The sequence below is a fragment of the Salvia splendens genome, chromosome 3 (assembly GCF_004379255.2).
Source record: "Salvia splendens isolate huo1 chromosome 3, SspV2, whole genome shotgun sequence".
Taxonomy (NCBI): domain Eukaryota; kingdom Viridiplantae; phylum Streptophyta; class Magnoliopsida; order Lamiales; family Lamiaceae; genus Salvia; species Salvia splendens.
In genome coordinates this window covers 20,671,805-20,743,893 of record NC_056034.1, presented here as the reverse complement: position 1 = coordinate 20,743,893, position 72,089 = coordinate 20,671,805, and the positions used below count along the sequence as shown (strand labels likewise).

The window sequence follows — 72,089 nt, the reverse complement described above, 5'->3', positions numbered from 1 at the left end:
TTGCTTGTATACAATAAACTCTACAATTCACTTTTATCCCAAGGCGAGAAGAAATAATTTTGTAGCATTGATGTTTGTTTGTGCATTTATAAGATGTATCTCAAACATTTAAATGTATAAGAAGCAAATAAGTCTAATTCTTCTACATATTAGACTGGTCGTGAACGACGTTCACAGAAGGTGACGCAGTCGGTTCTTTGTAGAAGAGAAATAGAATTTCACAACCTAGATAGGCTTTGGCTACCTATCGTGAAAGGTTGCAGTGTCAGTCCGCATGTTTCCTTACCTTAGGAAATGAACGACACTGGTGTGGTATAGCACTGAAGGATCTAACAGTTGAGATAAGTCTTTCTTGCTATTTACTGAAAGACGAGGTCTCGGTGATTGTTATTTCTTAATCATTGTTGATATAACATTGAGCATACGATATTGATTATGCACTACTTTGATTTATCAAATGGTGCGATTTTTCGCAATCCAAGAATCCTGATAGCTTGGGTAGTGGTGATCAATGTCTAGAGGTGCTAGTATTGTTATTGCAATGAATCGTGTGCTGGGTGAGTCCAGTTTGATAATATCCTCAAGAGGTGTTCGAAAAAGGTTTTATTATTCAGAAACCCGGCCGGTTGGAATTTGTTCCAGAATAATAAATAAAGATTTTGAACTAGACAACTCTTGGAAAAAAATATTAATTAATTAAGTCAAATAGCAGACTTAAATTAATTAATGGATATTTATATCTTAAACACGGGAAATAATAAATTAAAGAGGTAAAGCCCGGATTACTCGTAATTTGGAATTGGACGGGCAGTCAATATTATTATACTATAGTGGATGATAATAATATTCTATTGGACTTGTATTAAATTGGGGCTCAATTTAATTAGTAAAAGTCCAACAGGTTTGGCCCAAGTCCAACCTCCATGGATCCCTAATCTGGCCCATCATAACTCTATATAAAGGAGACTAAATAGAAGACTAAAGAAATGAATTTCATCATAAAAATTCGTGCTCCCTCTCTCTAGGGAGTGGACGAAATTTTCAGTTTCACGGAGCTGAAGTTCAGTCTTCTGCCTAGTTAAGTCCTTTCGATTCTGACAAGCTTTGCACACCCAAAGGTTAGATTCTGAGTTCGGGATACAGATTAGAAGATTCGTGGTTGAGTACGAAGATCTTCATGTAGAGAAGGCGCAAGCAATCGTCGATTCTTTAGAGAATCAGATCGGTAATTTTAAACCGTAGGAAATTCATGAACTAGGTTTTAATTCCTTTTACATGAATTGTGTGCGTTCTTGTATGCAATTGATTGTTTAACATGTAGATAATTAATCCCTTAATCGGTCAAATAGATCCATATGTATGATTTATTTGTGAATGCATGACTTCCGCTGTGCAAGGGGCACCAGACCCCAACAATTGGTATCAGAGCCAATTTTTGGCTCTGATTATGTGGATTAATTTCATGTTATGTGAATTGCTGCGTGATTTTCTTTGTTTTGATCGTGTTTGTTTGTTTAAATGAACGAACAAATCGATAAATATAATAACGAAGAATAAGTTTCGCACGTTTTGGTTGATTTGGCCGTGACCGATAGCAGCAAAGGAGAATTGGGCATTTTGCGTTATTTTGTTGAATCCTTTCTCAAAATATGTAATCATGAGGCCATCGTAATGACTATACACAATGTTTGTATAATTGGGTAAATTGCATGTCATGTTTTGTAAAGATTAATTTATTATAGTAATGGGATCATTACTTGGACACGGTAATTCGTGAAAGTAATGGGATTTTCAAAGCTTATAATTAAATTAACCAATTCGTTTGTTGGTTCATAATTATCATTACGGAGAATCAATTAATGATCAAATCGGGACGACTGCTCGGATCGATGGCTGCAGCAGCGTGGTCAAGGCCAAGGGAGAAGGTGTCCAGCGGTCAGCAAGCTTTGTTTGCTGTGACTGGGCAGGCGCTCCAGACTGGGCAATATAGCGAGCTGGTCAGCCTGCACGAACTGCCCAGGAGAGCTGCCAGAGGCATCCAACAGCTCAATGGCGGAGCTGCGTTGCTGAGGTTCCCGGGCTCGGTGACGTCAACTTTCGAAGTTAGTTAGGGCTTCCACAACCCTAGGAACTAATTTTGGAGATTCTTTCAAGATATTTTTGTAGAATAATCTTTGAATATATCTAAGTGGATTATCTAAAATTTATTTTAATTAAATTGTGGATTAATTGAGTAATTATCCTTATTTTATGGATTTGGATAGACTAAATTCTATCTAGATAAATCCTAGATAAATTAGGATAATAATTAATCTTATTTTATTTTGTCTTATGTATTTATATAGATTTAATTCTATGTGAATAAATCATAGATAGACTAGATAAATAATTAATTATATTTGGATTTTATACTTATTTTATGGATTTGGATAGGTTTGCATCTATCTAGATAAATCCTAGATAAATTTGGATCATAATTAATTTTATTTTGTCTTATGGATTTATATAGATTTAACCCTATGTGAATAAATCCTGGATAGACTTAGATAAATTTTAATTATGTTTATCTATATCTTGTAGATATTGGTAGATTCAATCGAAAATATATCTTAGTAGATTTGGAATAATTAAAATCCATATTTTATCTTTATCTTGTGGATATTTATAAATTTAATTCTATTTAAAAAATATCCTAGTAGATTTAGATAATTAAGTTTTATCTCTATCTTATAGATATTGATAGATTTATATCTATCTAGAATATATCTTAGAATATTTAGATAATAACTAATCCTGTATAGTAATTATCTTTTGGATTAAAGATAGATTTAGTTCTATCTAGTTAAATCCTAGTTGAATTAATTGATATTAATCCTAGTTATCCTAATTTTATGGATATAAATAGATTTATTTCTATTTAGAAAATATCCTAGATAAATTTAGATTAAGATAATACAAGATAATCCTTATCTAATTGGATTTTGATAAAGTTAATTTTATCTAGAATAAATCCTAATAGATAGTATGATATATTCTAGTTTCTTATTCAAATAATCTAAGATTTTCTTAAATCTTAGAGTGATTGGATTTTATCTTCATCTTATGGATTTGGATAAATTTGTTTCTATCCTGAAATATCCTAGTATGATTTAGATAATGATAATCCAAGATCAGTCTTATCTTGAATTTTACGATTTGATTTTATCCATGTAAAATCTAGAATAATCCTAAGAGGATTTAGATAGATTCCATTCTATCTAGATAAATCCTAAATTAGTTTGGATAGTCATTATCTAAATAAATCGTATCAAATCCGAAATTCCTATTTTGGATAAGATAAGAAATTAATTATTTAATTAAATCTCCCTAGATTTATTAAATAATTTCAATAATTATCCAGTGTGATTAATAACCATGAAGTAAATAGATTTATCTGTTTATTTGGTGTTAATCTGGTTTAAGTGGATTATCTGCCTTTTCTGCTTATGTGATAATTATGCAAAAACCATGTTTAAAATGACTAAGCGATAATTACAACAGTGCGTTGTATATGGTCTCCATAAATTGGTCTATATATGAAGCCGTTTCTAATATTATCGCGACCCACCTTAGTGGGAGCAATAATCCTACGAAATAGCAAGTTCATAAGATTAGACTTCTTAATAGTAAATTGTTTAAACTAGAAGCGAGTTTCTAATATTATCGCGACCCACCCTAGTGGGAGCCATAATCCTGTGAAATTGCAAGTTCACGTGTTTAAACATATTTATAAGATAGCTATGGAATTTTGTTAGTGGCGTACGACCTTCCCTAGAAGGAGTATCAAAACAGAAATGAAATTCCTAGATGCTAATATTTAGGGTAAAAGCTTAGGCAATATTTGGCGGCCATGCCACCTTAGTGGTCTCTGGACTATCCGTCGGTATTGTGACCAGGAAATTGTTGGAATCCGAATTTGTATGACCTCCCTAGAGGCGTACTTATTTTGGTTTTCACGGTTGCGAGATACATAAATTGTTTTGTGGTTGTTTGCAATTATGTGTCAAGCATAGTATGCGATAAATAGTTTTATTTCTTCTCAGCTAAATTCTTAATAATGTCTGCGAACCTTAAAGAAATCAAACTCGAAGGCCAAAATTATGTAGATTGGAAATATAAAATGGATAAGATTCTCATTGCTGAAAAATTAAAGTTTGTACTCACCAATTCATGTCCTCCATTTCCTTGACAAAATTCTACAAAGAAAGTTTAAGAATGCATTTTATGCGTGCACTTGGCAAGTTCTTTGAGATAGAAGGTCAAACTACTTTATTTTAAGTAGTAAGACACGTCTTGGTTTATATTGATGAAAGAGGGATATCCAATGAGGACGTTGTCCAGATTCTGTTGAAGCATCCAAAAGAGTTAGAATATTTTGAAGAATCTTCTGATTCAGTTACTCAAATAGTTTTTATACTCAGTTCATCGCCAAATGTAATAAGAAGTGAGTACAAGAAGGTTGTTACTGAAAAATTGGAAACCTTCAGCATTGTATTCACTTTATTACTTTTGGAGGAAGATAACATGATAGTTGACGAATTCATTAAGGCTGCATCTTTCCTATGTCTTAGTTCAATCGAACAGAAGACTAACAATGGAAAGAGGGAAGAGCTGAATTGTCATCAATGCCTGCTAGAAAGCAAGAAAGGCAAGAAAAAATTGGTGAAAAAGCAAAGAGAAGATGCATTGTAAGTTGGATTGACCTCTTCTATAGAAGGACAATGACTTAGATAACAATGCAATTTTTAAAAGAGAGATCTAGATCCAGTTGGGCAGTTGTTGCAGTGGGAGCTATTTTTTTATGCTCACTTTATTGTTTTGTTTTGATGTATAAGTCTTTGTTTTATTGGTACAGTTTAGTTTGGAAAGAATTCAGTTTCAGTTTCTAAACTTGTTAATGATTAAATGATGTTCGATGTCATTTGATAATGCGTGCATTATTGAGAAATGTGGATCGAATATCTATCATAGTACCATAGAAAAACAAATTATACATCATAGTATCTAAACAATATAATTGCAAAAGATTGAGTTTAACACCACAGTTCAGCTTCTTAAACAATGAATGATAAAGTATTTATGGTACTTAATCATAAGGCCAAGAAAGTACTTAGTAATTGTTCAAACTGATTTTGTCTAACTCAAGTGACTATCGAGATTTTAACAACTTACTTGTTAAATAGCTTGAAAGTCAGGTAAGTCTGGTTGATGCACAATAAGTTAGAATCTTTTGGTGGTTCAAGGGATTCAGAATACTTATAGAGGTGCGACATAGAAAGACTAGCAAGTCTTAATGGTTTATACCATAGGAGACGAGCAATGAGTTAAGATCAGTAGTGGGAGCTAAATCCTAGTTGACTACTCCAAGCATTCTTCTAAAGAATGGGATAGTCATATAAGAAGATATCGAAGTCTCTCGAAGACAAGTTCGATAAGTGAACGGTTTTACTCAATAACACCTTATCATTGATGGGATATACGTTGGAAACAACGAGTTATACCTTAAAGAAACTACCATAACATCAGTACCTTCTACAACACACGAGTTGTGGACTAGAGGTAAGTTTAGTCCAACACATCTCAAGGTGTGGAGTTATTCCAAGACATGTTTTGGAAAAGGTATCCAAGTAATTGGAGTTGTGTACTGAGGTATGTTTTAAGGTTGTCCCAAATGATAGAAAAGGTACAAGTTCTATAATCTTCACGTCAAGATATGTGTTTGTTTACACGAATACTAGATTCTTTGATGAAGATTATGAGGAGAACAACAAGCTTAACAAACATGATAATTCTCAAGATAATGAGAATATCTATTTTCCATCTTAACCAAGAAGTCATACCATTAGAAACTTATGTACTACGAAAATCAACGTTTGTACCTAAGATTGTAAGAGTCGTGTCGTAGTGGGAGCGTTCTTAGCGAACATAATAAGTTCATGAGTCTAAAAGAGTCTTAACACTCAGTCTTAGATCAACTTGAACATAATCCCTGTAACTACAAGGACGCAATGACTTATTCAGATAAGCATTCTTGATAAGATGATAGATTCTGAATAACAATCTTAAATAGACAAGAATGTTTGCAAGACTTGCGATACTACCCATAGACTATTTCAGTCAGTGGGAGCTAGTGGACCTGCAAGTGTAAGCATGGATCTCAAAAGGCTAGAATAATGGCAAAGGGTTATACCCAGAGAGAATTATATTCTCGCCTGCCATTTTTGCCTAAGACGATCTGTATATTGTCTATTGTAGCCTACATAAATTAGGATGTATGTACTATGATTGTCAAGACAGTTTTCTTTAAGTAGAAGTCTTGAGGAGATCATCTGCATGGAACATCTTAATGGTTATGTAATACAGGGCAAGAAAGTTGAAAGTGCCCTATATTTGGTATTCATGGTACTCTACGATGACGACATCTATAAAAGTTGATAAACAACTAAGAGGGTTATCTAGCGTAGGAAACTGGTCGTCTACCCAGTTTAAGGATGATGTATTTAAGATAATCTAGTTACATTCTAAGCATCTGTGTCATCAGATTGCTAGAAAAAGAATGTATGTTTTCTTAAATAATCCTACATCTACACAATACTTAGACACTTTAGCATTGAAAATTCCAAGAAAAAGTTTTTCTTTTTCTAGACGGAATTATTTTGTCTCTAGTCAAGTGTTTTTCGACTTTGAATGAGATCAAGAAGAATGAGACAAGTTCCATAATTGGAAGTCTCATATATGCTATGATGTGTATTAAGTTAGATATTAGTTTTGCCGTTGGCATAGAAGCATGATATCATTTTAACCATGGCCTAGGACATTGGATTGTGTAAAGAATATACTATAGTACTTGAAGAAGACTAAACGGTATGCTCTAGTTTACCAGACATCCAAGTTATGTCCTTTAGGTTACATCGACTCGATTTTATAATTGATTGATGATCGAGTTATCCTCTGACTATGTGTTAACGTTAGGAGTTGAAAACTGAGTCATGAAAGAGTGTGATTATATCATGGACTCTATCATGAAAATTACAAGTGTGGTTTCATCAGAAACTACTAAGGTAGTTGTTAATCTCAGTAACTTCCTAATAGCTTTGACCGTGATTCCGAGTATGTGTATGAGTATTATATTTTGTTATAATTACTCTAGTCATATGTCTAACTCGAGGGAAACACGATCTAATAAAGCTAAGCATTCACATAGAGATGAAGTATGAAATTAATTAAGGATTAAGTGCGTAGCAAGACGTTATGGTTTCCAAGATATCATCAGAGAACAACCTGGCAGAACTTTTCACAAAATGCCTATATGACAACATGTTTTACACATGAGGTGAAAAGTACGGTAGTTCGATGTATCATGGCCCGAGACCTGCTTAGAGTATAAGTGGGAGAGTTTTGGCAGTGGGTATACTCGAAAGCATGATTTTGAGTATAAGTGGGAGATTGTTAGGATTGGTATACTGAAAAGCATATTTCGAGCATGTTGCATGGATAGAATTGCTTGTATACAATAAACTCTACAATTCACTTTTATCCCAAGGCGAGAAGAAATAATTTTGTAGCATTGATGTTTGTTTGTGCATTTATAAGATGTATCTCAAACATTTAAATGTATAAGAAGCAAATAAGTCTAATTCTTCTACATAGTAGACTGGTCGTGAACGACGTTCACAGAAGGTGACGCAGTCGGTTCTTTGTAGAAGAGAAATAGAATTTCACAACCTAGATAGGCTTTGGCTACCTATCGTGAAAGGTTGCAGTGTCAGTCCGCATGTTTCCTTACCTTAGGAAATGAACGACACTGGTGTGGTATAGCACTGAAGGATCTAACAGTTGAGATAAGTCTTTCTTGCTATTTACTGAAAGACGAGGTCTCGGTGATTGTTATTTCTTAATCATTGTTGATATAACATTGAGCATACGATATTGATTATGCACTACTTTGATTTATCAAATGGTGCGGATTTTTCGCAATCCAAGAATCCTGATATCTTGGGTAGTGGTGATCAATGTCTAGAGGTGCTAGTATTGTTATTGCAATGAATCGTGTGCTGGGTGAGTCCAGTTTGATAATATCCTCAAGAGGTGTTCGAAAAAGGTTTTATTATTCAGAAACCCGGCCGGTTGGAATTTGTTCCAGAATAATAAATAAAGATTTTGAACTAGACAACTCTTGGAAAAAAATATTAATTAGTTAAGTCAAATAGCAGACTTAAATTAATTAATGGATATTTATATCTTAAACACGGGAAATAATAAATTAAAGAGGTAAAGCCCGGATTACTCGTAATTTGGAATTGGACGGGCAGTCAATATTATTATACTATAGTGGATGATAATAATATTCTATTGGACTTGTATTAAATTGGGGCTCAATTTAATTAGTAAAAGTCCAACAGGTTTGGCCCAAGTCCAACCTCCATGGATCCCTAATCTGGCCCATCATAACTCTATATAAAGGAGACTAAATAGAAGACTAAAGAAATGAATTTCATCATAAAAATTCGTGCTCCCTCTCTCCAGGGAGTGGACGAAATTTTCAGTTTCATGGAGCTGAAGTTCAGTCTTCTGCCTAGTTAAGTCCTTTCGATTCTGACAAGCTTTGCACACCCAAAGGTTAGATTCTGAGTTCGGGATACAGATTAGAAGATTCGTGGTTGAGTACGAAGATCTTCATGTGGAGAAGGCGCAAGCAATCGTCGATTCTTTAGAGAATCAGATCGGTAATTTTAAACCGTAGGAAATTCATGAACTAGGTTTTAATTCCTTTTACATGAATTGTGTGCGTTCTTGTATGCAATTGATTGTTTAACATGTAGATAATTAATCCCTTAATCGGTCAAATAGATCCATATGTATGATTTATTTGTGAATGCATGACTTCCGCTGTGCAAGGGGCACCAGACCCCAACAGGGCATTCTTCTCTTCTGAATCACTGCCGATACAGTTTCTCCAATCACTATTTTGCCGATGGGTTTAGTCTTCCCGGCGATAAACTCCTTGATAAACTTGCTGAAGATGGGCAGCTTTAAAGCTTGGAGAAACGGCATATTAATTTCCAGCTTCCCAAAAATTTCCATGAAGTCCGCTGGATCCTCCTTTTTCTTCTTAAGTCCCCCTCTGTAGGAAAAGGGTTTCACTTGCCTTTCTTTGTTGCTACTGTCTCCCTTGGAAGATTCTCCAGCCTCTCTCCTAATTTCTTCTATCTCCACCTCAACTCCTGGGCCTGAGAAGTGTTGATCAGCTTCTTGGGGCTCTGGTCTTTTACCGTTTCTGCTCTGGTTGCCATCCTCTGTTCTGACTTCCCCTGTTTCAACCTCCCCTGTTCCGGTTTTCTTATCCGGTGGAGTTGGAGTCGACCCTTTATCTTCCTTCGTACTCGGACCATCATATTCTCACCCAGATCTTAGGGTGATCTGGCTAATGTTCGCCCTATCCGGTGGTTGCACCGAGGCAGGAATACTTCCTTCGTTCCCGCGCATCTCACTCAAAGAAGTCGCGATTTGGGAGAGCTGCTTCGCTAACATGTCCATAGCTGCCTTCTGCTCAGTTTGCACATCCTGAAGCTTATGCACCACGTCATTGTTGGACTGCATGTTATTCTGAATGTGTTGTTGTGAATTCACCAGATCATTTACCAATTCGTCAATGCTTTTCGGCTGTCTTGAGCTCTGCTGGCTGGTATTCGGCCCTTGAGGGTGGTTTGGGCCATGCCCCTGATTCGGGCGGAAGTTTCCTGGACCTCCTGGGTTGTTGTATTGTGGGTTCTGCCCTTGGTGACCTTGATGGTTGGGCTGAGAATTATGAGTGTTGCCTTGGTAATTCCTCTGATGTGGCGGCACGTATAAACTTGCTGGGTTGCTCTGATTTCTGTTTGCCCAGTTAGGATGGTCATTTTGCTGCCGATTGCCCCAATTGTTCCCTTCCTGATTTCTGTTTACCCAGTTTGGTTGTAGCTCCTGACGGTTTGAATAGTTGTTGCTCTGTTGTTGGAGTGGCAGATTCGGATCATTGTCGGACCATCTGAAGTTTGGGTGATCCCTACAGGGAGCATCCCTTTACCTGCCTGGGATCCAACTTCCGTTAGGATTCCAGATCCCCATGGCATTCGCCTGAGCTTGGATATCTCCCAAGCTTTGCTGACCATAGCACTGGTATTTTTCCTCTGGACCTGGGATTTGCTTGCTCTTCTCGTCTGGGTCCGAGGAATTGTTCTTCTCTAAGGCAATTAGAATTGTTTTCTCCAGCTTATCTATCCTTGAATCTATCCGGTCTTCACTTTGCGCGTTCACTGCTTCTACACTCTCCCTCTTAAGGATGGTGCGAGGTGAGTCGTACGCCTTCTTAGCATCGATTAGCCTACCCAAAATCTCTCGGGCCTCGCTTACTCGTTTCTTGGTGAAATTTCCCCCGCTCGAAGAGTTTAGTAAATCCTTAGATTCTGAATTCGCCCCTTCATAGAAATGTTGTAAACCTCTGCTTCGCACATTCGGTTGTTAGGGCATGAATCGAGCAATCCCTTAAAACGCGACCAATACTGGCTCAGAGACTCATCATAATCATGTCGACATGCCATAATCTCCTTCTTAATTGCATTTGTCTTATTCGACGTGAAAAAGTAGTCCAAGAATAGTAGCCTGAAATCCGCCCATGAGCTTATAGAGTTTGCCGGCAGCCTCAGTAGCCAAGTATCCACATCTCTCTTCAGTGCGAATGGAAGAGCACGTAGCCTATATTCTTCCTCCGTCGAGTTGGGCGGCCTTTTCTGAATGCTGCAGAGTTTGCAAAACTTGTGTAGGAACTCGTAGGGACATTCTATCTTACGGCCATAGAAGTGTGGCATCACTGTCAGTACATTGGTCTTGATGTCTATCAATCTCTGAGCTGGGGTGATCACTATTGCTTGCGCCGGCCCGCCATTCAAATGAGTATTGAGCGAGCCGATCTTTGGATCGTTGTCTGGTTCAGCCGCCATTTTATTGGTTCCTTCTTCTTCAGAGCCTGCAGTAGACTCGACTTCTTCCTTGATTGGTGGGGCTAGGTCGTCGTCACTTTCCGAACTCAGCTGGACTGGATCTCCTGTTGTCAACCCAGATCGGGTAGTAACATGGGAGACTGTTTTCTTGATCTGCCAACTAGATTGAGCTTCTCTCCAACCAAATGAGCTATTCCAGTGTCCAGACCTTATGCCTCTGCTCATAAACTGAAAAGAAAAGAAAAGAAAACAACAAATTAAAACTATATACACAGAAATCTCTAAACGCAAACACTATTAACGCCATCCATCCCCGGCATCGGTGCCATTTGAATGAGCGGAAAGATGATTGTTGCTGCTATGTAAAAGTAAACTCTTAGGTTCAGAGGATTCGCTAGAGCACAGGGTCTAGGAGATCATGAACTCTCTGAATTCAGTCGTTGTCACAACAATCCCGCTTCAAAACCTCAACCCTATATACTATTGGCTAGTATAGGGAAGTCGGGATTGAATCCATGAGGACGGAAGGGTTTGGAATGCATTAAGAGAATTTTGGAGGGTTTGGTTGCTGCCACGCAACAAGAGGGTTGAGTTTTACTACTAGACCTGAGAAATTAAAACTAATCTATTCTATCTACTAGATCCAGAGAACTGAAAGTGCTTCAAACATAGTCACATGCATGATTCGAAACTGGAAATTAACTTTGGAACAGTTGTCAAACTACTGGGTCAGGTAAAATAAAGTTTCCTAAAACAGCGAGACAACAGAACATAAGAAAAAGTAACAGAACAGATTTCCTTAAATAGCTATTGACAAGAAAGCTGCAACTAACAAACTAAAGCGGATCTAATTCTAACTACCGATTATCTTCATCTTCTTCAGTAAACAAACATGAACTGGAACAGAACAGAGTATAGAAACATAGCAAACTTTAGTTCGGACGTTAAACATGATGATTAAGCAGAAAATTAACAAATCTAATCTACTAGGTCAAGTAAATCAATAGTAACAGAAAATTCCATGCAGATCCAAAAGTACGTACTCAGATTTAAACATTAAAAAGGAAATCTACACTAGATCCATCAGATTCACACCAACAAAACTCAGATCCATAACCTCGAACTCCGATTCAAACCAACAACCAACAAATCCACTCAGATCTCTCCGATCTCAACTTCAAATATACAACAGTTGCGAAAAGCATCCAGATCACTAAATAAACAGTAAAGCATCAGAATCAGAGCGGAAACTGAAAATAGAAACTAGATTAAGCATCAAACTGCAAATGTAGCCTCAAAACAGTAGCCGAACTTCCGACAAGGAAGTCGGCGAAAGTAAGTACGTGGAGAAAATTAAAATTGTTTCTTCGCCCTTATCAGAATGGTGTTACACTTCCAAAGACACTGAAACTACACCACTACCCAGAATTCCCCATATGAAACCAAACGCGAAAGTAAGGATTTTCCTATCTCCCCAAAACCTCTTTCTTTGATATTTTTCCTCGTATTTATCGGCATGGCTCCAATCCCTAGGGCAATCGGTCTTTGTGGTTTGACGTTTATGCCGTCAAGGATTCTGCTCATTTTCTTCACTTTTTGCTCATATTTCCTCTGCCCAGGTAAATAGAACACGTTCCTGGGTCCGGTAGAATATTCAAGCACCTGGACTTATAATTACACGTTAGCACCATGGAAAACACAGAATTTAGACTCAAAATAGATGCATGAAACGAGTCTTAGCACTCCTCCAGCAGACGGTCGAGGTCGGTACCCCTATCCGACGCCAGCTCCGATGAGGTGTCTACCCAGCTCGCCGGAGCTAACTTGGGTAGCCCCGACGCCGGCCCGAGTAGTTCCCAACGCCGGCCGCAAGGAATGAAGAAGTCGACGGCCAACCGCCGTCACACCGCGACTCCATCCGCCCCCGATCCCGCTCCCTTTGTGCCACCTCAACCCCCCACCAACTAGTTGTGGGGGGTTTTGGCCCAACTCAATTTGGCCGATAGGTCAACTATGACCCACGAACAACTTCGATCGCATGTGGCAATGATACGGGGTCTCCAAAGAACATTAGGGGTAGAGACGGATGAATAGTCTTCCACGGGGGTATTTTTAGCCTTCAATTATGTAATTTTTATTTTTTAGGAGTTTAATTAAGTAATTTTTATTTTTTAGGAGTTTAATTATGTAATTTTTTATTTTAGGATTTTAATTATGTAATTTTTAATTTTTAGAATTTTAATTATGTGATTTTTATTTTTTTTATTATTTGGAATAGTATACCGGGTAATTTTAATGCATTTTAATTTTGTGGAAATGTTTTTATTTAAATTGAATAATAGAATGGTGGGACCCTTGAGCTTGTCCTAGCGGAAGAGCACGGATGTGGGTGTTGTGCTCTTGCCTAAGGACAGGGAGTAAAAGTGGGTCCGGGCTCACATCTGTGCTCGTTGGCAAGAGCACGGATGGGGATGCTCTTAGGAGTTGGGATAAATTATCCGACTCATAACAAACACACCTTCAATCGGACGGCTCACACTGAGGATCCACGCGGAGTTCTAGGTGACAGCCATCGGCGGCATGAGGTAAGTGGAACGTGTAACTGGGCCGATTTATGGTTTTGGCCAGCACTAAAACTCAGCGGGCTTCACAAATAATTCAACATATACTATTATATGCTAGTAGTTCTTTTTTGGTCGGATTGAAATTAATCGTAATAAAGTGCGTTATATGGAGTAGTAGAAAATCGACGTTTTGCTCATCCCATCTATTGTATAAGAGCATCCACAATGGGGTGGATTATATCCCGCCCTATACCAATTTATAGTCCTTCACGTCAGTATTTTATAGTCCTACCTTTTCACTTGCAGTGGGCAGACTATAGCTCTCCCTATAACGTGCCTTATCTTTTAACAACCATTTTGTATTTATTTTAATTTTGTTATTTTTGAATATAATAAAATAACGAAATATATACATAAATTTAAGATCACAATATGAAAATCTCCGTTTTATTAAACGCCAAAAAGTACAACGTGGAATACTAAAAAATTATAATTTCAACGGTTAAGTGACCAAATTTTTCGATGAGAAGAGAATCAGGAAAAGAGATTGGAAAGCGTGAGAAATGAAGATAAAATGTGGTGTATTTATAGAGTGGAAAATAGGATGAAGAAACAAAAAAATAATAAAAAAAAATAGAAAACCATGTTCCGGGTGCCCACAATTAGGGATGTCAATGGATTGCGGGTCAATCGGGTGCGGGCTAATCGGGTTGTGATTTCTTTCGGGTTATAAAAGTTCGACCCTAACCCTATAAGCTCAGGTTTCGGGCTAGCCCAGCGGGTTAATCGGGTTGCTACCGATAAGATTGACATGCAATCAATCCAATAAATAATGATGAAAATTAGTTATATTTATAAAATGTAAAATATTTAATTATGATACATTTGAGATATATGTTTAAACACAATCATAAACGTAATCAAATACTAATATATGAGATATTTTGTGAAATTCTAATGCATGTTTAAGAAATTTAAATATATTTTTAGTGAATTTGAACTTTTTTATTTATTTATCAATTTTTATATTAATAAAAATTCAATACATAATTTATAGACTATGGGCGACGCTTAGGACGACCCTCCCATTACGGATGCTATAGAGGCGATGTTTGAAGTTAGTCCTACCGTGAAAAACCCATATTATATATATACAAATTTGTAGTAGTTGACTTGTTACATTTGCGTTTGGAAAAAATATCTTTCTCATGGTAATCAAATATGCAAAGTCTTGGTTAACTTTTTTGAGGTTATTATAGCTTATGGTCATTATCGTAGGTCAACTAGATTAAACCATGTTATTGATTACGTCCAACATTTAAAGATATGTTTTCAGTTGTCATGGGTTTATATATTATTTGACTTTATAAATGTAAATGAGAAAACTAGCAAAATATTAATCCCATTTATATATAATAATTTTATAATAGAATAAAAAAATGAGATTCATAAATTAAAATAGAAAGTTTTGTATTAGTAGTAAAAGAAATAAACGATTAAAGAAATAATAAAATTTTGTAAGATTCATAAATAAGTACTCCGTCCCTTAATAATTGTCCATTTTGGTTCCATCACGAGTTTTAAGAAATATAAATGAAAATGATTTGAAAAAGTTAGTGGAATATGAGTCTCATTTTATATATTAGTTTTATAATTAAATATGTGATGAGGCTCGTTTCATGCATGTGTTCTGTGGTAAAATTACACCCAAATCTGTGATCTAACATCTAATTTTGAGCCAGGTGTCACGACCGCCCATACAAGGGGTACCACAAACGCGGCGATCGTGACCGACATGCATGGATTACAATTTAAAAGAACAACTTAATTGAATTTAAGAAAGGAAAACGGCCTAACTTAAAGATTTTAAGGTTTTTTTTTTTTAAAGGACATAAGATAAAAAGAATACTTTAAAAAAAAGACAACGGAAAAGTTAGACTTAAGAAATACATCAATTAAAAATTTAAGTAAAACAAGCATTAAACTTAAATCTCGAAGAATACCATTTTTAAAATGCAACGTAAAACTTGTTTAAAACTCATCACCACCATACATGTTCAGACACAAAAACATAAAGATTAAGGTCTTAAGACACGATTTAAAACATAGCAGCGGATAAATAAGGTTCAAAGAGAGTCAAGGATCACGCCTATGTATGACGACACAACGTATCCTAGGGTCTTTAGCCAGCTCAACATCCACCGCAACATCTCGCTCAACCTGCAAAATTTTTAAAAGAAATTGCAGGGCTGAGTACTTGTTGTACTCAATGGGCTCATGCCGAAAACATTTATCAAGTTATGTCATCCATACCAGTGATCTCGAGTTTTATACGCAGTAAAGAAAATATCACGAGAACACAAAAATGTTTCATAGACTGGCCAGTCAAATATTCTCCCCACTTTTCACATCAATCCAACAATCACAATCACAGTGCGACGAAAGTGTGGCCACACTATTCGCCCACGAGACCGGCCGACTTGCAAGGACGGCTCACGATCCCACCAGTGTACACAGCCCGATAGGGTTTACGGCCCCACTCGGACCCGAATTCGTTTCACAATACAGCCATATAGCCTAACGGAGTAAACTCATACGAACTAGGCATCAGGCACACAATCTCATAACAAAAACAGTCCATGGCATGACATAACAGTTAAACCACCCTTGTATCTCCACATAATATTTTTCGGAAAAATAAAGAGGTTTGAAAAGAAAGCCCACCTCGTTCTCTTAGCAAAACCACAACCCAACTTAGCAACTCTCGATCCTCGAGTTCACGAAAACACAACACCCTTGTCAACGACAACACAAGTCAGCCTCACACAACAACATACTACTATGCATGTCCTATCGTTTAACTCTCATCGTTCTCCTCAATCCCAAAACCCAACATACATCACAAGGGTATAAAACACACGTAACACATTTCAACTTATCGCAAGTGATTTCAACATTTAAACACGTTCCTTGGACATACATGCATCATACAATACTTTTAAACTTGAAAGTAAGTGTCATTTAAATCAAGGCAGAAACTGGAAGAAATGCGCGACCGTTTTGTAAAAATCACTATAAATTCACCCGACCTCAAAACATGCTAAATTTTGGTCACAACACAGAGGACACATTCAAGTTCATCCATAAAAATTTTCATATCAAAATCACGTCATTTAGTCAGTCATATCACGTATTTAACTCTCTGGTCGGAACATACAATTTCTGACAGTAATGCGCAGTTCATTTACAAAATTCACCATAAATTCATACGATGCCCAAAAAGGCTGAAAATTTAACACGACTCAGAGAAAACTTCAAATTTTAATATAGTTCAAGAATTACGTCAATCGGAGTTCATTTGGTCAGTCAAACAGAAAACGAAACATTCATGGCGAGAACTCACGTTTCTGGCAGATTCGCGCAGTCGACTTCAAACATTTATTTAAAATTCATTTTTCGATAAAACAAGCTGAAATTCACACGAGACACAGAAAACATCTTGAAGTTTACTCAGTAAAAATTTCGTAGCAAAATTAGTTCGTTTGATGGGTCGAATATAGATCATAAGTCACTGGTCGAGCATCACAGAATTCTGGTTCAATTTCGAAAATAGGTTTTTAAATTTCCACAACGAAAACACCGATTCTTCATGCTCGAAAACACCTAATCATGCTTACACGTTCCTCATACACATATTTTCACATAAACTCATATTGTTCACCAATTAATTCAATCCAATATCACATGATTTCAATCAAACATACAATATCATCCAAGTTCTTACGAAAACACACTTTCCCCCCGTTAAATCTTGCGATCTATCAATCCTACCTCCACTACATGCATGTAGGACTCAAGAACATGGTTAAAACGGATAGGATGAGAAAAGTGAGCAATATACCTTCTTTGACACAAAACGAATCGGTAGAAGCGAAGAACGAAGCGATCCGTCGAAAACTCTTGAAGATACTTTCAATGGTTGCAAGAATAGGCTTTAATGGAAGATTTTTGGAGATGGGAGAGTGGGAGAGGAGAGAAAACCGTTTGGGAGGGGGAGAGAAGAGAGGGGGCGAAAATTGTAGGGAAATGGGGGCTAGGGTTTGTTTAGGTGCTATTTATTTGCTAGGTTTAATCCATGGGTAAATTAAATAAATAAATTGTGGAGGATTAAAATATAGACTAATGAATAAAAATCCCACAATTATGAAGAGCCAAATTTTCAAAAATTATGGCTGAAAATTAACAAGGAATTATTTGATTTTTACTTGGAGAGAAATAAATCCACAACTTAGGAAATAAAATAATGGATACAAGGAAATAAATAAATTAAATCTCCAAGTAGGAAATAATATGGTGGGGGCCAAAAATTTCAAGAGGAAATTTGTACAAGGAAATTATTTAAATCCCCAATTAAATAGAATAGGATTTAAATTAGGTAATTTCTTTATGGAAAAAGGCTCCCATAAAATAGGCAATAATTAATTAAATTCCCACAAGGAAAATAATGCATAGGGGGCGTGTGATATGGAGGAACAATAGAAGAAAAATATTCACATCCCCAATTAATTAGACATAGGAATTTATTTGAATAAAAAGGGATTCCTCAAATTAGGAAACAAATAAAATATTCTCCAAAATTTATTGGAGAGGGCCGAAAATTGCAAGGCTAAATAGCCAAGGAAATATCCCAACTCTCTATTTAATTTGGGTGAAGAAATAAATTATCACATGATTTAATTGGATTAAATTCAAAGGAAGGGAGTCAATAAAGCACCAATTAAATCAAAGGAATTAATTCTTTCTCCTATAGGAGATTTTCGAAAACTCCCAAGGAAAAAATAAAATGGAGTTCGAATTTCATGTAGTACAATTTAGGGGTCATTAGTTTGGATTTAATTTGGATTAAAGTCCCAAAATAATTAATTAAATCCACAAAAGAAGAACTATTTCAATAATTAGGAAGGGCCGTATATTTCAATGAATTGACTCGTGAAAGAATAAATGCATGATCTTATTAGTTATTTCCCATCATTGGAAAAAATATAAAACTCAAGATCATCAATCACATTAAACACGATAATTCATTCCACGCAAGGCACTTAATCACATGAAATCAAACGTTTCAAAATTCCAAAATTCCAAAAACATAATAAAAAGGGTCACAAAAGTTTGGGATGTTACACACACACACTTGGTTTCCGTTCTAGTTTAGTTTAGCCATAGTTTGGTGTTGGTTTTATCACTTTAATCGTTTTGGTTCTATATTTCCGCTTCGAGAAGGAGCGATGAAACAATTTCTATTTTCGTTTGTCTATTTTCAGTTTACATTTGACGTTGCAGACTATGGATGTTTTTTATGTAGCAAATTTAGTGTTATGATTTCGATCTTTGTTGAAATATTTGTTTGCCTTGCATGAATGCTCTGATCTACTTTCGATTTCAGTTTTATGATGCATATCTTAGCTCAAGTGTTCTATTACGTTTTGATTTGGTCAGATCTGAATTTTAAACTTATGTTTTGTTCAGTTGCGAAGAAAATTATGGATGAAGTGTGTTAGGATGTTCAGATCTGATAGATGAGTTGGTGATTTCTGCATGGTTATGGCTCAGTTTTCTTAATTACGTAGGCGTAGTTTAAATCTTAGGAGTAGATTTAAGTTTTTTTTTAAATAAAAAACGCCCATTGTGGGCGGGAGGTTTAGGCATACCTCCAACCCGTAAATAATATCAAAATAAAATGTTCTACCAACATGATCTTAGCCCAAAAGTGACTAGGATCTAAACAAGAACATGAAAGGAGTAGATTTAAGTTTACAAGTTGTTATGATGTTTCGTTGTTCGTAATTGTTCATATATGCTTTTACTCTGCTTTTCATGTTGATTCTATGAATAAGATGAAGTTGTTAGAAAAGTTTTACTTTCTCGTACGTTTTGCAGGAGACTAACAATCGTCCATTTTATTCTGCTTGTCCATTTCAGGAAAGTTTCAATATGAGTTGATCAAGTAGATTTTAGTTAAGCTTTAGCAAGTTGATCAGTTTAATTAGTTTAGTCTCTCAAGTCAAGTAGTTTAACTTACCCCACCCCGGGAAAGCGTGGCCGCAGTCATTCCCATTTATGTCCACAATAAATGTAAAACACATCATCCATGTGGGATCGATCCTTACTTCCCTATACTAGTTAGTAGTATTGTGGGTTAAGGTTTTAAACACACATTTGAGTTCCTCCATTCATCTCACTCAAGACGGATCGAGTCAAGTTGATCAGTCTGAATCTCCTCTAGAACCACTCACCGATATTCGCAGGCTGAAGGCACACATAGGCCAGATGGATCAGTTTGACAATCCAACTTGAGGAATTCACAACGATAAACAAAAGAGGAGAACGAAGGAGAGCGAAATCGAAGCGTTTCAATATGACTGAAATAAGTTACTGGAATGTGAGACCAATTTACTATATATAGTAAAAATGAAAGTGGATAACTAATGAAAGACGGACAAAAATGAACAATTAATGCGGTCGGAGGAAGTATTAACAGTAAAACAATTAACCATTTAAGGAACATGATGTCCATATTCTTTAATAGCTGAACTAACTAGCAAATGAAAGAAGGGTTTTGAGTACTTAAAATTTTGCCCTAAACATCCTTATATGACCAATAATTTCACATTAGTGATTTGTGCTCATTTGAACACATTGGCAGTTTTTTTTATTTTTTAAAAAATCAAAAATTATATAAATCGTGAACACATAATTAGACTTTTTAAATACTTTATATTTTTCATGAACAATAATTATTTTTATATAAATAATATATTAGTACATAATTATTTTTAAATAAATACTCCCTCCGTCCCAGATAATTCGGGTCAGTTTAATCTGGCACGGGTTTTAAGAAATATTTGTTTGACTTTGATTTAAATGAAGGTAGGTAGTCTTGTTACTTTTTCATTGCCAATTTTATGGAAAACTTGAATTAGGTATGATTTGAGTATAATTAAAATTTTTAGTTCAATTTTTAGTTTTTAATTACTGTTTATTACACGGCAGAATTAAAAAATACTTATCAAATATAAACAAGCTGCTCTCAAAAATGGAAAACATGTGCAGATTACAAATTAAAATCACAGCAGCCAACACAACATCAAACCACAGCCTCCAGCATACACAAACAACCACAGTCTCCAGCCTACAAAAACAACCACAGCCTCCAGCCCAACTAAAACCACAGCCTCTAACCCAAACCAACAAAGCACAACCTCCTACCCAATCGGAAAAACAACAAAATTGAGGGACAACATATTTAGATTAAATCTAAAATCCCAGGCAGCAAAATAGCAAGCATCTGCCTCTCAAAGTCCGAATACACGACGGGGGAGGGGGGGCTTGAGCTGGATCGACGGATGAGGCTGGTGGACCATGGGAGGGGGTGGCTGGTGGTGGTAGACGGTTGTAGAGTGGGGCTATTGGTGGCGGCCCGTAGTAGGGGCAACCACAGTCCAAGTAATCGATGGTGGAGTGAAAAGGCCAAACATCAACGGGAATGAAGGATTCCAGTTGGGTTTCGGGGACAACAGTGTCAGTTAGGGTTCCGGCGAGGAAAGAGTCGTCGATGGCGGAGGCAGAACCCCACAGATACTCCGGCGTCTCTAGGACGACGAGATCGTCCAGATCGGCCGATAAAATGGCAAGAGGAGAGTCGGGATAATCACCCATCGCCGTGGGAGCTCTCGAGGCGGTAGAAATAGTGGAAGGGGAGTCGCTTTTTGTGGAGGCGGTGGGATTTGACGAGCAATCGGTGTAGATCTAGGGTTTTCAGAGGGCGTAGGTGCAGTATTTGGAGTGGATGGGGTGTGAATTTGTGTGGAGGCGGTGGAAATGGTGGAGGAATGGTGTAGATCTAGGGTTTTCAGAGGGAGATTATGGAGGAAGAAGGGGAATCGGTTGGAGGTTGTGCGGGCTCTATCTCGTCTCGGAGAGACGAGACCGCATCGAGACAGCGATGCGGGCTCCGTCTCGTCCCCAGCCCGTCCCTTGTCTCACCGCGGAGAGGCAGCACGCGAGACAGCTCACCACGCGCGTTGGCCACGTGGTGAGCGTTGGTTCGTCCGTGACGCCCACTCGCCGGCCCGCGAGTGGGCGTCTTTAATTTTCGTTGAAAATGTTTTTTTTGTTTTCTTTTTAAAAATTCAGGAAAATTTCAAAAAAAAAATCCCAAAAATACACTAGTCGTTTATTGCCGTTTATAGCCGTTTTTTACAAATTTTTTATTTTTTTGTATTTTTTTAAGCCCCCAATCACTTTTATAAAGATCAAATCATTCCCACAAATTAATCCACCATAAAAAAACTCTATATTCTCACTCAAACACTCTACATTCTTCATCTCAAAACATTATTCTTCTCCCAAATTTAATCCATTCATGGATCCATTTGAGCAAATACGTCGAATAATGGAAGAATCGCTAGAAGAAGATCGACGTAGGGAGGAGGAGGAAGCCGCGGCGCCTCAAAGGCGATCCCGGATTTACATCCATCGTAATCGGGAGGAAGCCGCCGCAAGGTTGGTACGCGATTACTTCTGTGAGAACCCGGTATGGGGAGAGACCTACTTCCTTCGCCATTTCCGCATGCGGAAACCACTATTTATGCATATCGCAAATACATTAGATGCCCGTGAAGAGTACTTCCAAGAAGGGTGTGATGCCGTTGGCCGTCCCAGTCACACTACGCTCCAGAAATATACTGTAGCAATCCGTCAGCTTGCTACTAGACAAACGGAGGATTTGTTCGACGAATACCTGCACATTGGGGAAAGCACTAGGAGATTGTGTTTGATGAACTTCTGCAAAGGCGTCCGGGCAGCCTTCATCGACGAATTTCTTCGGAAGCCAAGCACCGCAGATTGTCAGTTTCTGCTCCTACTTCACGAACAAGTGCACGGATTCCCATGGATGCTTGGCAGCGTCAATTGCATGCATTCGCAATGGAAGAAGTGCCCTGTGGCGTGGAGGGGGTCACACACGAGCGGCCACAAAGGCACCCACCCCACCGTTATACTCGAGGTCGTTGCCGACTACCGACTATGGATTTGGTATGCGTATTTCGGGGTCCCCGGATCGAACAACGATGTCAACGTGCTCAACCAATCCGACCTCTTCAGCGAAGTTTTGAATGGTAAAGCACAGGCCATCAACTTCATCGCTAACAACTGCTAGTATAAAATGGGGTACTATCTTGCCGACGACATCTATCTGAAGTGGCCAACCTTCGTGAAGACGTTCAACAGGCCGATGAACGAAAAACATGCTCTTTTTGCGCAGAAGCAAGAGGCTGCTCGCAAGGATGTGGAGAGAGGGTTCGGGGTTCTCCAAGCTCGATTCAACATTATCAAAGCCCCGTCTCGTATGTGGTTTATGGAGAATATGGTCAACATCATGTATACGTTCATAATCTTGCACAACATGATTGTCGTTGACGAAGGACCTGAGGCGGGAAATTGGTTCGACCCTGAAACCCCGGGAAGCTATACCGCAAGTAGTCCGCCTCGCAGTGGAGTGCATCCATCTTTGCAAGAGGAGCTGTCTGTTCGGGCAAGGACACGTGATTCTACTGCCCACGCCCAACTCCAGGAGGATCTAATGGAGCACATTTGGGCAAAATTTGGCAACCAGTAGACGCACATGATCGTCATTAGACAACTCTTTCTTCTACTTCTTTGAGTTTTGAGATTTTGAATTTAGAGAGAGTGAGCGTAAAATTTTAAATTATGTATTTTTTATTTTTTTTTAGGATTTTAATTATGTGTTTTTTTTTTGTTTTTTTTGAATTTTAAGTTGTAATTTTATTTTATTTAATGAAATGTGTGTTTATTAATTGAATTTGTTGGAAATAAAAATAAAAAAATAAAATTGAATGAATAGTTAAGGGATGAGATGGTTAAGAGGCGGTTAAGACATGGAGGGATGCATGGAGGAATTTGTTCACCCCATGTCTTATCCGTCTCTTAACCGTCTCATCTCTTAACTATTCATGGGCCCCACTGTACTTTTCACTTCAACTCTTAACTAAGAGACAGCACATGCAACCCTCCATATCTTATCCGTCTCTTAACCATCTCATCCCTTAACTATTCATTCAATTTCATTTTTTATTTTTATTTCCAACAATTTCAATTAATAAAAACACACTTCATTAAATAAAATAAAATTACAACTTAAAATCCTAAAAAAATGCATAATTAAATTCGTGGAAAAATAAATAAAAAAAGGCATAAGTTAAAATACAAATTTATACAAATTATAAAAACTACTCCGCCGGCGAATCATCCCCCGAAGGCGGTGGCGGTGCATCGAATGGAGGCGGAATACCAAGTTGTCCCGCCAGATACACAATGCCGGCATGATGGGCTTGATATTGGGCGGGCGTCATCCGGGAAGTGTCCGCCATCGTGGCGGTGAAGTACATGGACATTAGGGAGGAGGGCTTCCCTTGGGAACCCGCCTGGCTTGATTCGTCTCGGCCCCTCCTCCCTCTAGCCGCCTTCACCGCCTTGGTCCTTTGCGGCCGACGGCGCCCACGGGACGACCCCCCGCATCATCTGCCGTGCCCTCAACCTCCTGTGAGGCAACCTCTTGTGTGGCGCTGCCTGAACCGCCCCCACTAGACGAGTTTTGGCCACCCGCCGTGTGCTTTGTGCTTTTCGAGGTCGAGCCCGTGCTGGACTGGACACCGCCGGCCAATCTTTCGACGTCTGTGACGGCCTCCCAAACATCGACATGTTTGAATTCTTTGCCGTTGTCGTCGAAATAGACTCGCAAAGCCGATCTCAGAATGTCGGCTCCAGTGGCTCCGCTTTTGTAATGAGCCGCTTCATTCTTGTAGATGCTGCAGAATTTTTTGACCTCTCTGTCGACTCGGTCAAAATAACTTCGGAGCATCTTCAATGTGCGGCGGCGGGACCCCTTCGGCTTAATCTCGTTGTAAGCATCGGTGACCTTTTCCCAAAAGCACTTCCGGGATTGTTGATTCCCGACGATGGGATCGTACGAGACGCTGATCTAGGCGTTGTACAGAGCCATCCTGTCCTTGTGGCCATACGGATGATGGCCTACATCCTCCTCCTCCTCCTCGGCCGCCTCCTCCTCTTCCTCCACGGCGTCGAATGCCCTAGAGCTTCCACCGCCTCATCCTCCTTCCGGATTGGGTTCATCCGGATATTCCTCCCTAATTTGGGATAATCCTTGCGAATACGTCGGGGCGGAGGGACGAGCGTATGCATCCACATCAAAATGGGGTGGTTGGTACCCCGCCGGCGTCGACGAACCGGAACCGGAACCACCCAATACATTGTACATGCCCCCTAGTCGCCAAACGCGTTAATGTCAAACCCGCCAGAGCTCCCAGAGTTTCCGTCGCCGGACATTTTGTGATGAAAATTGGAGAAGTTAGATGAAAATTGGAGAGGAAATGAAGATGATTTGGAAAGAATAGATGTGTGTTTGTGTGTATAATGAGGATGAAATAGGAGTACTTATAGAGTAAAAAAGAAAAAAAAAAATTAAAAAGGTCGAAAATGGTAACATTACCGTTTGAATTTTTAATTTTTTTATTAAATTCGGATTTTTTTAAAAAAATGATTTATTTTGTCAGCGTGACGAAGCCCACTCGCGGGCCGGCGAGTGGGCGTCATGCCTAGCGCCAGCGCGCACCACGTCGCGCGGGCCGTATCGGTGGGACGGGCGTCTCGACGAGACCGGGACGAGCGGGACGCTGCGACGCGTCTCGCTGCCGTCTCGTCTCGGAGGGACGAGATACGAGACACCCGCGCGACGCGTTGCGGGTGCTCTTAAAATCTTGAAAATTTTCAATGTGTTACATTGTATTGGCATTGTGTTGAAGAGTTTGGAGTTTGTACAATATATAGAGTTTGGAGTTTGTAAAGTATATAGAGTTTACGTTTTATCACTAACCATATATATGTAGGTACTTCTCACATATTTTAAAATTTTCTATTCTATTTTTTATATTTTATAATTTCTATATTTCTCATAATTAAAATCTATATGTTTTATCAGTTAATATTTATACTTAGAGAAATCTATAGGTAGAAAATTCTGATAAAATTATACTCCTATCATATTCTACTACATAATTCTACTAAAAGTATTTAGATATTCTACTGTATAATTTTATAGAATTTTACTATATAATATCTAAATTAATAGATATTTTACCATATACTCCCTCCGTCCCGGATAATTCGTCTCAGTTTGACCGAGCACGAGTTTTAAGAAATGTAATGAAAAGTGAGTTGAAAAATATAGTGGAATGTGATTGCTACTTTTATATATTAGTTTTATAATAAAATGTGAGTAGGAATGAGTTAGTGGAATATGAGGTCCATTACCAAAAATGATAAATAAGTGAAGTGGGACAAATTATGTGGGACGGACCGAAATGAAAAAATAGGACAAATTATCTCTAGATTTTCAACCAACTTAGTCCAGCTCCTTAATCTTGTTCGCTTTTTTTAATAAGAAATAAATCACTGCTCTATTAAGATTTACAAGATTTCCAATTTGTGGTTAAGTAGAGAGGAATGTGATACAAACTACTACTCCAATTAAACTACATTTGCATATATAATTAATTGTTTTACAAAATAAACTTTTTATTCAATTTATAAAATTATATAATCAAAATAAATTAAAATTACACAGTTGAGGTGTTTAGGAGTTGGTAATGAGCATCTCAAATATAGTAAAAATGAAATGAGACATTTATTGGCAAGGAAAAATGAGACATTAAGTGGCAGACAAAGGGAGTACAAAATTAACTCAAGCATATAAAAATAGTGTGAAAAATAAAAGTGACATATGCAATGAGACACAAAAGGAAAAATTGAATCTACAGACATGTATTGTATGTAATGAGATGAAACACACGCAGTGAAGGCTTAATTAATCACTTGTAAGTTTTGATTAAATTTGAGATTTATTCTCAATTCTTGTACCACAAGCTTTTCATCTAACTATGTTATCAACTATTCTATTCCAGTTCAGTTGAAAAGCTAAGCATTAGTTACATATAACCTCAGTTATCATCTCATCTATCAACAGTCTCTCGATTTCATTACCTAATATCTCAATTTCTGCTCTACGTTCTGACCGCAGCATATCTCTATCAAGTTCTCCATCACCGCTGATGTAGTCTTGGTTGATCAATCTCTCAAGATCATCTTGAACCCCCTGCCATTGCAGATTCGACCCCGACACTTTTGGCGTCACCCAGGGGCACAGGTTCACGCGCTTCTGGAAAATCTCCATCACTGCTGAATTTATTTCGTCGAAGAGCAACCTTCTTTCCCACCTCAATCCGGTAGTCTCATCATGATTGTATTTCTTCTCCAGCTTGTCGAACAATTTGGGGTCTAATGGGTTATTTGAGGAGTGCCATGGTGTCCTTAAAATGTGAAAGTAGGATTCTTCAAGACCAGACTCTATCAGCACGTCAAGCGCATAACAAGTTCTCCAGTTGTCAGCTGCTAAGAGGTCACCTTCAGAAACAACTGGAGATGGTTTCCCTTCTTCTTCCTCGATAGGAACAAGTGCGGATGTCTCAGCATATGTGCCTGACTCCAACTTGAGGAGCTTCAGTTGCATTCGGAGTTCTACACCGGAGGGCAAAAATAAACAATTGACAAGATTATCATTGTTGAAATCAGGAATCAAGGAGAACGAAAAATTTTAACAGCATGGAAAGCTATGGGATCAACCATGGAAAGCTATGCTTTAGTAATTATGTTATCAACCAGTGAAGGGATTTCATACCATGAAGTTCAGCACTGACTCTCTCAAAACTTTCAGAAGATGGCGTATCTTCGCCACAAGGGACCTCGAGGACTGAAACTGGACTAGGATGGTGTGCTTCCTTGGAGCTCTCAGAAGATCCTGGCTCAGCTCCTGGGCACTGCAAGTGAGGACATCCTTGATCAGACAATTCCTTCTGCAGCTCCTGAAAACAGAAGATTGATTACGTACATACCAAAGCACAAAGCACCTGAGGTTCAATTCATCGGACCTACTCCAGATCTTAAATAGTGGATTATGCACTCATGTCACACGAGGTGCATCACACAATGAAAACATTAGTTATCTACCTTATAAAGATATTTATGCATTATAAACATAAGTAGAAGCCATCTTAACCATAAAGGCTTTTAACCAGAAGGAACATCTAAACAAATTTTGGCGAAGAGCCTTCTCTACAAATGAATTATCAACTTGTAACAAGAGAGCAATCACCATCAGCAGGTAATTAAGCAATGCATATCCAAAAGGCACAATGAAGTAGACAAATCTGCATAATTTGAAGAAAACATGAGTTGTGCAGTTGTGGTAGCTCTAGATTCACTTTCACTTATTCAATGTAAAGCAGCATAGGGAATACAATGAACCTGGTGAACATAATCCATATGCTTGAGGGATCAGACAAGGCTATCCAACTACCACCAAGTAAAGCAAACATATTTATATCTCGATTCTCAAGTTGAAGATGAAAGCAAATATGCACTCTAACTATCTTCCTTGCCAATTAACGAAAACAACTGTAAACAATTAAAAGTATCATGCACAAGAAGGCATGCCTCTGTACACACACACACTAAAAGCTATTCGTCGATAGTGTAAGGAAAGCAGGGGCATTCTACATTCCAAATAAAAGTAGGATTAACAGATACGAAGCACTCTATAATAGTTTAAGTATGCTATAGGGTGAAGAAATAAACTTAAGTTTAAGGAAGGTCAAGACCAAACCTGGAGACTAGAGCCCTCTTGGTTATGATCAGCAACTTTGTTACTTGCTATAGTAGAAAGTGACTGCTCTGGAAGAATCTCGGAAGATTTTGAAGACATATTGGTGCTACCAGGATCCGAAATCATCATTACATCAACCACAGGGACTTCATAATTGTCTGCCTTTTCAGCCATTGGAAACATGGGCTGTTGTTCAGATGATAAGTCCTTGGTGTTTGGTTCCAGCTGAATCTCAATGTTGGCTCCTGAAGAAGAGTCTATCTCATTAGCAAATATGTGTTGACAGGACCGAGATGACTTGATACTGGATTGTGAGTCTTTAGCTGAATAATTTTCTCCGTGACTCAGATTTCCCCTTTCAACCTTACTTCTGCTACGACGTACAGAATTACTATGCATCAGGCCTTTGTCTTCAGCCAACTTATTATGATTTGGGCTTCTGTGGCTTCTCCCTCTCCCACCAGTGGGTGGAGGAAGTGACCTAGACCTAGAGGAGTTTCTGCATATTTCATCTCTCCATCCATCCCTACTGCTGATACCTAAAGGAACATCCAAAGTAGCAGTTCCATTGTTACCAAATTCTTTACTTGCTCGGCCAGGACTCATTTTAACATTTGATTGGCAGGGACTAGTTTCCCTATTGGGCAAAGCAAGCATTTCCCCTAATGTGTTTCCCCTACTCATCATTTCCAAATCTTGATATTTGTGAGTCATCTTCCATCTCTCAGAAAGTCGCTTCTTTGCTTCTGTATTTACAGGTGATTCACCTGAATGAGAAGATGGATATCTGTACATGCTACTAACATCAAAGGATCTTCTAGAAGCAAATATAAACGCATCAGACTCACTATCAGAATCACTTTCATTGTCATCGTATGAGCTCTCATCTCCCACATAACCTCCCACATATCCGCTGTAAACAGTAGATTTGGCACCTGCATTCTCATCGTAGCCATCTCTCATCCTCATTGTAATTTCTCTGGCTATTTCTCTAGCTTCTTTCGACGTTGACATTGATAATCCTGCATTATGAGATGAGTCTTTCCTTCTCCATGACACCATTTCAGCACTACCAACATTTGAGTATTCCTTGATTTTCTTGGATCCAGTCTTATAACTGTGTGAAAGATCTGGTGACGACAAAGATGTGCCAGCATTCTGAATTTTCCCAAGGTTTGGCTTCAAAACAACAATCCTAGTAGGAATAATATTTTTGTCTTTCGGCTCTTCCACTTGAATCCCTGTTGAACTGCGAACTCTATGGCGACTGTGTGGTTCAAGAAGAAGACCATCTTCACGTTTCAGGTGAGAAGTATCACGAGGCTTATTAGAAGTATCTCTCTCAGATCTCCATGCTTTGGCTTTACTATCAAACTTCTCAGAATTAGATGGCTTTAAGACTGCTATGTGACTGCCAAACGAATTGCCAGGATCAGCTTGTAGATCATGCAAATGCTGCAAAAATAAAGAATCTGACTGACCAAGAAACTTCAGCAGTAAGTCCTTGTTGGATTCCAGCATCTCTAGAGTGTCGTTGAGCTCTTTCGAACCTTGAAAATTTTCAACTGTGGAAAGACGCTTTGCATCCATAAATTTCTGTCGAATTAGTTCCATCTCAGGTTTTGTAAGAATTGAGTGTTCACCCCATCTTGAAGAAAACTGGCGATTGACAACATGGGATGCTTCCAAATCTTCATAGACATCCTTGAATTCTTGCTGATCTATTGGGCTTCTCCGCTCTGATTGTCTATCATAATGTTGGCTACTTATTGGTTTATTAGTTGAAGCGTTTTTCTGTTGGTAGTTCTCCGGGAACTTCTTTTGTTGTCTATAAACATGCCGAGGGGATGGAAGCCCTTCAAGACCCATTAATCTAGCAATAACACTTGGTGATCTTTTCTTGGATTCAACATCTTTTGACATCTCTTCTGCCAGCAACTTTTTCATTGGGATCCCTGTTCCTCTTCCTAAGTTGCTCTGCCCCAGCTCAAGCATGAACTGTAGACGACAAATTTAAAAGTTTATCAAATTTTGAAACTGCTGAAGAATTGGAGAAATATTAAATATGTCACAAAATTGGAAATTAAATTTCTAAATACAAATAGTAGAAGTAGAACTTCATTATCACAGACCATTTCATTCCTGTTGCTCCCATCAATATAAGAATGAGAATCTGAAGACAATCTTGGAACTGTTTTCTGCTTTGAAATCGGCCGTATACCTGGGCAAAAGCTCAAAAAGTAATGGTAAGATTCATGAAAGTAGAACGATACAAATTGTAATCAGAAATATCTCCCTTGACCCTTGACCCTTGCCCCAGACTCTAGAAAGAAAGAAAAAATATAAATTCAAGACTGCTAATCACCGTGACGGACACAGGATTCAGTCAACTGGGTTTGTGCATCAGACAAACACCTCCATAATTGTAAGAAAATGGACAATTCATCAAATGGAAAAGCAAAATGGAAATGGCATTATCTACAGATAAACAGTTATACCTGGAATTAAGGAGAGATATAAGAAAATTTAAAAGCAATGCCAATGCTTAGATAGCAGCTACTAGATATTAAGAAGTTCATAGAAATTTTGTAATGGCCACTCCAAAACACTATTTCTAGCAATTAAACCCGTCATAATAGAAAATCAAAAGAGGACAAAATTATGATAACACCAATAAAGAAAAGTTCTTTTTCAACCACAGCCAACAAAACTAGATTTAGTAAAGCATGAGCAAGGCTAATAAGTATCATTCAATCCCATTTAGCGAGACTTCACGCTTCACTGAAGAAAGAGCACAGAAACTAAACATATCGACAGGTAAGACCACCTTTGGCCTCCCACAATATTAGTGAATGACATAAAAGTCTTTAGTTAATATATCTAACATTATCATGCGAGTCTAACACAAGGCAACCAAAGACAGCATTAGACTTCAAGTTTTTGCTTAGAAGCTAGAAAGGGAAAGGCTAGTGTCAAAATTGAAAGTTTTATGCTTGAGAAAAGAGGATTCGCCGTGGCTTAAAAGAAAAAGGAAGATGAAAAATGAAAAGGATGGCCCAACCGAAAACGTAGAGATAAGTCGGGAAACAGCCATTAACCATTAGTCGAGATTAAAATCAACGTTTTAAGCTAAATTCGGGCTAACTTAAAGTTGCAACAAAAAATCTCTGCCACGTTGTTATCCTTTTCTGAGAAATGTTTTAGATTTTATTGTAAAGGAGTGAAAAGGAGGACTGCGTAGCCAACAAACTAAATCAAAAGAATTTCGAAAATTACTATTTCCAGAAAAGTAATATGAGCACAATGTAAAATTGCAGGCTCTAAACATATTTTTATCTCGCAAAGAAGCCAAATGCTATTAGCTAAGAATTCTTCAACAATTGAAGCATAATTGTGTTTTTCGCACTCAGACTCTCAACAAACAGGGATGACAATTGAGGTTTTAAAAATTACCTTCAATGCCGGAAGCACTTTTGGTTTTCCTGTGTCGAGCTCTCTCCATTTTCTATTTCAAAATTTCAAAGTAAGACGACAGCAGCAGCGAAAAGGTAAAAGAAGAGGAAAATTTATTTTCAATTACAATAATGACTGCCTTTAGGTCTCTTTTTCGATTAAGAGTGAGAAATCAGAGCGGAATTATCGCAAAAAAAGCACGACGCCACCATCGCCACATACAACCTAGCCAAAGCCAATGATGCTCAGCTCATTTCGAGCAGAAAGAGTTGAAAGATAAGGAAAATCCTCTCGGAGTAGATCCTGTTAACATTCTAGAGAGGGAAGGGAAGGAAAGGCCGTGCGTGTATACGGAATTATGATAGGTATCGATAGAGGAAGAGGCGGCTTGAAACAAATAAAGAAAAAGCGGTATGTGAATAGATACATACAGAAACTTGTAGAGAGAGAAGACAGCCGGACATTAATGAGGGAAGTGTGTGTGTGAAAGGATTTGTAATTTTGAAATGAGAGAGAGGAAGAATGCTGAAGCTGTCGACTCAATGTAGGCTGGAATTTTAGGTAGGTTGACACACGGGCAGGAGGATTGGTGCTATCTATACGTGGACGAATAATAAATTTCCACGTAATATATATCTACTTATTTATGTCAATCTGATTGTATGTATTCCTACTACAGTATTATTTTTATTTCTAAGATAAATTTACATAAATTATATTGCAATAATATCCTTTAATTCAGTTCCATTTTTAGGATATCATAATACCCTGAATTTCATGACTAATTTGTCATTTACATATAAGTTTGAATAATCTTAAAATGAAAGTTCATAAACATTATTATTTTCACCTTTGCGATCCACGTAGCATCTCAGAGTGTTCACAACTGTGATCTCTGTAACGAACTAACCCTTATTCATGGGCTTACACCTTTAATCATTTTTTATTTCATTCCTTGACTAAGAAACAACGCACGTAGTAATCCATTCAATATCTTAACTATTTACGGGACTCACTATTGCATTCTTCAATTTTAAAACACAATTAATAACATAACATTTCATTAATAATAATTCATTAAAAAATTCAAAAATTACATTACAAAACTCCTAAACATTAAAAATTACATAATCAAAATCCTAAAAACTAAAAACCATAAAAAAAAGTTACTCTTCCGACTACGGCGGCGGCATATTCAAATGAGACATAAGGAGCCCAATTGTTTGGTAATGTACTACTCGTTGTGACTGCATCATACGGGAAGTGTTAGCCGTTATAGCGGCGAATAACATTTCCAAAAAAAATAAATGTGAATGAGTATTTATAAATGATTTTGGAATGAATTGGGGATTATAAAAATGAAAAATTAAAGAAAAGTAAATATAACAGTAATAAACAATAATAATTGGAAAAGTTGGAAATTTTACTAAGAGCATCCACAGTGGTGCGGATGTCCCGGCGGACATCCCAAAAACACCTCATGCCACGTCATAAGAACTTCCCACTGCACTGCCACGTCATAAGGACATCCCACTGCACAGTGGCGGACATCCCCAAGGACATCTCGATGGACTTCCCACAATAATAAAAATTCACAAATTCACCAAATTAAACAATTTACGGAATTAAAATTTCGACACAAATACGGAGAAATTGCAACCACTTTATTTAAAAAAACATACATAGTAAAAAAAACATACATAATTATTAAAAAAAATTAAATGGCGAATGAAATGAGGTTCAACGAGAGAGATACTCGTTAATACAAGTGGTGCGAATGAAATGAAGTTCAACGAGCAGTATTTATAGAATTTTCAAAAAAAATAATAAAATAATCGGGACGTCCGCGCAGACGTCCGTGGAGTCAACGCAATGGCGGACGTCCGCAAGGACGTCGCGACGGACGTCCCGGGAACGCCGCGGAACTCCGGTGTTCGCAGCGGAGGTCCGTATCCGTGTCACCGCTGCACAATGGCGAACGTCCCGTGCGGAACTCCGGCACACCGGTCGGACATCCGCCGGGACGGACGCCATTATGGATGCTCTAATATTAATTTTTTCTTGATTTAATAAAAATAAAAAAAATCAATTTGTAAACTGCTAAAACGACGCCCACTTGCCCCCCGAGTGGGTGTTACCACGCCACCAGGAGCGCCACATTGCCCTCGCGCGTCATCCCGTCAGATAGGGCTAAGCCCTCTGTCAAGGGACACCCGTCCCGATCGAATGTTACACGTTTATGTTAGATAAACTGGAGTAAGATTTTTAAAAATTGGCAATATAAATCTCACGTTTAACACTTTGCACAAATATTAGTAAAAAAATCATTAGATATTAATATTAATGAGATATATTCATTCCTAGACATTCTCTACACTAACCACTCTCATTTTTAATCTGTTACTCCATGAGATACTATTGGTAACAGTGAATTAAGATAATAGATGTACAAAACTACATTACTATTTTTATTGAAGTAACTTCAATAATGTGAAAAAAATGTACTAATAATACTACTAGAATTTAAGTAAATTATAATAATAGATTTTCATAATGTAAATTTCTGTTAATATTTTTTATAATATTTGTATAGAGTGTTCAACCATGTATTAAATTTTTATTTATACTATTATTTACCCTTTTATTAATTTATATTTTTATCTCATTAAATAGTTAGTATTTAAATATGTTAAATTTGAACATATATCATTAATCGGGCACGGTCGAAGGCATACACCAAAATTTGAATTCGATTGGCATTTATTATTTTTGGTGAAGTTAGTTTTACCATTATTGTTTTTAGTTCGAAATAAAGCACTTCATGTGTATTAATAAAATATGTGAGATTGTAAAATGAACCTAGTTATTTTGAAAATTCGACCCCATTTTTAGTTATTTATTTATTAGGGCTTCCCCAATCGATGGCATAGTTTAATATGCAATTGAGAACAAAATCAAAATATACATTACTCTAATCTGATCAGATCAATTTTATGTTTAGTTGCGTATTCTCTACTTAGTTTAATTCTTTCTGCTTGTCAGAAAAATAGGGAACTCAAAATTTCCAAAGACTGGTCGAACATTACAAAATTGATATGAGTTCATCATTTATATTTCATTTGCGTACCCTTAAGAGTGGTAAAAAAAATCATCAATTTTACATAACATATAAATTTTAATAAAAGTGGACTGTTTAAAAAATAAACAGTACATAATAATGGTGTTTCTCCTAAGTTTGTGTATTTTATCCGGGTTTTTCGATACGAAATGCTAGAAAAGTGGGGTCTTTAAAAAAAATAAGTGAAAGTTGATATCATCAAAAGTATGTTAAAAATGACATCAATAATTTGCACACGTCAAATGTTGGGAAGGTTGACATTGCTATTTTGGAGCTTGGAGAATGGAAACAAGAGGATTGAACCCTAGATTTATAATAAGGAGTTGGATTATTTAGATGTCTTCAGTTAAATGTAAGAATTAAAGGCTGCCTTTTGAATCGCCATTCATGATATCTGCTGCATTGATTTGTTTCACTGTACTAATTCCTTGCTTATAGGGTAGCTTCAAACAAAATTTATCAATGCATTAAATTTGGTATGTGGTGTGCTAGTTACTGTTGAATATACTGTTTATTATAATTGAAAAATATTTTTGGTTGAAGTTTGAATTTTATATACTACTAGCGAATTGAATAATATAATGAAGTACATAAACCCACACGTTGGAGCTGAAAAACAACTGCCAGCCTAATTTGTCTCAGAAAGAAAATGCAAATTTGATTCCTTGAACTATGATTGATATGAGCTAATAATGCATCAAATGAATTGGACTAATATTTATGATAGAGAAAAGTTGGTATGTGTTATGAAGATTGAACTGTGACAGTAGAATGCAGAGTATTATTTTTTATCCATCCACACAATAGTAGTAGTATGTTTTTCTTAACTATCATGATTCATGAATGGCCTATTTATTAAAAACAAAAATTTTTATCCTGCACACAAATAATTTATAGTACAACATTTTACACACATGTTACCAAATATAATCGTCAATAATAGTATTCAATTGCACAGAGTTTAATAAGTTAGCACATAGCGTAAGTTCACAATAACAAATGTATAATACTGTAAAAGAGAATATTAATTACAACTTAAATAAGATACATTGCTATTGGTCACCTCACCACATAGTGTCCAAAAACAATAAATTCGGATCGGTCACGATAAAGAATTTACAATCATTAAATCACTAGCATATATTCAAATTTAACAATATTACTGATCAATATTTAAGTTATTGCAACATGATGTGCGATCCCTTTTTCAATGAAAAATTAAGGGCATCCACAATAGGGGCGGCGCGCCGTCAGCCCCGGAATCGCCGCAGCCCCGACTGTCTATTGTAGGAAAAGCGTCCGCCCCGACGCGGACGATTGGGAGGGGACGGAAGCTCCATCGGTGAGCAGGCGGCTAGGACGTGCCGGTGTGCGAGCGGCGCGCCGATAGGCGCACCTGCCTATTGTGCGTCCACCTCGACGCGGTGGTAGTCGGATTTCCTTTTTTTCGTTTTCTTTTGATTTTTTGAGATAATGTAGCAAATTGCATTGAAGAAGAAGATGGGTTGATGAAGGAGAAGGAGATGGATTTTTTTGATTTTATTTTTTTATTTTCTTTTTTTAAGTTTTTTGTTTTTTTGGGGTTTTGACTTAAAAAAGGAGCTGGGTTAATTCAATTAAAATTTTTATTCTAACTGAATTAAAATATACAAAAATAAAATAAAGTGAATGTGGCGGGGTTATTGGAAGTGTCCGGCTTATAGTGAAACGATTTATTTGATTTGATGCTTGCTAGTTGCTACATGAAATCTCAAAACACTTTATAATTTCTGTCACACGTCAGATTTAACAATTTAAGAATCTTCTTAAGACAAGTATATTATTCAATAATAAAAATGACCAGTAAAGGTTATCATTTTCCTACTGGCTGGCCCTCTTCTGTCATGATTAGAGGCCAAGTCTTTACACCAAGAAAAGAAAACAAATACCAACTGTAACTTATTAGATCAATCCTAAAAAAGAAATAGAATTGAAAATGGAAGTTATTTAATTTTAACATACACTCAATGAATCAGAAAGAAGATAAGGAGCATTATGTGACATAGCATAGGCTCACAATAGCCACCCTAAATAGTCAATAAGTGATGTAGTAAAATAGTGTGGATTAACATTAAATAAATAGGTTTAATTAAAATGGTAGATATGTTTACTTGACGAACTTTGACTTAAACAGCAATCATAGTAAAAGAGAAAGGTTAAAGTTAATTGTCCAAATAAAGTGATCAGAGTAGGTCCAAACCTACCTGCATTACTTTAATTGATACTAGTATTTGATATAATTACCGTGAAAATGCCACCTTAACCAACCGATTGGTATATCATAAAATGATAAAACACATCAATTTTTCCTACAATTAATAAAGTTAAGATTCTGGATTATATATTTTTTTAGATGCGTATGTATAATCTTAAAAAGTACTACTACTACTCAAAACATACCCTCACTATATTTTAATAGAGGAACATATATATATAATTAGGATATAAAATATCAATATTTTTTTACAAAGATTGTAATTTCATTGTTACAATTATAGATCAAAACGTTGGATAATAAACCTTCCACTAGCGTGCAAATCAAGTCACATTTACGTAACTAAGAAATTATTAGTGGTGTTCAACTTTTAGTTTATTTTTGATGATGTTCCATTGCTCCTCATCCCCACTACTTACTTTCCCAACTTACTAAATCATTTTTTTTACAATTATTTGTTTCTGTATATTTAAATTCTCATGCGTTTCAAGTGTGCCACCAAATAAGCTAGGATCGGAAAGGGATGATTCTCAAATTCTCTAAACAAACAAAAAAAAGATGAAGAAATAGGAAACGTATGAAACTGTATAAAAATCAGTAAATTTTTGTTGCATGGGGTGTGGGACCCACTGCTTGCTTCAATAATTTTGAAAGTTTCCACTCTTGTTATAACAAAAATTGAATTTTATGTACGACATGCATGTCAATGTTCTAAATCCGAGTAAGCCAAGGCAAGGCAAGGGTGATTTAGATTCTCACATTGTAAGATTGGAAAATGTCACAACGCCCAAGATTGTGATTTGTCACATATCATACAAATGTATCCATGTTTTCAACCAAAAAGGTCTACTCCAAAGCTCCATGCTTACATTATTTGAGATGCCACTCCGCAAAATCAGTTCGCAAACCGCCAATTCACAAAAGATCAAAAACCATAACCCCTCACCCTACGCAATGCAATGCAACGCAACTTGGAAATTTATACTTTATCCAATAATGTAAGAATAAATTAACATTCAATTTTGCCCAATGAAACTATCTCAATTTAAGAGTAATTATAAATAGGCTTTACCACCGAATTCTTTGTGCGCATATGCTCTCCCGGTTTTTGCAGTTACTATGTTGCTATGGTCCACAATTGAAGGATTATCACTCACAATCATAAAATCTAAAAATTACTACAGAATTAATACAACGCCGAAACTAAATTCACTGCAAGAACAATTCTAAATTGAACTTCTATTTGCTTCTCTTCAACTTGAATTTGGATCAGATTGAGAACTTATATTTTCCCATCGAAAATCTAAGGGCAATTTTGTCTATAAATTATTTACAGAATAATTTTAAGTAAAAATTAAAACGTTGGGTATTATTAATCTGAAGTTTGGACATTTTTGTTAAAATGCTAATACAAAATGAGACAAATGAAAATTTATATATTGGCCGGGGTTCACTCATGAAGTTACTACTACTACATAGTAAGATATCAATAGTTTTTTTATGATCTACAATGAGCATTGCATTGCAGTCCTACTTTTAGGGCTCGCTTGATTGGCCCGATAGGGTGAGATAAGCACTCTTATCTTGGGCTTGTCTAGAGTTTGATTGCCCTGACAGTGTTGCACAGCGACCCAGGATACAACCACCAACCCGGGCCGCATTAAGATACAAACACAGTTTTTAGGGGTATGCGTATCAGGCTTATCGGCTCCGATACGCCTTATGCCGTCATTCCCGATTGTCGGATTGTCTAAAAGACCCCGCATATTGCCGATTGTATGTGGTGTTGTGGGATTATAGGCTATAAAATAGGGGTTGTTCGAATTGAAGTTCAGCGTGCTCTCGATTTGTGGTGAGGCTCGAATTCAGACGGCTAATTGGTAAGAATTTTGATTCAGTTGTTCATTAATTGCATAATTGACCCTTTATTGCAAACATTGAATTGGTGTGTTTGTTATTTTCATCGGAATCGCGCAGCAAACTTTATTCGATAGTGTAACCGGCGGTCAATGGATAATGGAGGGGATTTCGGTGAGGTATGTGAATTCCATAGCGCACCATTGTTTACGCATTTGAATAGATCTGAATGTGTATGTTTCCATCTTTTCTGTGATATGGATTGAACGTAATACGAATTGGTAATTTTTTTGGTATATGCACCTTCTAGTTGATGCTTGTAGTATAGGTTGTTGTGATAGAAATAAGTGGTAGGCATAAGGTTTCAAACGATTGCCTTCGCTGTGTAAGTTTATACTAGGAATCTGAAAACTCGAATTGAAGTTTGCATTGTCTATTATGGACGGATTGATCAGGTTTCATATACACAAAATGACATGACGACCGTGTTGATTTTGCTTGAAGAGGTTATACGCAACTATCAAATTAACCTGATGCTGATCTCTTTGATGATATCATTGATTTGCCCTAAAACCGCAAGCGTAAACATTGGGATCGTCTAAATCAGTCATTGGTTTTAGATTCTATTCTGGCTCATGTACGTCAGCTGGATAGACTAGTGCGTGTAACAGATAGGGCATGCGTAGATAATTTACGGATGGATAGGAACACCTTTGGGCGTCTATGTCGCATTCTCCGGGACCGGGTATGATTAATTGATCAAAGACTAGTCAGTGTGGAAGAACAAGTAGCCATGTTCCTTTGTGTGCTAGCACATCACAAGAAACCTCGCATCGTTGGGCATAATTTCATGCGGTCGTCTCAGACTGTGTCAAAGTACATACACATTGTACTCCGTGGTATTCTCACACTACATAGTATTTTTTTGGTGAAGCCCACCCCCATAGATGAAGATTGCCCTGATCGTAGGTGGAAATGGTTCAAGGTACATATACAGATTGTAATGCTTCCTTAAATCTTCGTTATAATGCTTGATTGTTTTTGTTATCTATATACAGGGTTGTCTTGGTGCTTTGGATGGTACTTATATCAATGTGCGTGTTCCCATTGCTGATGTTCCTCGGTACCGTAATCGTAAAGGCCACATCACTACCAACACATTGGTCGTGTGTGACCCCAAGCTCAGATTCATTTATCTATTACCCGGATGGGAGGGCTCTGCGGGTGACTCGCGGATTTTAAGAGATGCTGTCAGCAGACCATTAGGCCTCAAAGTTCCCAAAGTTAAGTTTCATATAGTTGGTTCAGTTAATATCACTTGAATTCGTAGCAAGTTTTCTGATAACACATGGTATCCAATTACAGGTTGCTACTACCTATGTGACAATGGATACCCCAACGCTGAAGGTTTCTTGACTCCTTATAAAGCAGTTCGATACCATCTTAAGGAATGGGGCGTCGGTCGGCAAGCTCCCCAGAATGCGGCAGAGCTTTTTAACCTCAGACATTCTAAGGCGAGGAACGTCATCGAACGATCGTTTGCCGTGCTGAAAATGAGATGGGGTATCCTCCGATCAGCAAGCTTTTACCCGATAGACGTTCAAACCGGCCTAATAATCGCATGTTTTCTACTTCACAATTACATACGAAGTCAGATGGTGGTTGATCCTGTGGAGGCTGAGTTGGTAAACGAGGATTGTGATGACGAAAGTGATAATGAGCCTCCGTTGGTTTGTGATAATATCAGCAGTGTGGAACCCTCAGCAATATGGAATACAAAAAGGGATGATCTGGCAAGGGCAATGTGGGCCGAAAGAAATAATGGATAGGTAGTCCGATTGTTCTGAAATTGATTCTTGAGTTATGCTTTCCTTAAATCGGTTTGTAGTTTGGATAGATTGTTCTATGTATTACTCGTTTGCTTGTATGAATTCTAAACAATTTTCTACTCTGTTGTAACGTGACATTTTTCCACAGAAGGGAGACATCAAATTTTTAAGACTTGGTGCTTAATTGTTTTAAGGGAGACATTATTTTGTATTAGTATTTGTTACTTCAAGTTTCGTACTTGCGATATTGCAATATTAGAATTTGATGCATACAATTTGATAGATGGGGGACATCAGCTAGTTTGATATTCGAGTTAATCACATCACATACACAGGCGGCAACATATTAACTTAACATCGACTGTAATAACAACACTAACTGAAAATTTGGTGAAATTTAACCAGTGTGAAAATGGCAACCACTTGCAATGTTCAGGAGTCTCACGGGCCAACTCCTTCCACACGGCATGACTAGACGACAGTCAAACATTAGCCGTGATCCATGTAGAGATACAAATTCTGGTGGCATGCACTGCAAATAAATGACCCACCTACTTCAATACAACCAACATACGATATAAAACAACCAAGTACATACGAAAAAGGATGAAGAACTAACCAACTCAGTCAGGCAGTGCTCTATCGAGATTTTCTTCATGAACGAAGGGAACCGAGGGTAATCCATAGACGCAGGGAATGTTTGGTGAAATGTGGATGGGTGCTCTCGATATTGTACTAGCTTATTTAACCACCCTCAACCACAATTGTCACTGTTGCAAGACATGGATTTGATAAGCCACATCACTGTCTCAATGCATAAACGCTTGCTGTCAGGTGTCTATACAACAAAAGGTGCATAGTATTTGGAATTATATGCACAGAGCTTGCTTATAGAATTGGAGAAGTGATTCATCACGGGTGGAAGCTTTACAATTTGTCATGTTGTGGTCAAAGTGTATGTTTGTGGAATTAATATATCTACTACCTGCCAACATCATTTCCAATCAAAGCTAGGTAAGATAGACAATATTTATTGCTCAACCACAATTCATAAATTCCTTCGGTAGAAAAGGGTGCCCCCCTTTGTGACAAATATCATCTACAACAATTTGCCCAGCCATCGTCACGAGCCAGATTTCTATTTACACAATGAGCTTGAAAATACCTCCACAAGCAATGTTCTTCTATAGGGGTAAGTGGACCCAAGAGATGGATGCCATGCTCCTTTCGACGCTGATCACTCTGAGGACCGGACGTGAATGGGAAGATGGCAATGTGCCGGCCGAGGTGCTCCGCAATGTCCGTGATGTGATCAACCATCCTTTTGGATTGGATCTTACAACCGACGATATATCAGTGCGTGTTAAATTATTGAAGGCTAGGTTCGTGCGTTTTAAAAAATTGGTCAAGACTAACGGTGTCCAGTGGAATACTCAAGACCGAATAGTGGCCGCAACGGATGAGACGTGGAAGTTTATATTCAAGGTTCGTAGAAGCACATGTGTTTTTTTCCTAAGTCCAGAAAATGTGTGCTTTTTAATAGGAAATCATGAACGCGCATCCATTCATTAAATATAATGCACTCTGTTTGCGTAACCTTGCATGGTAGAGGGATGCTTCGGCGGCGGCGTATTACTATCGTGACGAGCCAGATTTCAGCCTTCTTGCGAGTTTCTTTGGCCCGTACGACGTCAAGGTTGAAATCCCCGACGAGGTGATTACAATTTCAGACAACAGTGCGGAGGTCATAGTGCTTTCTGACTCTGACGTCCCGGAGGCGCCAATGCAAAACCGGCTAATTGATTCATCTGCAATCTCTGACGAAGCGACATCACCGATGCCGGTCTCCTCAACGTTTGTTCGGCGTAAGCTCTTTGAAGCAGACAAACCAAGCTTCCATGCGCGTCCCAGTACCTCATTGCCTACTGTGTATAACACAGAAAAAATGGTCAACTTGTCGCCACCCGATGGAGAGTCGTGCGCTTCTTGGAGTCCTTCCCCGAAATAAGGTTATGGTGCCCTGAGGCGCCAACCATGTGTCGCAACCTTTTGTTTTGTAGGTCTATGGAAATGACTAGTTTTGTGGTAGGAATGGTTCAACTTATTTAATATGAAGTCTTTTAGTTTATCTAATCTTTGGGTGTGTACTGGGAAGCCTCATGTGTGTACATGAACCACTTAATCAGAACACTACTAAGCAGACATTAACAAAGAAGCTAACATTATGAAATAAGGTTCCATCAAAAACTATGCATAACAAAGTTTCATGTTCAGGTAAAGATCACAAAATAACAAAAAATGCATACAAAAGCAGGGCCATACACAAGAGTTCCCAAATGCTACTGCTGCCCGAAACAAAACCACCAACTGCTGCACCATGAAAGCAAAAAAACATTACCAACCATTTCGTCACCAAGACCAGCCTTGCAACATGTTGTCGGATTCCAATAGGTCGAAGACAAATGCTGCACGAGCAGTTTTCGGCAACCCCCGAAACAGGTCAAGTAGCTCGGGTTCTTTGACCAGCTTCTTACTCACATAGAATTGTAGCTTAAGAGATAAGCCGGGGTAGACCTTTCAGTTGGTCAAAGACCTCAGCCCGCTTGTTGCTTAGATTGAACTCGTATCCTATTCTCTTCGAAATCTCGGTCAAACGATCATTAGTATCGCTGTGAAGCTGTCCCATGAGCGTTAGCACGCCGTCCATCTTGTCTTCGACCTTTCGCTTCTTCATCACCTTCTTAGTTAGTTTTTGTTCTGGACCGGACCCCGACCCAGATGCAGCCCCCACGGCATGTGGTTGACGCACCCCCGTCCCCGAAACTGTCCCGACATCAACACCAGCACCAGATCCAGGCACTCCACCCTCTGTTACAGATTGGCTGTCGTCTATCATGTCTGGAAGGATCCCGTCCGGGATTGGCTCCTCAGGAAATAGCTCTGCAAACGTCATGTGGGGGGAAATGGCCTCATCGACTGGAACTTCATTTTGTTGGCCGTATATTGTACCCGCAGCAGCAGACACGTCTATACCACGTTCACCATCCGCACGGTCCTGACCAAACACCTCCTTCCAGTCTTCGTATTGAGGCCACGATTTGTTCCTCATGTACTTCGCATGTCTGTCTTTCTGGGTACAAACATCCAAAGCAAACATATCAAGATTTATAAACGCACTGATCACTCCAGCAGTAGGCACGCATAGAGAAAAAAAAACCATTTTCCAAACCCCAAAGCAAATAGCACATTACGGACCTTGCTATAAAATGAAGATTTATATAAGCAATGATCAATTCAATGTTATGAATCCTAAGCAGTAGGCACGCAGGGAAAAAAAAACCATTTTGCAAACCAAATATCAAATACAACTATACATACCTTGCAAAAAAGTGCCCACTGTTCATCATCGGCTTCAATTCGGTATGTACCATCCGAATTGAAGCCAATGCCACTGTGGTTTAGCATCATCTTTAGTGATCCATAACTCCTCTTCCAAGTAGTTATTTTGGAGTAGATGTGCGGGTGTGGGAGGATATCGGTATTTGGAAATTCACGCTTAATCGCCTCCCTCGCGCGTACCAGGTAACCAGAGCGAAACCCATTGTCGGATTTCCATCCATTAGCTGCCAACTCCTTTAGAGTTGCCATCAGGATCTCTTCTTCACGGACCGACCATATGCGTCTAGACCTGTCAGCTTTTGAGTTCCTATCCGGATAGAAGTCGTTGCTACCTATTGCGCGAAACAACTGATGAATCTCGAATTTTTTAGTATACATACCATAGTAAACGATTACATGAATCAAGAACAACATTACCCTCTGGACTTCCTTCGTTCTCGCTAACTTCATGGTGTTGAGAGGCCATAACACCCAAAATCTACCAAGAGGCAGAAGCAAGAATGCACTATAAATCCTATACAATCGCTCAAACACCAACATACCAAAAAATCAAACACCAACATTGGAGAAAGTATAAACACCGCTCAAATGAACCCAGATTTCATACAGTTTTACAGCAATAAATTCCAACGAAGGCCAAATGAACCCAGATTTCATACATTCACAGCAATCAACTTGGTTAATCATTGTAAATTAAGTGGTTCGAAGGAATGCATACCTGTCGATATGAAAATTAGGGCGAATGGCGATGGGAAATAAGTAGTTCGAATGCCTTTTGCCTGATATCTGCGAGGTCGTTCGTCACCAACGTGGTTCTCGGTGAGGCGCGGGAATGATTTGGGCGGAAACTTGAATACACTCTATTTAGGGCTGCAAGGACAAAATGGGGTATTGAGTAAAATTATGAGGACAAAACAGACTATTTAACATCTTATCATACATTTTCTATTGCCTAATCAAAGACAATAAAAGAAATCCTAAAAACAATATCAGGGCTATCAAACATCATACTCAGATAAGGCCTATCACACATATCATGCAAAACCATATAAAAAAACACTATCTCACCCAACCCTATGTGGCCAATCAAACGAGGCCTTATAGTATTGTTAAACAATACTTGGTGTGACAAGATTTCAATAGGGGTGGGTAGGTACAGTATACCTTATCGAAACCACCATACTGTATGCCTTACCGTAAATTCGGTATGCGAAAAAATCATACCTTTGTCTTACCAAAATTTTCGGTATACCGAACTTCGGTATTCCTTATTTTCGGTATGGAGAATTTTCATATCGATATCGTACCTCATTTTCGGTATGCCGTACCAAAGTTCGGTATACCATACTTTTGCGGTATACCTTACTTTCAATATCAATGAAAATTGAATATTTGAGTTTTTAGAATACTATTTATGTTTTATAGTAATTTAAATAATATACGGGGTATTAAATACTAGTATATTATATTCATATTATATTATATTTCACAATAAATTTTATAATTTAAAAATATATAAAATACTTCATATATTATTATATTCATATTTTACGGTATATACCTTAAATTATGATATATACCGAATTTCGGTATGCCGCGGTATACCGCTATATATAAAAATTCATACCTTTACCTTACCGAAATATTTCAGTAAGGTATCATACCTTACCGAAAATCACGGTATACAAAAATTCGGTATTTTCGGTATTTTTTCGGTACGATAAGGCCGGTATTTCGGTATTGTTTTCCAGCCCTAGATTTCAACACTTCACTCGTTTTAGTTTAATTTCTGTTGAGACCATATGCTTAAAAGTTAAGTGTCAAAATGTATAATTCAAATTGAAATGGTCATCCACACAGATTGACATGACAACCCCCCACCATATTAGGCCATCCGCAACGCTGTCTTTTATCCGTCTCTTAACCATCTCATCTCTTAACTATTCATGGGCCCCACTGTACTTTTCACTCAATCGCTTAACTAAGAGACATCACCTGCAACCCTCCATCTCTTATCCGTCTCTTAATCATCTCATCCATTAACTATTCATTCAATTTCATTTTTTTTTATTTCCAACAAATTCAATTAATAAAAACACACTTCATTAAATAAAATAAAATTACAACTTAAAATCCTAAAAAAATACATAGTTAAATTCGTGGCAAAATAAATAAAAAAGACATAATTTAAAATACAAATTTATACAAATTATAAAAACTACTCCGCCGGCGAATCATCCCCCGAAGGCGGTGGCGGTGCACCGAATTGAGACGGTATACCAAGTTGTCCCGCCAGATACACAATGCCGGCATTATGGGCTTGATATTGGGCGCGCATCATCCGGGAAGTGTCCGCCATCGTGGCGGTAAAGTACATGGACATTAGGGAGGAGGGCGGCCATTGTGAACCCGCCTGGCTTGATTCGTCTCGGCCCCTCCTCCCTCTAGCCGCCTTCGCCGCCTTGGTCCCTTGCGGCCGACGGCGCCCACGGGAGAACCCCCGCATCGTCTGTCGTGCCCTCAACCTCCTGCGAGGCAACCTCTTGTGCGACGCTGCTTGAACCGCCCCCACTAGACGAGTATTGACCACCCGCCGTGTGCTTCGTGCGTTTCGAGGTCGAGCCCGTGCTGGACTGGACACCGCCGACCCACCTTTCGACGTCTTTGATGTCCTCAGAATGTCGGCTCCAGTGGCTCCGCTTTGGTAATGAGCCGCTTCATTCTTGTAGATGCCGCATAATTTTTTGACCTCTTTGTCGACTCGATCAAAATGACTTCGGAGCATCTTCAATGTGCGGCGGCGGGACCCATTCGGCTTAATCTCGTTGTAGGCCTCGGTGACCTTTTCCCAAAAGCACTTCCAGGGTTGTTGATTCCCGACAATTGGACAGTACGAGACACTGATCCAGGCGTTGTACAGAGCCATCGTGTCCTTGCGGCTGTAAGGATGACGACCTACATCCTCCTCTTCCTCCACTGCATCGAATGCCATGGAGCTTCCACCGCCTCGTCCTCCTTCCGGATTGGGTTCATCCGGATAATCCTCCATAATTTGGGATAATCCCTGCGAATACCTCGGGGTGGAGGGACGAGCGTATGCATCCACATCAAAATGGGGTGGTTGGTACCCCTCCGGCGTCGACGAGCCTTGGGTGCCCGACGTCGACGAATCGGAACCGGAACCACCCAGGACATTGTACATGCCCCCCCAGTCGTCAAACGCGTTGATGTCAAACCCGCCGGTGCCGCCAGAGATTTTCCGTCGCTGGACATTTTGTGATGAAAATTGGAGAGGTTAGATGAAAATTGGAGAAGAAATGGAGATGATTTGGGAAGAATAGATGTGTGTTTGTGTGTATAATGAGGATGAAATATGAGTATTTATAGAGTAAAAAAAGAAAAAATAAATAAATAATAAAAAAATGGTCGAAAACGGTAACATTACAGTTTGAATTTTTAAATTTTTTTATATTAAATTCAAATTTTTTTTTTAAAAATGATTTATTGCGTCAGCTTGACGAAGTGGGCCGAGTGGGCGTCACGCCTAGCGCCAGCGCGAGCCACGTCGCGCGGGCGCGTGGCGAGCAGGCACGCCAACCGTCTCGGTGGGACGGGTGTCTCGGCGAGACCGGGACGAGACGGGACGCAGCAACGCGTCTCGCTGCCGTCTCGTCTCGGAGGGACGAGATACGAGACACCCGCACGACGCGTTGCGGGTGCTCTTATGTATGATAACGTACGCTTGGTAAAAACAATAGCAGCATACAAGTCTATCAAGATTGTTTCAAAATTTTATTATAACAAAACAAAAAATGTTATATCAACATCAAATCATAAAAACCTCTTTTAAAGAATTTTTGTATTGTATGAATGGGCGAGATATGAATATATAGTCTCTGCTGGTTAATTTACGCAACTGGTTCTGCCAAACATATCAACAAAATGAAATTTAAAAAATGCTTTTAGCCATTGTTTTTGGTAATTAAAATAACCTACGTAACAAAATAGTAGTAGTAGTACTTACTAATAACAAAAGTAAATTTGAAGTTTCTTCTAGGCATGATTTAAAGTCAGAAGCCGGTATTTGTTGCTATTTAAGAAACCTAACTTATACTTCCCCGTCCCATTATAGTAAAGATATTTCGTTTTGAGTGCTTGTTTTGAAAAATAATAATAAATAGTTAGTAAAGAGAGAGTAAAGTAAGAAAACTTTTAATTTATTCTCTATCCACTTTAACTATTTATTAAGTATTATTATTTCAAATTGAGTGCTTAAAAAAACGTCTAAACTACAATGAAACAGAGGGCAAAAATAGAAAGATTAAACTATATGTGGACGAAGGGAATAATGTATATAGTACTATATATTTGTGAATCTATTACAGAAAATGTAATATATAAAACAAGAAATAATATACTGGAGAATATTACTTTGGCATTAGAAACAATCAAACCATGACTTGTTGTTTCTAGTTATTGTTTCAGACTCTCAGTGGTTCAGCCAAATGAATCTGTCATATAATGAAAACTTCACCAACAACGTTGAAGATTATAAATATGCATAGCCCAATACTATTGTAATTATTCAAGGCCCATATAGTGATATGTGAAATTAACTATATAATATAAATATTACGATCAACAATCACGTTAGCGGGGATAGGTCAGTTGGGAGAGCGTCAGACTGAAAAGATTTGAAGGTCTCGATCACCGCAATTGTTATTTTCTTTTGAAGAGCAAGCTTGGGCTTTGATCTTAGTAAAGATGGGCTAATTGCATACCACTATTTCTATTTGTCACTATTAATTTATAGATTTAACTATATAACTAGTACTTCATCTAATATGAATACCTTTACGCTTTGCAGAGATATAAGGTGCCATTTTAGGATTCCATATTTTATATTGCTTTTAATATCTCGTGATAAAAATAACCTTAGGTACTAAATATGTGATTTTTTTTCCATTTCTTCTTTCTTTTTTCTTCTTACTTTCTATTTCCTCTTCTTTCTTTTTCCTTTCTTTTCTCCTTTTTTTTATAAATATTTATACATACACCTAATTGATATTCATAATATAAGTTAAGGACAAAATATTTAATTAAATTAATTATTTAAACTAATTAAATCAATTGGATATCATTTTAGGACTAAAAACCTAATAAAAAATATTCAATCATTTTATATCGTTATAAATGTAATTCATAATTTTAAATTTTATAAGATTATATTGGTTAGTTATTAATAAGTTAAAATAATACTCATTATTATTATAATTTAATATTATATAGTAATTCATATTTAATACTATAATTATTTATTAATTACGTGATATTAATATTATTACAATAATATATTAATAATTAAAACTATAACTATAATTAAGTATGACTCATAATGTGAGTTATATTAAAAAATAAATTAAATATTAATTTATAACATCATAATAATAATTAATAATAATAGTGGTAAAGAAGAGAAAGATAAAGAAGATATATATCATTTTAGGTCCTCTTTTCATGTATGCCCAAAAATGCCCTCCATAGAAAAAATGTGAAAATGTGATTTTTAGGGATATTTTGGGGTGAAAATTAACATCAGATACTAAAAATGTGATTTTTAGGTACCAAAAATGATATAAAACAAAGATCATGTACCATTTTTGTGCGAAAGTGAATGATCAGATACTATTTATATACTTCACTCTAATTTATATTCATACAAAAAAATAAACTGGTTCCTGAGACGACTTAATATAAAGTTATCCAAGCACCTTTTCATACTTTCATCGGCATCTACATGAAAAGTTTAACATAATCTAATTTTCTTTTCCTTTAGCCTATATATACAAGTCCTTTTTCCTAGGCCTATAATGCATGCCTTCAATAATTTTTTGTCAAGCTGAGTTGATGAAGACCTCTTTCTGCGAGATGAGATAGATTTGATAGTGTTTTATGTTCAGACGAGTTGTTTCTATATTTAAAATAGCTATGTCTTGTATGTCGTAGCATTATTGGCATAATAATGAACTCTGGCGAACTATAAGAGACGAGAGCAGAGTTTCGATATTAAAGAATGGATACAAAGATTTTTTTGTATGCTTTGTGATATGCAAAAGATGTAAGAAATGCATGGAATGACTATCATAATTATAAGGCAGCCCTATTGCATGGGGAGCATGTTGGGATTAATGTATTATTCAAATATACTATCATGGCTGGTGTAATAGAGGGTGGCTGGTGTAATAGTGGGAAATTGTAGATATTTCTCGTCATGGCTAGGAGCCGTGATGGAACAAAAATGTTAAACAAGGGGTGCTGAAATTTTAGCCAAATTTTGTAAACTAATACACATAAATATAACACAAAAGTGCCATACATTCTACGAAGGATAATTAAGAATATTTGAAATTTAATAATTTATTTTCAAATTCTATAGAATTAACCAATATTTATCACATTTTTGGGTATAGGTTTGTGCTTTTTATACTTAAAGTGGAAAAAAACCACATTTTAGGTGTGTGAAAAGAGAAAAATCACAAACTAGGTGTCATTAACCATTTTGCCCCCGAAGCCATTACGTTCTTGTAAATCTTTTACATGGTTAGTTAGTTAGACATCTATTTTGTGATTTATCTATATTCAAGTATCTAAAAAGTAATTTTTCCTATTTCAGATTCTGAAAAAAATGTAAACCTCATTTTCTAGATACCATTTTTATAAAAGTGAACTGCACCAAAGTGCCCTAACTTTTCGCCTTGTAACATCAGGGGCCCCTAACTTTTAAAAATACCACCACAGGGATCTGACAAAACATATAATCACAAATCGTGTATATTTTGCCTTTTTCGGACGAAAATGCCCAAATGGGCTGAAGGGCAGTTTAGACCTTTTGATTGCATTAGGCTGCACCCCTATGCCTGCATTTGCAGGTGCTGTCTTGTCAAGCAGAATTGTAATCATAATTCCATTTATAGTTTTCAATTCCGTTTCATTATTTCTTCCCTCCATTTCCGTTTCATCTACCGTTTTCAATTTCAATTGGATTCATATTTCCCTCTCAAAACATAACAGGCGATTTTGACTTCTTCGGCATCGGGCAATTTAGGGGATTTCATATCTTCGCCAGCTGTTCGGGATCTGGAATTTAGGGGATTTCATCTGGATTTTGCTGAATTTAGGGTATCAACGAGGATTTTGCAATTGTTGGTTGATTTTTTTTGTTGTATGGTTACTGTCGGACATCTGAAAAAGTATTTTGCAATTTTTGGTCGATTTCAGCTGGAATTTTAAGTGTGGAAAATTTTGCGCCTACTTGGTTGAAGTATGCATTTGGGCGGAAGAATGATTTTAGTTTTTGTGCAATGTGCTAGGTTCTATCAGCTATATTTCGGCGAAATTACATTGCTGATTTGAATTTTGTACTATCGAATTGAATTCAGGTCGTTATGCAATGTCTTCTTCTTCTTCTACTCAATCGTTCGGCTCAAGCTTCAATTGGAATTTGCCTCGTCCCGAAATTGTGAAGTGTAATCACGATCTTGAGGCTGAGCTCGTGACATCTAGAACGGCTGCTAACCCGGGTAGACGTTACTATCGCTGCCCTATATGGAAGGTTAAAACCATGTATTTTGATCGTGTTGTCCATTAATTTTGTTGGCATAAAGATTAATGAGAAATTATTATGCAGGACGATGACTGCAAGTTTTTTCGATGGTTTGATGCGAGTCTATCCCCAAGTCAAGACAATTATTTTCAGAGAGTGAAATTTGAGCGAGACCAATTCCAAGCTGAACTTCGAAGCAAATCTCTACTCGAAGGTGTGCTGCACGAGAAATTGCGCTTGAAAATCGTGGAGTTTGAAGACTTGAAGCTACAACTGGGTATGAAAACTGAAGAGTGTGACGCATTGGCGGTGAAAATTGGTCTGATGGCAACAACTCTCCGACGCTTAAAAATCACAATCTTGTTGTTATGTATTGTAATTTTTCTACTGTTATAACAATGCTATGTCGTGTTCGCTCCATCGTTCATTTCTGATCCTGATCGACTACGCTTTGCTTTGTTGTTTTTCATTTATGTCTGAAATCACGCATGAGGTTACACAATATGACTGAAATCACAAACCATGTACACAAATGAATACTACCCGACTATGACTGAAATCACAAACGCCTGATGTTGATTGAATGAAAGCGTTTTGTTTTTATCTATGCCTGAAAACACGAATGAAGTTACTCAAATATGATTGAAATCACAAACCGACGAAGTACGCTATCCACAAAAATACCACCAAAATTTTTCATTTATGTCTGAAATCACGCATGAGGTTACACAACTATGACTGAAATCACAAACCATGTACACAAATGAATACTACCCGACTATGACTGAAATCACAAACGTCTGATGTTGATTGAATGAAAGCGTTTTGTTTTTATCTATGCCTGAAAACACGAATGAAGTTACTCAAATATGATTGAAATCACAAACCGACGAAGTACGCTATCCACAAAAATACCACCAAAATTTTTCCTGATATTTTTCCACCGAACTATACTTCCACCAAAATACTAGTCTGTTACAAAATAGTCTGTACCATACAAAACATACATATCATATCATCATCACTGCCACAAATTGTTCACCCATCCCAAACAAACACAACGTTTTAAGATTAAGTAAAGGCCATCAATCTTGATCACCGCGGCGGCTGCATCTCTGAGGCTAAGTCCTTTTCCGAGTGCTTGGTCTCAGATTCGAAACATTAGGCTGCAACAATTAATAGTGTAGTAAGTATACATGCTTAAGCACTGTGTACAATTACATAATATAGTTGCATATGCTTATTGCATAGTACCTCTTGGCGTTGGGGATTGTTTGACGATTCAGGTAAAGTACTGTCACCATGTTCACACGAAGTCTCCCCAACCTGAGAACGGGCATCTGTCCGAGGATCATTGCTGCATGTCCTCCTATTATGACCTTCTTGACCGCACCGACGATATTTCATCACGAAGGTGCGACGCAATGACTCACCTGCATCTGCATGAAGACGAATCTGGGGCTCCTCACGTCTCAGTTTCTTCGGCCTACCACGCTGTCGCTTTGACCTCGGGGGCGCCAATTCCACTGAACCATCCGCAGTACTCCTCGGCCAACTGGCTACCCCATTGATGGGGTAGAGGACATTCTCGTACAACATGATCATTGTTGACTTCAAATAATATCGGGAAACGAATCGCGTCACGTCGTCGCCATTCTTGTTGATTGTTGCGATAGCATGCGTGCACGGAATTCCGGTTAGCTGCCACAATATGCAGGAACAAGTAAAATCGCCCATGTTGACAACATATTGGCCAGACGGCCCAGACACTTGGTACGAAGTCTGTCCGTTCCATGTAGCCCTCCACGATGAAGCCCTCGCGTACCACTTATCAACAAGCTCCTTGATAACAGAAGGGACTGCGTGATCGTAGCTTTTGATCCACTGGCCTCTGATCTGAATTATTTCCATTTGACTTGTTCGAATGTCCTCCAACATGCTGATAATTGCTTTCTCTCGAGCCAATGCAATCTTCGAATTGAATGTCTCACAGATGTTGTTCAGGTTCACATCACAACAGGTGTGTGGAGAGAAAAATGCCTTGACCCACTTTTCTTTGGGAGCTACTCCAGAAAGCCACTGGTGTGCACTGGAATACTCGGTCTGCAAAGCATCCATCAAAGCCACGTACTGTTCGACGGTGGTACTCGAGGCAATCTCCCACAACCGGTCTTTGAAATCTTTACCAACAAATCTCTTCTTAAAATTGTTGTATATGTGCTGAACACAAAAGCGATGCTCGCTCTGTGGGAATTCCTCAGCAAGCAACTTTGCATGCAACACAACAAAATATTACCACAAAATCACAGTTCAGTACATAATATATTAATCAAATCACAAATAAAATTAAATCACATATCACGTACATGATAAAATATTGAAATAACGGATGGCCTACCTTTTGTTGGTCAGACATAAACACATAACGTGGGTCATTTACATGCAAGTTTAGGTCATCAGACAAGTACTCCACGAACCACTTCCACTGGACATAACTCTCGGCCTCAGTCACCGCCCAGGCAATCGGCCACCAGCCATTGTTGGGATCAATCCCCATTGCTGTCATTAGTTGGCCTTTGTACATCCCTCGCAAGAAATAAGCATCGAAGAAGATAATCGGGCGACATAACTCCATCCATCCCTTTTTCAATGGCCCTAGACAGCAGTAGAACCTCATGAATCTCGGACCAACGGCGCCAGAATCCCTCATACTCTCATAATGTATATGAATGTTGGATTCAGGGTGCGTCCGCTCCAATTCGGCTTTATAGTAGAACAAGTTTCTGTATTGGGTCGCCGCAGAGCCGAAAATGCCGTCCAGTGCGTGCTCTCTGGCCCGATATGCCTTCATCCTACCTATCTTCAGGCCAAAATCTTCATCGACACACTGCCATATAGCTGCAAGTGGAATGTGAGGGTAAGCTTTGATCTTCTCCATATAACGCTCCCCTAGCCACTTGGCCGTCAGCCACTTCGAATCTAATACTTGAGAGCATGTGTGCACGTGATCGCGTTGCATATTCATCACCACATAATCATGACCATTGTGTATTTCGTGCTTCCTCAAGTACACATACCACTCACATCCTTGCCCTTTACAAATCGCACGAAGTTTGTCGCCGTCGTTTCTTTTCACGTGCACCCGCCTTCTTGACATTATTGCGTACTGCCTCAACACGTCATAGAAGAAATCTCTATGCTTAAAAACATCACCAGGCTTCCACAACGGTCTGACGAACTTGAACAGGGTAAACTTTATGCCACTCTTCTTCAATGCCTCCAAACCCTCCAAATCCTCAAGGTCATCAACATCTTGTAGCTCATCCACAACTTCTTCCTCGAAAAGTGGGTTGTTTGTCATGTTCCTATTGTCCACATAAGGCGAATACTTCCTCCGCCGTTTATCCCCTGACCCCCCTGACCCAGCTGACCCCCTGACCCAGGCTCACCCGACTGGGTTTCGCCTTCAGGATCGACTTCCCCATCACCCCGCTGTTGTACATTCTCTGGTTCCTGTCTCGCATCTTGTTGTTGGAAAATGGATTCGTAATATGAGGTGAAAAGCTGCTCATCTCGGCACATGTGTTCCAACGAGATAAAATGGTCTACCTCATCATCTTCATTATCAGTCGGCGGTCCCTCATTATGCAGATGGCAGCCATCCGGAACGTACTTAAACGATGGAATGCAAACCGGCTCCTGAGGTTCTACTCCAGGACCATCATGTATTTCCAGACCACCTTGTACTTCGGGTCCAGATGGCACTTTCGGTCCACCATGCACTTCAGGCACATCATGCACTTCCTGTCCAGCGTGTTCCATGGACGGAGGTTCAAGTCCGGACATTAGCAATTCATCCGGAATCTCCTCGATAATGGGTACTTCTGACTGCACTTGATGTTGAGGTTCGGCTGAAAAATCCAGGGTCGGTTTGTACACATTATCGTCAACATGTTGAACATCTTCACTATGAGAAGATTGTCCCATCTACTTTAACATAAAATCACAAATTAACACCATGCATACAATCATAAATCACAACTCTATTACAAAGGTGTGCACTAACCTCTGCCACGCTATCAACAGGGTCTACAATTGCTTCGTTTTCATGATGCCCAATTTGAACAAAGGATGAATCACATATGAATACCAAACAATAAACAACAAATCACAAACATATACCACAGTGGTGTACTAACCTCTGCATGGTCTATAACTGTTTCAACCTCAACCTCAGGTTGTATACCGTGTTCAACCTCAACTCCACATTCGCATGCATGGACATCTCCTTGTCCAACAACACCAACGACTGCTTCATTCTCTTCAACATCCACCACAACAGCTTCTGCTTACTCTGCACTACATGATGCAAATGCATCCATCAAATTCTTACGGGCAGCCTCCTCTTCCCTCTTCCATTCGCGACGTTTGTCTTCTAAACTTTTGGTCAAATACTCTTCAAACTCAACATCCCTAGGGTACCACTCAAGCAACAATAATGGTGCCGATGGTTTCCTCTGCTCCTCGTGCTGTTGTTTCTTCCTTTTCGGTTTACTCTTCGGCACAATTGGGTTCGGTTCGTCAAGTTCTTCAATGACCACAGTGGGTTTTTTACTAGCATTCACAAATTTTAGCAACTCCTCCGCTTCTTCCTTTCGCTTCTTCAGCAAGGCGGCCGCCTGTGTTATCTCCACAACATAAATGTTAACTAGCTTTGTGGTAGTAGCCGCGACTTCGAGAAAAGGACCCAGATGTACATCGTCAGTTATGGGCAGCAATGGGCCTCCTATTTCCACGCCCCTACAACCATCACTGTACGTTGGATGAACGTAATAGAACTCACATATGAGTTGCCTATTGTAACCCAACCGCAATACCATGCTGGAAAGATCTACGAGCTCGAACTGACGAATCCAGCAATAGTCAAAGAATGTTAATTGCCCCCCAACATACTTCTTCTGTCCATTGATTTCGAAGATTGACCCTCCGTGATGAAAATCGACGGAAAACATCCCGGGATGGTCCCCTGTTAGGGTTTGTACAGAGTTAGCAAACATCCAAATTTAAACCAAACTTATTTCACATATAAAGTCCTACAACACAGTCAAAACAATTTCACAAAACAACCAATTTTCGGAGCCCTAAATCACAATAAAAAACCTTGCTAGGAATTTTAAATTTGAACGTACTATATTCTTCTTCCGGATAGAAGAAATCAAGCAGAGGATCGCGAATGCTCCACGTTTCTGGGTCTACGTCGATTATATCCGGCCCTCGACCCCTTCTACTGTGTCTAGGTGATGCCGGAGGTGATTGTGACGAAGACGATGGCGATGGCGTTGCCGGCTTCTTTTTGCGCCTTGAAGAACTACGAGCGGAGGACGCTCCAGCGGCACTTCGTCTCCGTTTTGGAGGCATTGATGAAAAGGATGAAAATGGCGTGCAAGGCAGAGGCGATAGGCAGAGGCTAATTATTTTGGCGAAATGGCAAAATGATGAAGTGAAAGTGGAATTGGAGGGAAAAAATATAGAGTTGAACCGGCTAAATGTTTTGGAAAGGCAAAATTTGTGAAATTTCAATGCAGGTCCGAAAACTATTTTCACGCGTGTGAAAATATTAGGGGACAACACGCATGATATCCTGTCACATCTATTGCAATTCGATGTCCCGTCAACAGTGCTGCAGCTGACACAGCAGTGACGGCCATGCAAAAGCCCGATTTTACCCTTACAGGCCCTGAGGGTCTAATGGTCCGAAAAAACACGATTTGTGATTATATGTTTTGTCAGATCCATGTGGTTGTATTTTTAAAAATTAGGGGCTTCTGATGTTACAAGGCGAAAAGTTAAGGCCTTTGGTGCAGTTCACTCTTTTATAATTAACTCTTATTTAAATTTAAATGGACTAAAAGATTTGAATATCCATTTGCACAAATTTTGATAAAACCGGCCGAAATAAAATTTGAATCTCGCAGCGGCCCCACCGCCTACACACACAGTAGCCGTTAAAGTAGAGTTACTCTAAATTCAAACAATTCTCCATCTGAAAAAAAAGGAAAATCAGTTCTCCTAAACAAACCCCTCTCTCCCCTGCATCCAACCACTCGGTATGAATTCCCGTCCGATTCAAATCCAAAATTGCTTGAGTTTTCGTGTCTCTGATCTCTTTTCGTTTTTTACTAGGCGCTCATTTGAAAAGGTGAAGAAAAATGGGCTCGTTGACGCCGGATTTTCGGAAGTCTGTGATGGAGTACGTACTAAACAAGGTACTAAACAAGCCCAACAGCAGTAAAGCCCATCAGCCTAAAGCCCAAGAAAGAGTATCAGTTCGGCATGACTAAAGAGTATCAGAGTTCAGTTCGGCACAACCAAAGAGTTCGGCCCCAGCCTACAGCTCGGTAAAAGCCAACCAATCAAACTCTGCTCTCAGGTCGGCATCAAGCTCTACTCTCAGATCGGCAAAAGCTGCTCGGCCATAATTCAGCAGTTCGGTCTCAGTATTTGACCGAACTAGGAGATAGTGGACTCATGCAGGATTTCCACCTCCACTACACCCACGATCTATTTAGTGGTGTCAAGCAGTCATTAACTCATGCAGGATAGTGGACCCATGCAAGATCGCCACGATCTCCACGACATCCACTACCTAGTAAATAGCTGCATGCCACGATCTTGGTCCTTTGTATAAATAGAACCTAGATCTGATAGATAGGGTTACATTCTCTCGATCTCAGGAGATAAAATACAAAATAGCAAGTCTGTATTGTAAGCTGTAGAAAACAGATCAAGCAATACAACTCTGCCTTCTTTTCTTCCCGTGGACGTAGATTTACCTCAGTAAATCGAACCACGTAAATTCTCTGTGTCGTGATCTGTATTTTCCTGCATTCACTAACATCAAATTTTCGCGGAATCATCACTGGCGCCGTCTGTGGGAAACAGAGAACCAAATTTGTGATAAAGCGAATTTTTGACCCTTTTTCCACCCCAAAAAAAATGCATACCAGATCACATAACACCCATAATACCGTTCGTGATAACCGTGAGGAAGCTAGTCCAGCTCGCAGGTCTGAAAAACGGCCTCGGGAGACATCTACCTCCGGTTCTCACGAAGAAGGAACAAGCCACTCCAGGAGTCATCGCACCGAGTCTTCCCAGCAGCCCGATTTAAATGAAGCTGTCAAGCTGTTCTTGGCCGAGAAGCAGGAGGAGTTCTTAACCTTCCTGCAGAAGAGCCAACAGCCGGAGAAGACAACGACGGATTCTCCCTCCTCATCTAGGCATGAAAGTCACTACCGCAGTAGTGACGTGTCTTCCAGGAGAAAGAATCCTCAACCCCGACATGTTCCTGTTCCTCCTCGGTACCGGAACCACAGGAGAACTCCATCTCCTCCGTACCGAAGAGATGTCGGGTTCGCCATGTACGGAGCATTAAAGACTCCGTTCTCGGACGATATCACCCGAACTCCTTTGCCGCGGAACTACCGAACTCCGTCGATAACCTATGACGGACTCGTGGATCCTCATGATTTCTTGGGACGCTATCAATATAACATGGCGAACCAGGGTCTCAACGAGGTCCACATGTGCAAGCTGTTCCCCGAGCTGCTCATCGGGAACGCCAGAAGGTGGTTCGACAGCCTTCCTCAAGGCAGCATTAGATCCTACCGAGATCTAATGGATGCTTTCCACAGGAGGTTCTTTCAGAAAGCGGAAGCCCGGATCACTTCGGCTCAGCTGCTTTCTATTCGTCAAGGTCGCGACGAAAAAATCAGCGACTTTATGACAAGATTCCACAAGGAATGCCTGCAAGTAGACGATCTCAACGATCTGCTTGTCATCTCGGCATTCCAAAATGGAATCCTGCCTGGAGCTCTCTACAGGAAGCTCGTTGAGTGCGGTCCGCAGACAGCTCAGGAAATGTGGGACATTGTGGACCAGTACTCCCGGGCCGATGAGGCAGACCGTCGCAAACGGTCGTTAGACAGCTCATCGTCCCGAGGAGACAGAAGGAAGCCCGATCATAGCGATCAGGGGCATCCTCGCCGGACTCCATTTGAAAGAATTCAAAGGGCTCCGGTGCGAGACAGATTGGGACCCCGTCTCAACCCCGAGAAGCCGCCTGCTCAGTTCGTACCGCTGAACAAGTCAAGAGCGGAAATTTTCGAACTACATTCCGATATGTTCGAAAGACCAAAGCGGATGACGAAATCAGCCGTGCGGCGACCTCAGGATCAATATTGCTCCTTCCATCAAGCCCACGGACACAATACCGAGGAGTGCCGAGATTTGGCTGCAGGTATTGATGTTCTTGTGAAAACAGGAACGTTAAAAAAATACCAAAGCAAGCAGCCGAAAAAGAACAAAAGGCAGAGAGGTGCGAACTGCAATCCTCAGGATCCGAAAAGGCATGAGGATCCCGAAGACGACGACGAGCCGCAATATGATGGAGTAATCCAGACTATTGATGCTCTCCCTGCCGGGAAGACTAAGTCGTCCCTAAAAGCAGAACGCAGAGGTTCTAATCAAGAGGAGCCAACACATAAAAGGCTGAAGAAAGACGAAGTGATTACATTTTCAGATGCCGATCCCGTCCCAGCCATCTCTCCTCACCAAGACGCTATTGTCATTCAAGCCGGAGTGGCAAACAAACTGATCCACAGAGTATTTGTGGATACAGGAGCATCAGTCAGCATTCTTTTTAAAGAATGTTTCGATAAAATGGAAGTGGATCCAGCTCGGCTTAGTCCGGCTCCACTTCCTCTGAAAAGTTTCGCCCAGGAGGACACCCGCCCTGAAGGCATTATCAGCCTTCCGATCACGGTGGGAAAAGCGCCTACAAGCTCCAATACGATGATCGAGTTCTTTGTGGTGAAAGCTCGGTCCCCGTACAACATCATCCTGGGGAGAGACTGGCTCAACACAGTTCGGGCCGTTTGCTCTACTTATCACCTCACCATCAAGATCCCTACTAAAGGAGGGATAGCGGTCATCCGAGGTGACCAAAAGAGAGCAAAGGAATGTCTACAAATTGCGCTTAGAAGTGCCGAGCAGTCAGATCGGCACCATCAAGCATAGCAATCACAGCAGCCGGAGTCAGAGGCGATGACCGAAGTCATACCGGAGCCGAACTCGATGACAGTTCAGCTGTACGAAGACGATCCATCCAGAACGGTTAAGATCGGCTTCGCGGGAACGCCTCTACTTCGGGAAAAAACCATCCAGCTCCTCAAGGAGTATAAAGACGTCTTTGCATGGTCTCCGTTGGACATGACCGGAGTGCCCCCCGAGGTAATCACTCATCGGTTAAATATTGATCCTTCGGTCCGGCCGATAAAACAGAAGCAAAGACTCTTTGCGGCAGAACGAAGTCAAGTCATCCATGACGAAGTCCGTCAATTATTGAAGGCGGATGTGTTATTCGAAGTGAAGTATCCTTCGTGGGTGGCCAATCCTGTCATGATCAAGAAAAAGGAAGGAGGATGGCGGATGTGCATAGATTTCACCGATCTAAATAAGCATTGTCCCAAAGATTGCTATCCCCTTCCGAATATAGATAAAAAAGTAGAAGCTTTGATCGGCTTCGAAATTTTCTGTTTTCTTGATTTATACAAAGGATATCACCAAGTGTTGATGGATGAGAGTGACGCTCCGAAAACAGCTTTCATTACCGATTTCGGCATTTTCGCTTATAAAAAGATGCCATTCGGTTTAAAGAATGCCGGAGCCACTTATCAAAGGATGGTAGACAAGCTTTTTCGGCACCTGATTGGAAAGGAGGTCGAAGTGTATGTTGACGATATAGTCGTCAAAAGCAAAAGCACTTCGGAGTACGAGCACAACCTTAAGTCCACTCTCAACGTGCTCAAGAAAGCCAACCTCAAACTTAATCCCCAAAAGTGTACCTTTTTGGTAGATTCGGGAAAGTTTCTGGGTTGTTGGGTTTCAAAGGACGGACTCAAGGCAAACCCCTCAAAAGTTCAAGTCGTTCAGAACATGGCAATGCCGAAGTCCATACATGACGTGCAAAGGCTAACCGGATGTCTAGCCGCACTGAATCGATTCCTTTCCCAAGCAGCCGAAAAGCAACTGCCGTTCTTCAAGGTGTTGAAAAAGGCACCAAAGTTCGAGTGGGGAGCCGAGCAGAAAAAGGCCTTTGACGAGCTCAAAAGTTATCTAGCCGAGCTTCCTATTCTCTCTGCTCCAACCGAAGCCGAAGTAATATTCTTATACTTAGCGGCATCCGATCAAACCATTAGCGCGGTGCTTGTACGAGAAGAAGGCCTAAAGCAGTTTCCCATCTACTCTACAAGCCGAGCATTAAGAGGTCCAGAAACAAGGTATCAACCTCTGGAGAAAATTGCTCTGGCGTTAGTAAATGCAGCAAGGAGACTGCGGCCATACTTCTATGCTCACAAGGTATGCGTCTTAACCGATCTGCCTCTTCGGCAAGTTTTGACCAAGCCAGAAGCATCAGGCAGAATCGCCAAATGGGCCATAGAGCTGGGAGAACACTCAATCGAGTACCTACCTCGAAAAGCCATCAAGGGACAAGCCTTGGCAGATTTTCTTGCAGAGGCCAAGTTCGATCAAGCAATCCCTGTCATTGCCGAACAGAAAAATTCTGCCAATGCCGAACTAGCACAGCCCTTGGAATCCGAAGTAGAGCCGCCAGACTGCTGGAGCGGATTCGTAGATGGAGCTTCAAACAAGATGGGAAGTGGAGCTGGTATTTTACTCGTCGCTCCCGACGGACACGAGGTAACCTACTCACTTCGGTTCTTATTCCCCACTACTAATAATGAAGCCGAGTACGAAGCCCTCCTTGCCGGACTCCAGTTAGCGCAAAGTCTGCTCGCCAAATCTCTCAAAGTCCATTGTGATTCACAAGTCATAGTAAATCACATGTTGGGTACAAGTGAAGCCCGTGACAAGAGAATGAAGAAGTATTTGGACAAAGCGCAAAGCATCAGCCGAAGTTTCTCCTATTTTCGGATAATCCGCGTTCCCAGGGCGGAAAATAGCCGAGCAGATACCTTAAGTAAGTTGGCCTCAGATCCGAGCTCAAAGGCGGAAGAATTAATGCATCGAAGCATTGATGAAGCCGAGGTACATTCAGTGTCCAGCTCGCCGAACTGGATGACGCCAATCTTGCAGTATCTGGATCAAGGACAATTGCCCGAGGATAAGAAAGAAGCTCGGAAGATCACGTGCCGAGCACTCCGGTACGAACTTCATGAAGGAGTCCTCTTTAGAAAGTCTTACCTCCAGCCGTTATTGCGGTGCGTAGGACCAGAAGAGACGGACTACATCCTCAGAGAAGTTCATGAAGGATCGTGCGGCAGCCACATCGGAGCTAGAGCTTTAGCTAAAAAAGTTCTAAGATGGGGATATTACTGGCCAACCTTGGTACAAGAAGCAGTGCAGCTCGTCAAGACATGCCCGAAGTGCCAAATCCATGCAAATATCCCAAGGATGCCGCAGACCGATCTATCCACTATGCAAAGCCCTTGGCCTTTCATGCAATGGGGCATAGACATAGTGGGACCACTTCCTCAAGCTCCTCGGCAAATGAAATTCCTAATCGTTGCCGTGGACTACTTCACGAAGTGGGTGGAAGCTGAACCATTAGCTGCGATAACGAGCTCAAAGGCATTGGACTTCGTCTGGAAGAACATAGTGTGCCGATTTGGCATACCCCACATCCTCATCTCGGATAACGGGACTCAGTTCACCAACAAGACGTTCAAGAATTGGTGCCAAGAGCTGAATATTCAACAGCGGTTCACTTCAGTCTCTCATCCACAAGCAAACGGACAAACGGAGGTAACAAATCGTATCCTGGTGAAAGGGTTAAAAGCTCGGTTAGAACAAGCCAAAGGACAATGGGTAGAAAATCTCCCTCAAGTCCTATGGTCCTACCGAACTACACCCACAACCTCCAACGGTGAAACTCCGTACAGTCTGGTGTACGGCACTGAAGCCGTAATTCCGGTGGAGATCGGCGTACCCAGTCCCCGAACTCTAAATTTCTCCTCAGAAATGAATGACGACGGACTGAGAGCCGAGCTAGATCTTGCCGAAGAAAGAAGAGAATTGGCATGCATAAAAGCAGCCAAGTACAAGGAGCAAGTAGCCCGGTATTACAACCAAAGGGTGAAGAAGCTGCTATTTCAAGTGGAAGATCTCGTCTTGAGAAACAACGAAGTAAGCCGAGCAGAAAAGCTGGGCAAGCTCGAACCCACATGGGAAGGTCCGTATCGGGTGTCAGAAGTCCTCGGCAAAGGGTCTTACAAATTGGCTCACATGTCAGGAGAACAGGTACCCCGAACATGGCACATTTCCAACCTCAAAAAGTTCCATTTGTAAGAGACAGTCCGGTCAGTCAGTCTTGAGTCCTGTTCAGTCAATGTGCTTTATTTGGTTTACTTGGTCTTTATTTGTCTCTGTGCGTTTTTGTGTGTTTTGTCTGTCTCTGTGCGTGTCGTCTCTTACAAATGATACTGAGGTATCTTGTTCTTCGAAGGCTGATCCCCTTCTTAGAACATATACAAGCCAACGATTGTGAGTCAAAGCTTCTACAGAAGATACAAGACCACAATTCAGCTTAAACAAGCAGTTCGTCTGAAACGAGCTGCAACAAGCCAACGATTGTGAGTCAAAGCTTCTACAGAAGATACAAGACCACAATTCAGCTTAAACAAGCAGTTCGTCTGAAACGAGCTGCAATAAACCAACGATTGTGAAGTCCAAACTTCTAAAGAGGATACCAGACCACAATTCGGCTTAAAAATCAAGCACTTCGTCTGAAACGAACTGCAACGAAAGTCCGATTCTCGCGATAAAACTTGCCTGAATTAGGACAAGGGAAAGTCCGATCCACGCGATAAAACTCGCCGAATTAGGACAAGGGAAAGTCCGATCCCCAAATTAGGACAACGGAAAGTCCGATCCGAGCGATAAAACTCGCCAAATTAGGACACAAGCTTAGTCCGGTCAAAGATGTTTATTTCATCAGACCAAAGACGAGTCCGGTCAAAGATGTTTATTTCATCAGACCAAAGACGAGTCCGGTCAAAAAAGAGTTCACTTCATAAGACCAAGGACAAACATCGACTTACCCCGTACCTTTATCCAGAATGCCGAAGTAATTCACTTCGCTTTCCGGGGGGGGGTAGTGATGGAGTACGTACTAAACAAGGTACTAAACAAGCCCAACAGCAGTAAAGCCCATCAGCCTAAAGCCCAAGAAAGAGTATCAGTTCGGCATGACTAAAGAGTATCAGAGTTCAGTTCGGCACAACCAAAGAGTTCGGCCCCAGCCTACAGCTCGGTAAAAGCCAACCAATCAAACTCTGCTCTCAGGTCGGCATCAAGCTCTACTCTCAGATCGGCAAAAGCTGCTCGGCCATAATTCAGCAGTTCGGTCTCAGTATTTGACCGAACTAGGAGATAGTGGACTCATGCAGGATTTCCACCTCCACTACACCCACGATCTATTTAGTGGTGTCAAGCAGTCATTAACTCATGCAGGATAGTGGACCCATGCAAGATCGCCACGATCTCCACGACATCCACTACCTAGTAAATAGCTGCATGCCACGATCTTGGTCCTTTGTATAAATAGAACCTAGATCTGATAGATAGGGTTACATTTTCTCTCGATCTCAGGAGATAAAATACAAAATAGCAAGTCTGTATTGTAAGCTGTAGAAAACAGATCAAGCAATACAACTCTGCCTTCTTTTCTTCCCGTGGACGTAGATTTACCTCAGTAAATCGAACCACGTAAATTCTCTGTGTCGTGATCTGTATTTTCCTGCATTCACTAACATCAAATTTTCGCGGAATCATCAGTCTGTATCAACCATGGCTCCTTCTCCGGCACCCTTTCTAACGCCACGGCCCGAAAGGAGGCGCCCGGATTCAAGAGGTTCCGACTGCAATTATATTCGTTCAGATAAGGATAAAGAGATGAACGTCCAGGTTTTGCTTCGATGCAGGTATATTCTTCCCTTTTGATGTTTTGTTCGACTCTATGCTTCTTGCTGATGTTTTCCGTTTTATAAGTCTGATCGGTGCCATGAGCTTTTAGTATAGAATTTGCAATGATCTCTGTCTTTTCTGTTTCTAGTTGAAGCAGTGTTTTTAGACATGTTTTTTTCTTTTTAAATAATAAGTGGAGTAATTTTAATGATTAAAAACTGATAGTTTAGTAACCAGGCATAATTTGCTGCAGAATATCTTAATAAGTTTGTTTTATTTGAATTTCACCTCAGGCCCCTAACTGATGATGAACAAAGGTTGAACATGCCTTATGCAATTACGTGTAATGATAGCAAAAGAGAGGTTACTGTTTCGCAGTCAGTAGGTTCTAAGCACGTGGATCGAGTCTTCACCTTTGATAAGGTATGGTTTCCCTTTCGAACAAGTTTGTGATTGTTTGCCTGATATTGCAAGTTCTTGCCTCATAACAATACATATCGATTTCTGTCGTTTGAAAGGTTTTTTGGCCAAAATCACAACAAAGGTCCATATATGATCAAGCTATTTCTCCAATTGTGGCTGAAGTACTAGAGGGCTTCAACTGCACAGTCTTTGCATATGGGCAGACCGGAACAGGAAAAACGTATACAATGGAAGGGGGCATGAGAAATAAGGTAAGGATTAGATTTCATGACACTATCCAATTCTATCGGGCACATCTGATATAATGAGTTACTTTGTGGTAGGGTGGTGAATTGCCAATTGAGGCTGGTATTATTCCTAGAGCAGTTCGTCAAATATTTGACACCCTTGAAGCACAAAATGCTGATTACAGTATGAAAGTGACATTTTCGGAACTCTACAATGAGGAAATAACCGACCTGCTAGCCCCAGAGGATCAACTAAAATCCACAGAAGATAGATTAAAGAAGCCTATTTCTTTGATGGAGGATGGAAAGGGTTTGGTGGTTGTAAGAGGCCTTGAAGAGGAAACGGTGTACAGCGCTAATGAGATCTACAGCCTATTGGAACGAGGTGCTGCAAGAAGACGTACAGCAGACACCTTATTGAACAAGAGGAGCAGGTTTACTTTGCTTTAGTTTGGAACAACTGTTTTTCTTAAGCAATCATGAAAATAAACCCATTTACCTTTGTTTTGCAGTCGATCACATTCTATCTTTACTATAACTATTCACATAAAAGAAGGAACAGTTGGAGAGGAGGAGCTCATCAAATGTGGGAAGCTCAATCTTGTTGATTTAGCCGGGTCAGAGAACATCTACCGTTCAGGTGTTCGAGAGGTAAAATAAATCCCATATTTATAACAGATTAAAACAAGTGCAACTCTTAAAATTTTGATTATGATTGCACAATTTGGTTAAGGATCTTTTGCCAGAAGCATTTAATCACAGGGAAATAACATCACAATGGTGGTATTCAATCGAACTTACCACTTGAGAGATTTCTCCAATCCATATTTGTAGCTTCATTGTTCACATTGAATGCTAAATTTCTTGTCTGATATATAGCTTTGTGTTCAATTATTTATGTGAGTACAATATTCTCACAGGCTCGTGCAAGAGAAGCTGGAGAGATAAATAAGAGCCTACTAACTTTAGGCCGTGTCATTAATGCATTGGTGGAGCATTCTGTTCATGTACCGTACAGGTGAGAGCAAGTGATGATTTTTTTGTTGCTTTAGAAACAAACACTTATGTATTAAATTAATGGCATCTTCATTTGTCATGCAGGGATAGCAAGCTTACCAGGCTTCTAAGGGATTCATTAGGTGGGAAAACAAAGACTTGCATTATTGCCACAATCTCTCCGTCTGCTCAATGTTTGGAAGAGACATTAAGCACACTAGACTATGCATATCGTGCTAAAAGCATAAAAAACAAACCAGAGGTTATTGAAGCTTTTACTATATCAGTTTTTCATTGAAACTTCAATTGGTGCATAAACTAAATTACTTTCTGTTTTGAAGGCAAACCAAAAAGTAACCAAAACTGTGCTGCTTAAGGATTTATATGTGGAAATTGAGAGAATGAAGCAAGGTTTTCTTTTTCTTCTTTGCCCATGTAATGGTTTAGATTAGTTATGCATGTTTAATTGACATTTACTCTACTTCGAATGTGTTCAGATATTCGAGCAGCAAGAGAAAAGAATGGTGTTTACATTCCACATGAGAGGTTTCTCCAGGATGAAGCAGAAAAGAAGGTCAGTTGCTAACAGTAAACAGCCTAGCTTAGTTCTGGAACTACAAAATTCTTTTATGCTAGAGTTTCCAGTCTCATTTCACTTCTATGTGCTCTAAGTGAGAGCGTCTGAACATGATGTAATTTATAGATATCTAATTTGTTTAGTCTGTTGGTTAATGGATGACACTTGCAGGCTAAAAATGAGAGAATAGAACAGTTGGAGAGCGATCTTAATGAGAGTGAGAAGGTGAATTTTTACTCGTTTCTCATTACTCTTTTCTCCAATAATTTCGGCTGACTTGTCTAGTTATGCAGAAAGTTGATAAATTCCGTGAGCTTTATCTCACTGAACAAGATGAGAAACTGAACATCAAAAGTGAACTTAAAGACTGCAAGGTAATAAAGAAGATAGAACATTGGAAAATATTTTACTTTGTGAAAATTTCTAGTCATTCAAATTATCGTGCATTTTTCCAGAGGAATCTTGAGACGACCTATAAACTCTTAGAAGATCTAAAAGAGAAATATAAGATGGCTCTTTCCACACTGAAGGAAAAGGAGGCTCTCATCTCCAAACTACAAAATTCCGGTACAAGCCATTTTTATTAGCGTCTAGTCATGTATGTTACCCACTTATCATTTATTGAAGTAAACGTTAACATCTCATTGTACAGAGAACAGTCTGGTTAGTTGTGCAAAGCAGTTACGAGTCAACTTACAAGATGCATCTCAAGATATTTCGGCTCTTTTTGGAAAAATAGGTAATAAAGTTTCCTTTTGAAATATTATGCTATACTTTCGATTTATATTTCTCACTAAATATAGCACTTTAAAAGTATCTCCCGACTAAGTTTGCACCAAAATTCTTGCAGATCGTAAAGATAAATTAGAAAAAGAAAATCAAAGCATTCTCCTTGCATTCGAAGTACAGCTTGGCGAAAGTTTGAAAGACCTACACGAGATCATCAAGAGCTCAGTATCCCAGCAAGAACGACAGATGAGATGTGTTGAAGAGTACATCACCACATTTCTTGCTAATAAATATAAGGTATAGTGTTTTGGAAATTAAAATGTAGCAGTAGTTTAAGTTTTTCGAGAAGCTGACACATTTGGTTGGAAAATTGTTCATACTAGTCGAATGAGGCCATGGAAGCAAAAGTAAAGAAATTGTTAGAGATTTATACTACGGGAAGTCTGGACATGAAGAAGGTTACATATGCACTGAAGACAAAAGCATCTTCTGATCTGGAAGAAATAACATCTGTGATGTCAGCCCAAACTATTGCAGTTGAAAATGTATGAAGAATCTAATTGTTACTTGAATATGTTCATTGTTGATAGTTTGTAGACATTGTGTATCACCTATAAATATGTTTCCTTAATTGTCTATGCAGTTCTTCCAAACTGCAACCTTGGAGTCAAAGGAAGTCCTTTCTGACATTCAGAAGTCCTTAACTGAACAGAAAAGGATGTTGGCTTTCTCTGCCCAACAGCATACGGAGGTTAGCATGAGACACTCATAATATTTCGTTGTTCCTTTTGTGGACATCTCCAAACTTATGTCTTAATACCCTCAGGGACTTAATAAGAGTCTGGTCTCGGCACAAGTGATATCAAGTGCTGCCATAAATTTTTCTAATGATCTCCACCGGCGAGCTTCTGAACTTATGACACTTCTTGAACAAAGTCATGCTGAAAAATCCCTCCGACTGAAAAACTTTGAACAGATGTTTAAGGTCAGGGTTTAGAATTTTTATGTAGCTCTGATTTTAATCTTAAGTCCATCACACATTATCATTGTGTTCTCTTGCAACAGGAGGAAGCTTCTAGAGAAGAAAAATTAGCTATGGACCAGATAGCAGCCATATTATCAACTCTGACATCCAAAAGAACTGATATGGTAGTAAGAAGTTACTTTATTTTCTTAAATTCAATAACATGCTTGCGTTATCTGATGGTAAGTGCTAATGTTTGAAATATGCTAAACCTCAGGTATACAAGGCCTCAAAGTACTTTGAAGAATCTAACACTGACGAAAGCAAGAAATTGCTGCAAGAGCTGTCTAACATGCAGAATCTTTTGAGTTCGGAAGTAAGGGATTTGAGTGAATACGCAGAGAAGGTCAAGGATCACTACATGGAAGAAACATTCTCATCTGCTGAATGCATTGTTGCTATGGAAAATAGCTTGGTGGAATGGTAAAATTCTTTCTTTAAAGTCTGGCAAACAGCAGAAATTTGAGTAATTGGGGGAAATGGAAAGCATTCTAACATTTTACATGTGCACAGTACTGAAAATGTGGAGACGTCTAGTCGACAGTGGCAAAATGCACAACTGGGCACGACTCATCTTGCCAAAAACAATCTTCATGACATAACATCTGTTATGCAGTAAGTTTACTGAATATATAGTATCTGCTGTGAAATAAGTTTCTGAAGGACATGTTCTCCTGATCCGTCATCTCCTATCTATTGCAGGACAAAAATCATCGAAACTCATCGCATGCATGACTCTCTTGCTTCTGTGTCCTCGTGCATGGATGCAGAAGTTGATTCACACGTCAATGATTTAATGATGGCTACAAATGGTAATCTAATTGTTTCTTAATTTTTCCATAGAAGTTTCAAGTTTTGGCAGCCTAACTAGACAACTCGTATGTGTTTTCAGAATCGTTGGCATTGGACAAAGTACTTTCTAAGGAAATAAACACGATAACACTGGCCAGTTTGGATCAGCTCAATTCAATGAGAGTGAATCATGGTGAATGCATATCACATATTTCCAGCAGATCAGAGCAGTGCATTCATAAAGAGTACTTGGTAAGCCTTCATATCCTATAGTAAGCAATAACACGTGTTTATGGAAGTCTAACGAGCAAATAAATGCCTCTGGATTCACTTATCTTAGAATAGTAGCAACAAAAAAAGTGTTATAGTATTATGGCTTTTGCATGAAAGAACCAGTAGTTCGGTCTTATTAGAAAATGATGGTTAAATGGATAATACTCTAATTTCAAATGCAACAAAAACTAGATGATAATTAGGGAGTTGATCCATATATATTTTTTTCAGGTCGAGCAGAAGACCAATGTGACTCCTAAGAAGCGTGCGACTGCAGTTCCTAGCTTAGAATCAATAGAGGCGATGAGAACTCCTGTTCGTGATCTTGATTCCAAAAGTAGGTTGAAATTGGATAGCATTGATATCAAGATTATGCAGGATCCACATAGAAATCCATTTCAAGATGTTAATGGAGTAATATAGTTAGTGAATTAAAGAAGTAATACTGGTGTATGTAGTTTGAAATACTCATCTACTGATGAGTGGCAGTAGTCTCTCCACATTGCTAATGTCTGATGTTAGAATTGTATTCTTCTTTAGCAGTTTTGGAGAGAGTATGGAATTTACAAATTGTGCTACTTGGTATGTTCTATGTAGTATACAAGTTATTTTTTCTTCTATTAGCACCGTGGCGGTTATATGTTTTGTTAACTAGTTCATTATTTTTAATAAATGGATGGACAGTGATAAGTCGTATTCTAGACCTTGGTTACTGGTCTGTAAAACAGTTGCTAAAGTGTGCAGGGAAAGGGTTCCAGTCAGAAGGAAAGGTATCGGATAACTCAAGTGAAAAAGGGCATCAGAATGTTGCTATACTGACCAGTATGCATGCCAAAAAAAAAAGGCTCGAGATGGAGAAGAAGGATTGCTGAGAAGATCAGTCACAAGTAAGGGCAAAAGGGTCATTTCGCGAAGAGAGTCTACCCTAAAAATCAAGGGCAGGCCTCCCTATAAAAGGAAGCCACTTGGAGAGAGAAAGGAGGGATCAGAGGGAATCAACTTTTAGGAAAAATACTCTTAGTTAGAGTAGTTCTCTCTCGGCAGATCAGTCCTTTAGCCTAGTCTTTCATATTCTCGTTCCTCGCCACAGCCATGGTCACCTAAGAGTTTCATCAGTTCGCTGGAGTTCTGCATTATCTCGTTCCAACCAAC

General features: G+C 39.1%; 2 protein-coding genes across 4 annotated transcripts; one reads left to right on the top strand and one right to left on the bottom strand.

Moving 5' to 3' along the window:
• Nucleotides 1-26,532: 26,532 nt before the first annotated feature.
• On the bottom strand, nucleotides 26,533-32,382 carry LOC121795424. Of its 3 annotated transcripts, none has more exons than XM_042193956.1 (6): nucleotides 31,978-32,382; nucleotides 31,851-31,902; nucleotides 30,530-30,618; nucleotides 28,398-30,395; nucleotides 27,414-27,597; nucleotides 26,533-27,253 (listed from the first exon to the last, which is right to left on the bottom strand). In XM_042193956.1, the coding sequence occupies exons 2-6, from the start codon at nucleotides 31,897-31,899 to the stop codon at nucleotides 26,661-26,663; spliced, it is 2,913 nt and encodes a 970-aa protein (XP_042049890.1). In that variant the 5' UTR covers nucleotides 31,900-31,902; nucleotides 31,978-32,382; the 3' UTR covers nucleotides 26,533-26,660. The 3 variants fall into 3 exon arrangements, with proteins under 3 accessions (XP_042049890.1, XP_042049891.1, XP_042049889.1); XM_042193957.1 differs by having other exon boundaries at nucleotides 31,990-32,382; XM_042193955.1 differs by having other exon boundaries at nucleotides 31,851-32,382.
• Nucleotides 32,383-65,755: 33,373 nt separating this feature from the next.
• Nucleotides 65,756-71,575, top strand: LOC121797241 (kinesin-like protein KIN-5B). Its single transcript, XM_042195996.1, has 23 exons — nucleotides 65,756-65,913; nucleotides 66,190-66,319; nucleotides 66,415-66,570; nucleotides 66,643-66,980; nucleotides 67,059-67,197; nucleotides 67,467-67,564; nucleotides 67,648-67,804; nucleotides 67,884-67,953; nucleotides 68,040-68,116; nucleotides 68,291-68,344; nucleotides 68,413-68,493; nucleotides 68,575-68,686; nucleotides 68,772-68,858; nucleotides 68,970-69,145; nucleotides 69,232-69,393; nucleotides 69,492-69,599; nucleotides 69,675-69,833; nucleotides 69,914-69,997; nucleotides 70,090-70,295; nucleotides 70,386-70,487; nucleotides 70,575-70,684; nucleotides 70,765-70,916; nucleotides 71,169-71,575. Exons 1-23 carry the CDS (start codon nucleotides 65,780-65,782, stop codon nucleotides 71,358-71,360), a joined length of 3,084 nt encoding a protein of 1,027 aa, XP_042051930.1. The 5' UTR covers nucleotides 65,756-65,779; the 3' UTR covers nucleotides 71,361-71,575.
• Nucleotides 71,576-72,089: the final 514 nt, after the last annotated feature.

Excerpts from the sequence above, each read along its gene's own strand:
- LOC121797241 (XM_042195996.1), top strand. The coding sequence starts at position 65,780 with ATGGCTCCTTCTCCGGCACCCTTTCTAACGCCACGGCCCGAAAGGAGG. Across the intron at positions 68,345-68,412 it reads ATCTTAATGAGAGTGAGAAG|AAAGTTGATAAATTCCGTGA; the intron begins GTGAATTTTTAC and ends CTAGTTATGCAG. Across the intron at positions 69,394-69,491 it reads AAACTATTGCAGTTGAAAAT|TTCTTCCAAACTGCAACCTT; the intron begins GTATGAAGAATC and ends TTGTCTATGCAG.
- LOC121795424 (XM_042193955.1), bottom strand. The coding sequence starts at position 31,899 with ATGGAGAGAGCTCGACACAGGAAAACCAAAAGTGCTTCCGGCATTGAA. Across the intron at positions 30,396-30,529 it reads GGAGCAACAGGAATGAAATG|TTCATGCTTGAGCTGGGGCA; the intron begins GTCTGTGATAAT and ends TGTCGTCTACAG. Across the intron at positions 27,254-27,413 it reads AGTCAGTGCTGAACTTCATG|AACTCCGAATGCAACTGAAG; the intron begins GTATGAAATCCC and ends CCTCCGGTGTAG.